Raw genomic sequence first — 72,089 nt, 5'->3', positions numbered from 1 at the left:
GTATTGCATGAGCTTTTCAAGTCTCCTAGGTCAGATAAGCTGCTCTGCTATAGCCACCTCTATCAGCCTAAGCTGCTAGAACACTACTACTTCACTAATAAGGGATAAGTGGACCTTGTATAAGGTGTAAGTAGCCAAGGTACCCACTACAAACCAGGCCTGCCTCCTACAGACAGGCTCAGGGAACCGACTCTGCAGGAGGCACTTGCAGAGAGCCTACCAACATTCCCAGGACACAATGGACCAGATCCTGGACAATGTGCAGGAGAACAGGCGGCTGCAGGAGATACAGTACCAGGGGATCAGGGAGGACTTGCAGGCCATCAACACCGACTTGGTCTCTATAGCAGGGATGCTGGCACACATGTCCAATATTATGAGGGAGGCAGTCTCACAACAGCGGGCCCCTGCCACTAGCCAGATATCTAAACTGTCTTCCACCTCCGCTGCCGCTAGTGTACAGAAGGCCCCACCACAGGACCAACAGACCACCAGCGCCCCACCACCTGCAGAAGGAGAACCACCCCGTAAACGTTCTCTGCGATCGAGGCTCAAGCCAGAGACTATTGCCAAGACTCCCACCAGGAAATTAGACTCTCCTGATTGTCACCCTTGTGTCCCACACAGTCACCCTGTTCACCTTGAACTGCCATTGCTCCCCTTACTATGTCCCCTTGAACAATGCATCTGTGCTACAAATAGACTGGAACAATACCCTGGATTTTCCTCCATCATCACCCGATTCCATAGCACTTGCCCCTCTTTTACCTGGCACTTCAGTAAACACCCTTGGGAAAAATAGACGTATGGAGTATTTCATATTTTTCAAATGTTCTAGGAGGCTGGCCTGGCTTATAGTGAGTACCTTATGGTACTTACACCTTGTGCCAGGTCCAGTTATCCCTTATTAGTAGAATATAGGTGTTTCTAGCTGCTCAGGCTGTTAGAGGTAGCTATGGCAAAACAGCTTAGGCTGAACTAGGAGACATGCAAAGCTCATACTATACCACTTATATCATTTAGCACAATGTCATAAGAAAGCACAACACTCAGAGTTGCTAAAAAATAGAGGTACTTTATTTTAGTGACAATATGCCAAAAGTATCTCAGAGGATACCCTCATTTAGGAGTTAAGTAATATACACAATTTATATGTACACAAACCCAAAACAGGTAAGTAACAGTAAGAAAAGTAGGGAAACAATGTAGAATCACAACAGGATGCAATAGGTAGATATAGGTCTAGCGGCAACACAAACCATATACTCCAAAAGTGGAATGCGAATCACGAATGGACCCCAGACCTATGGGAGGTTGTAGAGGGTCACTGGGACTGTGAGAAAACAGTAAGGGTGTCCAAGATACCCCACCCCAATACCCTGAAAAGTAGGAGTAAAGTTACCCCACTACCCCAGAAAGACAGAATAGTCGTGATATGGGATTCTGCAAGAACCACAAGCACCAGCAAAACACTGAAGATGGATTCCTGGACCTGAGGACCTGTAAAGGAAGGGGACCAAGTCCAAGAGTCACAAAAGTGTCCAGGGGGGGGGGGGATCCCACCAAACCCCGGATGAAGGTGCAAAAGGGCTGAAGAGCAGTCCATTGTGCCCCAACACCTCTGAATCCAAGATGGCAGAGGTCTGGGACACACTGGAGGAGCTCTGGGCAACTCCCCTGGGAGGTACTGGTCAGGGGAGTGGTCACTCCCCTTTCCTCTGTCCAGTTTCGTGCCAGAGCAGGGCTGGTGGATCCCTGAACCGGTGTAGACTGGCTTATGCAGAGAGGGGCACCAACTGTGCCCATCAAAGCATTTCCAGAGGCTGTGGGAGGCTACTCCTTCCCAACCCTTCACACCTATTTCCAAAGGGAGTGGGTGTAACACCCTCTCTCAGAGGAAATCCTTTGTTCTGCCTTCCTGAGACTGGGCTGCCCAGGCCCCAGGGGGGGCAGAAACCTGTCTGAGTGGTTGGCAGCAGCAGCAGCTGCAGTGGAAACCCCGGAAAGGCAGTTTGGCAGTTCCCGGGTTTTGTGCTAGAGACCCGGGGAGGCATGGAATTGCCCCACCAATACGATACAGAATTGTATTGGGGTGACAATTCCATGATCCTAGACATGTTACATGGCCATGTTCAGAGTTACCATTGTGACGCTACACATAGGTAGTGACCTATGTGTAGTGCACGTGTGTAATGGTGTCCCTGCACTCACAAAGTTCGGGGAATTTGCCCTGAACAATGTGGGGACACCTTGGCTAGTGCCAGGGTGCCCACACACTAAGTAACTTGCACCTAACCTTCACTAAGTGAGGGTTAGACATATAGGTGACTTGTATGTTACTTATGTGCAGTGAAAAATGGCTGTGAAATAACATGGACGTTATTTCACTCAGGCTGCAGTGGCAGTCCTGTGTAAGAATTGTCTGAGCTCCCTATGGGTGGCAAAAGAAATGCTGCAGCTCATAGGGATCTCCTGGAACCCCAATACCCTGGGTACCTAGATACCATATACAAGGGAATTATAAGGGTGTTCCAGTGTGCCAATGAGAATTGGTAAAATTAGTCACTAGCCTGCAGTGACAATTTTCGACAGCAGAGAGAGCATAAACACTGAGGTTCTGGTTAGCAGAGCCTCAGTGATACAGTTAGGCACCACACAGGGAACACATACATTACATTATGAGCACTGGGGTCCTGCCTGGCAGGATCCCAGTGACACATGGCAAAAACAAACATACATACAGTGAAGATGGGGGTAACATGCCAGGCAAGATGGTACTTTCCTACAAATGTGCATTCATTTAAACAGGTTCAAGCATTGCAATTCAAATGTACAGTAAATGAGCATATGTTAATGACCTGTAGCAGGCTGCAGTGATCACACCCAGAAGTATTGTGAGGTACCAAAATCTGTTAAATACATTTCCAAAGGGTACAGTAAGTGGGGGTAGAAGTGGGAAATAACAGCCTGCCAGTGGCATACAAATTAAATATAATTATAATGAAATGTGAAGTAAAACTGTCTTACCTGTGTGTCATTCAAAGTACTGTCTGATGACTGCTGTTCTGTTGTTCTCATCCTCATCCTCTGCCTCCTCATCCTCACTGTCCACAGGGTCCACTGCTGCCACACGGGCATCTCCAGCCTCCTCCTCCTGCAGAAAAGGCACATGGTGTCTCAGTCAAGATTGTGCAACATGCAGTATGCCACTATTATCTGGCACACCTTCTTGGGTGAGTAGCACAGGGATTCACCTGCCAGATGCAGGCATCTGAACCTGGCCTTCAGAAGGCCAAAGGTCCGTTCTATAATCCTTCTGGTTCGCCCATGTGCCTCATTGTAACTTTTTTCTGCCCTTGTCCTGGCATTCCTCACAGGGGTCAGCGCCAAGATAGGTTGGGGTAACCAGAGTCACCTGCAAATATTGAGGGACAACATTTAGCCACACACTATCCTATATGGCCCACACCATACCCATACACCAAGATATACTGGGTGGGGACCAGGGCTCACCTATTAGCCACACCCTGTGCCTCAGTAGTTGGCCCATCACATTTGGAATGCTGCTATTCGTGAGGACAAAGGCATCATGCACCGACCCATAATACTTAGCATTGCTGTGGGAGATGTACTGGTCCGCCAAGCACACCATCTGTACATTCATAGAGTGGAAACTCTTACGATTTCTGTACACCTGTTCATTCTGACGGGGGGACTAATGCAATATGTGTCCCATCAATTGCTCCTATTATGTTGGGGATATGTCCCATTGCATAGAACTCAGCCTTCACTGTGGCCAAGTCACATCATCAGGGCAGACAACACTCTTGTGAGCACTATTGAGAACATTGGCTGTGACATTGCTGCTGCCAAGCCCACTGTCACTTGGAAAGAACCAGTTGCCAGGAAATGGAGCACAGATAGAACTTGCACAAGAGGTGGGATCCCAGTGGGGTGACGGATACCAAATATCAGGTCAGGCTCCAATTGGGCACCCAGCTCTGTGATTGTGGCCCTATCTAGTCTATAGGTGAGGATAATGTGCCTGCCCTCCAGTGTTGTCAAGTCCACCAGGGGTCTGTTCACGTGGGTATGTCTCCATCTCCGATTCATCTGCAGCGGTAGCAATCTGTCGGGCAAAAGAGTGAGGAGCCGGTCACCAAATGAACAATCGGGCTACAACAGAACATTGCATGCTGTTAATGTGTAATGGGTGAGTGTGAATTGTCCAGTATGTCCAAATTTAAACAGTGCCACACCAATTATCCAGGGTTCTCCCTCCAACCCTGAAATGGCATCCGCCTGGCCTGTGTGGAGGGATAGGTAGAAGTGAGATAGTTCTGCTGATGTTGTGCTCCGTTGCGGGAGGCGGTCGGGAACCGCCGTGCAACTCCTCATTGGATAACATAGGACCATATGGACTACAGTGGCTAATGGTTATCTACGGCGGTGGTGACGGTATGCACTGCCGCGGACGTGACCGCCATTTTATATCAGATTCCTCACTTGCTACCTGATCTTCCACAGGAGAGGACCTACACTGCATGTGCTGCTGTGACCTGTGTCTAGAACCTACCATGGCCCGTGTGACTGGGGAAAGGGCCCCTGCCTTCACTTTAGCGGAGTTGGAGAGACTGGTGGATGGGGTCCTACCCCAGTACGAACTACTGTATACATATTCTGATGGTGCATCACTTAAATATATTCACACAAGTCCAATAATTCAATATAATTTCATTATCTTCTCTTTATTATTCTTTTTTCTTGAAAATATTTCATAACAACATCAGCCAATGTGTTTCATCCTGAACATAGGACTTCTTCAGGGCTGTAATACAATAAATATAATATCCTAACATTAAATCACAAATAAACACCAAATATTCTGAACAAACAAGACATACTTGACATTGACTAATATCCAATTGATTAATGACTTAACATCTAGACAAGGGACACCCACAATCTATACACCCAAATTTAAAAGACAAACACATGGCAATGTACAAAAAACATATTACGAAAAACATACTGTAATGTACCTTGCAGATATTTCTGCCATAAAAACATGTATATACTCCAAAAACTGACCATACAAAAATAATAACAATAGATAATAAACCAAAAAATGTATAATCATTCCTACACTTTTTGTTAAAAAAAACACATCTATATTTTACAGAAAATAATTAAAACCATATTGAAAAGCCCAGAAATGCTCCCTGACGATTACTAACTCAAATGAAGATGTTGTCTGCAGTTGTGATCAAATTTTTTTCTGTCATTTCCATGGTTTACTTACAATATAATTTCTCCCTAGCTACAAAATCCACTGTATGCTTGCAAGTTAATGCTCATCCAAAATGAATGTTATATTTTTAATTTCTATTTTTATTTTTATTATTGATTTAGTATTGTCATTTATTATTACCAGAACGAGATATAACAGTTTTCCTACCTTTTGTACTTCGATTACTTGTCCAATACTCATCTTTCCAGTTCACACCATGGATTATGCTATCCGTATCATAATGCCTGCATTAGGCAGAACATCTAATACAAGAGAGTGGAGAATCTTATATCACACTAGAGATGACATCATCCTTATTCCCACATATCTCTCAAGGACAAACTGTCCTCTCCCTAATCATAAGTCAAATTAAACACGCCTTAGCAGTACACTATATTAGGCCAACATTTATACCAAAAGTTAAATAAACACATTTACGGACTGCTGTATTGGCCTCCAGACGACAGGTGAGTACACTGTGGGCACGATGCAGTTGGCATGAATGTATGGAGTGGTGTGTGTGAAGGCCTCGTGTAAGGGGGGGTGAGTGGGTGTCCACAGGGTGGCTTGTTTGTTGTGTGCTGGGCCATGTATGTGCAAATGGTGATGTGAAGGGGTATGGTAGGCCATAAGTGTAACAGGCAGGACTGTCGGACTAATAATATTTTCCTGTGTGTATTGCCTCTGCAGGTCAGCGCCCATCTAAAGAAGGGTATATGGCGTGCCATCGCCAAGCACGTGCAGACCCTGGGGGGGGTCTACGGAAGGCAGAGCACCCACTGTCGGAAATGATGGGAGGACCTAAGACGCTGGGCAGGGAAGACCGCGGAGGCCCAGCTGGGGATGGCCTCCCAACGAGGAAGGGGTGCCCATTGAACCCTGACCCCCCTGATGGCCTGCATACTGGTGTTGGCCTACCCTGAGCTGGCTGGGTGCTTAAGGGCATCACAGCAGCCACAAGGGTGTGAGTACAGTGCCCATCATTACTACTAATGCCTGGTGGGGTGGTATCCGGGTGGGGGATGTTTGTCAGTGGGTGCCCCTAGGCAGGCCTGACATTGCAGCTTAGGTCCCCTGGTGGCTAGGTGGCTAGGGTTTTGAAGGGATAGTCCTGCTACCTAGCTCTTAGCCATCCACTACTGGTTAGGGCTGTGTGGGTCCCAGTTGTGATGGATTTGGTGGTGTGCCTTTTTGGCTTGCATTAATTGATGGAAGTGCAATGCATAGTGCATATGCCTGTTCCCTGTGTGTGAGGGTGCTGTGTCCGCCAACGGTGGTGTTAGTACAGCCATTGACCAAGTGTATCCTTTGTCTCCCCCCCGCTTTTTGTTTTGTCACCCTGTCCTTAAGGGCATTATCATCATCTGGCAGAGGAGCAGAGGCACTGGCGACAGAGGGAGCTGCATCCCACAGGACCCAGGAGGCAGAGTCCACCAACGCTGAGGGCACCAGTGGGACAGAGGGCGAGGGGAGCACCATGGCAGAGACTAGAGGGGACAGTTCAGACACAGATACCTCCTCCGATGGAAGCTCCCTGGTGGTAGCGGACACCTCTGTGACCACCCCAGGTACAGGTACAGCCACCACCCCCGTACCAGCACCACCCTCCCAGCAGCCCCTCATTGCGTTGCCCGTGCCCGCTCACTCAGGAGGGTGGGCTTCTCCTTCGCCCCAGGCACCTCAGGTCCTGCCCGAGTGAGCCCTGCTACCCTGCGTAAGGAGGCTACTGACCTCCTGAGATCCATCTCTATAGGGCAGTCAAACATTGTGAATGCCATCCAGGGGCTGGCAGCCCAAATGCAACAGACTAATGCATTCCCGGAGGGCATTCACACTGGCTTGGCCGCCCAACAGAGATCAAGCCAGGATCTGGCCTCCTCTCTGATGGAAGCCATTGTCACGTTTCCACCCTTCCAACATCCTCTTCCCTGTCCCAATCTCCTCAACTCCAACCTATCCTAAGCACACTGGCAGACGAGCATGCACACAAGACAACACCAAGAGTGGTTCAGGCAAACACAAGCACCACACTTCATCTAACAGGCACTCACACAAACACTATCCAGATGCAGACATACCAACATCCACAATTTCCACTGTGTCCCCCTCCTCCACCTCCCTCCCAGTTCCATCTACACTCACACCTGCATGCACTACACCATCATACACTACCAGCATCACCACCACACCTAGCAGAACACACACCTCACTGGCAGACACCTCCACAACAGCCATGCACATGTCCCCTGTGTCCTCTCCCACTGTGTCTGTACCCCCCTTCAAGGTACACAAACGCAAGCACTCAGACACCCAACAACCATCCACCTCACAACAGCATCCAGCCCATGCAGCTGTACCCGAAATCAAAAGACAGATACCTCCTACAACCACTCCCTCTTCCTCCGCTCCCAAACCTTCGCTCTCTTTCCACCCCAGTGTCCCTAAAATACTTTTCCTATCCACCATTGACGTCATCCCTACCCCTCCCCCCCATCCTGCATGTCTGGTCAGTGTGGGAAGAACCCAGCCAAGCACTGAGCCACCCATTTCACGGGTCCGGTCGTCACTATACCCACTTGTGGTAGGAAAGGAGCCAGGGCACATGTCCTAAGGGTGAAGGAGCCTGCACCAGGCAGCCTCAAGTGAAAGGAGCCTGCCCCAGCTGCTACCAGGAAGAGCAAGGAGCCTGCCCCAGCTGCTGCCAGGAAGACTAAGGAACGTGTCCCAGCTGCTGCCAGGAAGAGCAAGGAGCCTGCCCCAGCTGCTGCCAGGAAGAGCAAGGAGCCTGCACCAGCAGGCAGGAAGAGCAAGGGGCATGGGGCTGGAACTTTGACGGAGTCCCCACCACCAACCACCAAGGAGCAGTTGTCCGAGGCTGCAGGGGATGGGCAGGAGCTTCCCCCCCACCAGCCACAGCAGCAGCAGCACCACCACCACTACGGAGAAGCTGCCCGAGGCTGCAGGGGATGGGCAGGAGCTTCCCTCCACCAGCAGCAGCAGCAGCATCACCACAACAGAACAGCCGTCCAAGGCTGCAGGGGGTAGGCAGGAGCTTCGCCCCACCAGCAGCAGCAGCACTACCACCACAGAGCAGCTGTCCGAAGCTGCAGGGGATGGGCAGGAGCTTCCCCCCACCAGCAGCAGCAGCAGCACTACCACCACTGATCAGCAGTCACCACCAGCGTACGGAATGTAATCCTGCCTCCATGGGCTGCTGTGCAGCCTGGCCCATGCAAATCCAGTGGGTATGACACCCACCTGAGAGACTGTGACCTTGCACTCCCCAGGATCAAGAGCACAGGGCACAATGACCCCACCAGAACCAGTGGGTAAGACACCCACCATCCCCCGCATCCCCAGGATCAAGAGCACAGGGCACAATGTCCCCTCCAGAACCAGTGGGTAAGACACCCACTAAACCCAGCCTCCCCAGGATCAAGAGCACAGGGCACAATGCCCCCTCCAGAACCAGTGGGTAAGATACCCACCTACCCCAGACTCCCCAGGATCAAGGGCACGATGCCCCCTCCAGAACCAGTGGGTAAGACACCCACCAACACCAGCCTCCCCAGGACCAAGCATAGGGCACAATGCCCCCTCCAGAACCAGTGGGCAAGTCACCCACTCGAGAGACTGTAGCCTTGCTCTTCCCAGGACCAAGCACATGGCATGTTGCTCCCTCCAGAGCAAGTGGGCAAGTCACCCACTCGAGAGACTGTGGCCTTGCACTCCCCAAGACCACGCACAGGGCATGTTGCCACCTCCAGAACCAGTGGTCCTGTTTCATCTCCCAGCTGAGGTGCCCCCCTCCCCCTGAGGTGCCTGTCTATTTACCAACTGATGCCCCTGCAGTGTTCTCTCCATGTTGATAAAGGTGACAAGTAGGGCCTTGGACTTTGGCCTGTGGCCATGTGGCCCACACAAACTGAGGACTGGACAGTGTCCCTTGAACTTTACAATTGTAAATATCTGTTACATTGGCTACATTTTTATATATACTGTGTGGATGTGAGTACACTCACTTTAGTAAATTCATTTTGTCCTTGCATTATTTAGCCGATTTAGGGGAAAATCGTGTTTTCTTGTACATCTGGTTGTGTGTATGGTGTGTGTGTATGTGTGTCACTGTCGTTTTCCTCCCCCATCCCTTGTGTGCTAGGCGGCTGTACTCACTGTTGTCATCTTCACTGACGTTGGTGTTCGTGGTGGAGAAGCACGAAGAAGACCGTGTGGAAGACATGCAGCTCGGGCTCCATTGCGGCTTGGTTCTTCCCTGTATCTCCTATGGTGAGTCCTTTCACTTCTGTGCAGTGTGTCCGCCAGGCTTTTAATGTTGTTGGTACCGCGCTGGAAAAGGTGGCATTTTTGGCATGTGATAACATGGTGGGCGGAACATTGACTTCTGCATGGCTGTAGGTGGCTACCTCTGTGGTGCCTGTTCTTGCTGCCCTGGAGGTCGGTGTGGTAAAGTGGCTGTCTATTGGACATCTATCCGCCATGGTCATAATTTAGCGGTAATTACCGCTAGCCTGTTGGCGGTATTACCGCCACTTTTACACCAACCGCCAGGGTTGTAATGAGGGCCTATGTCTTCCTCTGAGGCCACCCCTGGAGTCATGGGAACTCCCTATGAGATCCTGACTTTGAAAAGTTCTAAGGGGACTTTGCTCAGAGAAGCCTAGAGGTAGGGAATAGCCCTAATAAGAATTTCCTTTTAAGTCTCCTTCTCCAGGATGACCAAGAACAGTCTGATAACCAGGAGGAGGAGAGGGAGGGGGATTCTAACCCTTTAGATTCAGAGGATCAGCTTGAAGATTTAGTGGAGGGCTCTTCACAAAATCCTCCCCCTAGCAAACCATCTAGTGTAGCTGGCAGTGGGAGGGGTTCACATTCAGGTAGGGCCCCCTTCACACCTAGAGGTCAGGTCACTAGGGTTACCAAAGCTAGGGAAAGATCAACCTCTGCACATTCCCATGTCACCTCAGTTTCTGAGGGGTCCCACACATCCAGTCCAGGCGATGACTCCATAGACAGGGAGCTCAGAAAGCTAAGATTGGAGGAGGCCAGGATGAGGCTGCAGCAGCAACAGCTGGCCCTACATAGAGAGGCCTTAGCTGTGGAAAGGGGAAGGCTGGGATTGGGTTTAGTTCCCCATGGTGGCAGCAACAACAGCAGTTTCAGATGTTATGGGGTCAGGGAGGACATAATTGACTCAAGAAACTTACACAAAATTGTTTCCCCATACAAGGTGGGGATGATATCCAAAAGTGGTTTGCTGCACTTGAGAGGGCCTGTAAATTTCAAAGGGTCCCTCATAGGCAGTGGGCTGCTTGGCCTTCTCTGATAAAGGGAGGGACAGACTCCTCACTGTTAGGGGGGAGGATTCAGACAATTAGGACATTCTTAAATATGCACTAATAGATGGTTTTGGGCTCACCACAGAGCAATACAGAATCAAGTTCAGGGAAACCAAGAAAGAATCCTCACTGGATTGGGTTGACTTTGTGGACTATTCTGTCAACGCTTTGGAAGATTGGTTATATGGCAGCAAAGTGTCTATGAGGGTCTATACAATCTGATTTTGAGAGAGCATATTTTGAATAGTTGTGTGTCTGATTTGTTACACCAATACTTGGTAGACTCTGATCTGACATCTCCCCAAGAATTGGGAAAGAAGGCAGACAAATGGGTCAGAACAAGGGTGAGCAGAAAAACTCATACAGGGGGTGACAAAGAAAAGAAGAAAGATGGTGAAAAATCTCAGGACAGCATGGGGACAAAGACAAAGATTCCTCTTCACGTCCCCAACTCTTCTCTGGGGGTGGGGCTAAAACTTTTTCTTCTTACTCTTCTTCTTACTCTACTACAATAAAAAGCCTTGGTGCTATGTGTGCAGAGGTAAAGGCCATAGACCAGGGGATAAGTACTATCTATGTAAAGCCCCTGAGCCTACCACCACTAATACATCCACTTAAACTTCTAGTGCCCCTAGTAGTAATAGTGATGGGACTACTGGCAATAGTCAAACTAAAGGTGTGGTTGGGTTCACGTTTGGGTCCATCATCGAAACTGGGGTCGGTGTAGAAACCCTCAAGACAATTTCTGTCTCACCTGGTGGCATTGGCTTTGCCACCTTGGCTGCATGTCCTCTCAACATGGATAAGTACAAGCAGTCAATTGATTTCAATGGTGTTGAGGCCCAGGCCTACAGGGACACAGGTGCAAGTATAGTCTCTAAGGTATTTTTGGCATTGTATCACTAAAATAAAGTACCTTTATTTTTGTAACACTGAGTATTGTCTTTCATGTGTGTGAGTACTGTGTGACTCCAGTGGTATTGCAAGAGCTTTGCATGTCTCCTAGTTCAGCCTTGGCTGTTCTGCCTACAGCTACCTCTAGTCAGCCTGGCTTCTAGACACTGACTACATTTCACTAATAAGGGATAATTGGATTTGGTATAAGGTATAAGTACCTTAGCTACCCACTACAAACCAGGCCAGCCTCCTACACACCCATTTCAGAAGCATCTGTTTGGACTATGAATTGCCTGGAGTAGTCTGGTGCTTGTAGGACTGGAACACAGCACATAGCATTCTTCATTGTGTCAAAGGCCCTTTGGCAACTCACTGTCCAGTTAACCTTTTTGGGCCTTTTCTTGGAGGTTAGTTCTGTGAGGGGGCAAGTACGGTGCCATAATCGTTCACAAATCTCCTATAGTAACCAGTCAAGCCAAGGAATGCCCTGACCTGTGTCTGAATTGTGGGAGCATCCCAAGCCAGAATGGTCTGGATCTTAGGCTGGGACGGTTGCACTTGGCCTCCACCAACCAGGTGGCCCAAGTAAACAATTTTCCCCTGCTCTATCTGGCATTTATTGGCATTTATAGTGAAGCCTGCCTTCTGCAGAGCCTCAATGACCTTCCCTAGGTGAATCAGGGGATCCTGCCAGGTGACACTATAGACTGCTACATCATCCCAATAAGCTGCACTAATAGATTCCAGTCCAGGAAGGGCTTGGTTCACCAACATCTGGATGGTGACAGGTGTATTCTTTAGTCCAAAGGGCATACAAGTGAACTGATAATTCCCACTAGGAGTAGAAAATGCTGACCACTCTTTTGCTCCTGGGTTCAGACCAATCTGCCAGTACCCAGATGTCAAATCAAAGGTACTCAGATACTTGGCAGCCCGTAGTCTGTCTATGAGCTCATCAGCTCTTTGGATTGGGTGTGCATAACTTTATGTGACAGAATTGAGGCCCCTGTAGTCCACATAAAACTTAATTTGTGTTTCTCTCCCTTGGAGTGAGGTTTGGGAACTAAAACTATTGGGCTGGGCCAGGCGTTCTCAGATGGTTCAAAGACACCCAAATCTAGCATCTTTTTAACTTCTGCCTGGATGCTCTCCATGAAACGGTCTGACTTTCTGAACATTTTGATCTTGACAGGCAAGCTGTCTCCAGTGTGCACATCATGGGCACACCAGTTTGCCTTTCCAGGGGTCAAGGAGAATAATTCAGCATACTGGTTGACAACTTGCCTGCAATGAGCCTGCTGTTGCTCTGTGAGGGTATCAATAAGACCACACCATCCACAGAACCTTTTTGTGGGTTGCTGGAAAGGAGTTCAGGGAGAGGCTCACTCTCATCCTCCTGTCCCTCATCTGTAACCATGAGCATGATAACATCAGATCTGTCATAGAAGGGCTTCAGACGATTGACTTTAAAAATTATTTTGGGGTTTTTGCAACTGCTTAGATCAACTAAATAAGGGACCTCCCCTTTCTTGTCAAGTATGGGATAGGGCCTAGACCATTTGCACTGGATAGCCCTTGGAGCCACAGGCTCCAACACCCAAACTTTCTGCCCTGGTTAGAACTCAACCATAGCAGCTTTCTGCTCACACCAGAGCTTTTGAGCTCCTGGCTGGCCTGATACTTCTTGTTGGCTTTCTCCATGTACTGAGCCATTCTTGAATTTCGGCCAAGCACAAAGTCCACAATATCTTGCTTGGGCTATTTGAAAGGCTTCTCCCAGAACTTCCCTGGCAAGACTTAGTGGTCCCTAATCGGGGTGCCCAAACAAAAAACAAAAGCTCAAATGGAGAGAAACATACTACCTCTTGTTGCACTTCCCTGTAGGAAAACCGCAGGCAAGGACGCAGGACATCCCATCTCCTTCTGAGTTTTACAGGATGTCCTCCAATCATGCCTTTTAGGGTGTGGTTAAATCTTTCAACCAACCCATTTGTTTGAGGATGGTAGGGGGTGGTGAACCTATAGGTCACACCACATTCCTTCCACATGTGTTTCAAGTATGCAGACATGAAGTTTGAACCCCTGTCTGATACTACCTCCTTAGGGAACCCTACCCTGGTGAAAATACCCAGGAGGGCTTTTGCCACTGCAGGAGCAGTAATGGTTCTAAGGGGTATAGCCTCAGGATATCTAGTGGCATGATCCACTACCACTAGTATGTATCAGTGCCCTGAAGCTGTTTGAGGGTCAAGAGGGCCAACAATGTTGCCCCCTACCATTTCAAAGGGAACCCCAACCACAGGTAGTGGCATTAAGGGGAGCTTCAAGTGTCTTCCTGCCCTGCCACTGGCTTGGCAGGCAGTGCAGGACTGACAAAAGTCCTTTACTTTTTGTGACATTCCTGGCCAATAAAAGCAGTTAACTAATGTACTACAAGTTTTGTTTTGGCCCAGATGCACAGCTAGGGGAATAGCATGGGCTAAAGGGAGGAGAAATTCTCTAAACTGCTAGGGCACTACCACCCTCCTAGTTGCACCAGGTTTGAGATATCTGTCCTCAGTGTACAGGAGCCCCTCCTCCCAATAAACTATGTGGGTATCACTGACATTTCCTAGCTCTTTCTGTGAAGGTTGCTACCTCAGGCCTTTAAGAGTGGGACAGGTCCTCTGCCCCCGACACAGATGTTCCCCGGAGGATCCCCCTTGGCCCTAGAGCTCTGGGTGGTAAGGCCCAAGCTCTGCAGGCTTGCGTCCCTCCAAGAAGGGTGAATCCTCTTCCTGAGAAGAGAGGTCCCGATCTGGGATCTATTGTGAAGCCTGTTCCACAGTCTTCTTGCCTTTTCTCTTGGGAGGCTGGTCCACTTTTTCAGGATCCAGCTCTCTTTTCTCCTTCTGAAGTTTACTCTGTGCCCTAGTCTTGACACATGCCCATTCTGGGATTCCTAGCATTGCTGCATGGGTCTTCAGTTCTACTTCAGCCTTCGGGGAATGCACCAGGTCATTTCCAAGCAGGCAATCTACTGGGATGGATGAGAACACCACCACTTCTTTTTGCCCCACTACTCCCCCCCAATCAAAGGTTACCATGGCTATGGGATGGAACTTTGGCTCATTGTCAGCATTGGTGACAAGATAAGATTTCCCTATCAGGTCCTGATTTGAGTGGACCAAATACTGAGTTACCATGGTAACACTAGCCCCTGTGTCCCTCAGTGCTTCTACCTTCTCCCCATTAGGCAGAGGGTGCTGTCTGCCTTTTGCATATTACTTGGCTAGGCTGCACAGGATAATTCCAGCCCACCTTCAGTGACTACTGTTGCCTCTGTGTGGTCACTAACATGGTCAGGCCACACCTCTGATCCCATCTGGAGATTGGAAACTGCATTTACTGCAGGTTGACTAGAGGCATTCTTTTTGTTTCTACAGCTAGAGTCTCCAGTTTGGTGCCCTTTAGTTTTGCAGTCATGGCACCAAGCCTTGTTGCGATCAAAGTGTTTTCCTTTGTACTCACCCCTAGACTGTGAGGATTCTCTCGGTCCACCCTCCTGTACAGATTTTTGGGGGCCTTGAGAAGACTCTTTGTTATTTTTTTTGGTTCCCATCTTTTCCTTGGTGGGGGGGGGGGGCTTTATGGTCTCTTTATTTTGGTCTTCCTGACCAGTGGTAGTTGTTGTTACCCTTGTCTTGACGTCTGCCTTCCTCCCCAGTTCTTGAGGAAAAAGTGGACCCAGGTCTACCATGTTCTGATGTAGTCTATCATTGAAGCAATCCTTAGCCGATGCTCTTTCATGAATAGGTTATACAGCCCATCATAATCTTGTACCTTGTTCCCAGCTAACCATCCACCCAGCATTTTTACTGAATAGTCCACAAAGTCTACCCAAAATTGGCTCTGTTTTTTTTTAGCCTCCCTGAATTTTATATGGTAGCCTTCAGTTGTAAACCCAAGCCCTCAGTCAGGTTACCCTTCATGAGGTCAAAGGATTTAGAATCTGCCCCATTCAGTGTCAGGAGCCTATACCTGCACTTTGCTGAGAATAACTCCCACAACAGTGTGCCCCAATGATTTTTCTCAAGTTCCCACCCAATACAGGCTCTTTCAAAGGCAGAAAACCATTTGACTATGTCATTCTCTTCAGTGAAGGGAGAGACAACTCCTTTTGGGATTTTGATGTTGAAGGATTTCTACCTCAATACTGTATGCTGCCACCAGAGATAGGTCCTAGGCCCAACTTTTTTCTCTTTTTATCTATTTCCAACAGCGGACTCTCTAATGCCAGTCTCTTGGTCAATCTGGGAATGCCAAGGTCTGCTTCTACGGGTGCACTAGTGCTGGAGTGAGAGGAGCTACCCTCATCTTCTTTATCCACAGTGTCTTCATCCACCACAGATACATAATAATCTACCTCATCTGGGGGGTTATCTCTTTTGTGCTGGGTCACCAGAAACCTACATTTCTCTGCACTGGGGCATTTTCCAGTACGAATGCGGTACAGTCTTCAGAGTCTCCCTAATTGGTCATAGCTATACGCCTCATAAGATTCCAGGTTGAGCTCCTGGTTCTGGGTCTCTGCATCTGTCATTTTTACTTCACGCAAGTTGGGACCTTTTTAAGAATTTGGCATCCCCTTTTCACATAGGCCAACTAAAGTAAGGACTTTTAAACTTTTGCTAATGCTATAGGGACCTACCCATGGCCCTAATATTTTTTTTTAAATGTGTAAAATTGTTTTAGGTAATTGAAAAACAAAAACAATTAAGCTAAAGGCAATTTGGAGAGTAATCTGTGTGCTCTCAAAATTGTCAAAGTGGTATTAGCAAATGCAAAGTCTTTATCCTACCGCTGATCCACCAAATATATGAGGCTGGCCCTCTATGTAGTGTGCAAAGCTAGGCACACTGTGTAGAGGGTCCTGGTAACCACATGTTGGTTTTCAGAGGTAAAAATTAGACCGCCTGTGTTAGACCTGGCATCTTTGGCATAGTCTCCCCTGTCTTTTTGCCTTTGCTTCCTGTGTTTTTGACTGTGTGCCCACTTGCAAGGCCCAAACAATGCCTTTTTGTACATGCAAGGCACCCCTAAGGTAGGCCCTAGGTAGCTCCATGGGTAAGGTGCAGTGCATTTGGTGTGTGTCTGGGGCCTGTCATGGGCAAGGCAGAATCATGTCCACAACAGAGACTTTCCTTTGACGTTTGCCTACTTCAAAGGCAGAAATGGGTACAAGTAGTGGACCCAAAACCCCAGACTTTTAGAACACTTCTGGATAAGAGGAACCTCTGCCAAGGAGAAGAGCTGAAGAGCTGGAGGAGGAGTACTGCCCTTTTCTTGTGTGTGCTTTGCTGGGTTAGCCTGCAGTTGCTGCTTCTGCCTTAGAGAGGACAAAGACTGGACTTTTCTGTGTATCCTGCTTGTGACGTTTCTTCAAGGGCTTGGACTGAGCTTACATTCTGTTAAGAAGTCTCAGGGACAGCAAAGACTTCACCTACCAGACTCTGGGTTCACTTGCTGGGGACCCTAACTCACCAGGTGGTGCCTATTCCAGTTTATGGGCCTATGGGAGTGAAAGCTTGTTGAAAATCAAGAAAAACCAAGTGCACTGATGCCGGACGACAACTGAACTGACGCCGCTGCCATACCCTGTGACACCACCTGCAACCGAAACACTGTTCTCCGCTGGAGTGAGATGACCCCGACTGACATCGCAGGCCTGAAGCTGCCGCAACCCCACTGACGTCCCATGACTTAGTGAGTCCCAAGTGTTGTGTCACCCTTGTCTGTGACACCCAACTCCGCCGCAGTGCCTGCAGCCCACTGGCGTGACCGGGACCCCGTGAAGTCTACCCGGCCGGAGCGTAAGGACCCAACACATTGAACAGACGCCATCTCATCTCCCCTGCTCTGCAGCAAAGACCCGTTGCTTCAAACCGACACCTCAGTTCCACTGCTCCGCAGCTCTGGAAACAACGCTGCACTGGATCCAGTGACGCTTCGGTTCCCTGGCTCCATGCACAGGCTTGTTTCTTACTTTTAAAAGGTACTGTACTTGGGGATCCTAGCGACTCCGTGTCCAGCACCATTGGCATCAGATTTATGGGAACAACTCTGTCACAACGCTGTGATAACACCAAATTGAAGCATTTGTGTTTCTAAGCGCTGTACGAAAGCTTCTTCTTTCAAAATTCATAACTTTGCTTGAGTATGTTGGATTTTTAGCGTTTTGGTCTTGTTTTAATCAGATAAATATTGGCTGTTTATCTAAACTTGTGTGGAGTCCTTTTATAGTGTTTTCATTTTGTTACTGTGTATGATTGTACAAATACTTTACACATTGCCTCTGAGATAAGCCTGACTGCTTATGCCCAGCTACCAAGGGGGTGAGCGGGGGTCATCCTAGGTGCGTATCTCCCTTACCCTCATTAGAGTAAGGGTCCCTGCTTGGACAGAGTGCAAACTGACTGCCAACCAGAGACCCCATTTCTGACAACCTAATGCTCTAATTTTTATGGTAGCTTGGTTGAGCACTTAGACCAATCTTGGAGAAGTGCAGAGCATTTTGTACTCACAGCATCAATCTTGCAACTCACACACTCAAAGGAATAACCAGAGGCCAATTTATAAAAATACTTCGGATTCTTATGAAAATTTTAAGACCAAGATCATCAAAATTGGTTAGGGACATTCTTCGAGATATTAATTTTTGAAGTTTATTAAAAATAGTATTTTTGTGTGTAATTACCTACCAAAGGAATCAATGGAGGATTACCTTTAAAAATGCATATAAAATCATACAGTAGGTTTACCAAGTTCTTCTTAGGCCTGTTGGTTGAGGCCGTTGGTGGGCACACTGTGCCAGCTGGAGAAGTTTGAGCGGCTCCTGGTTCCAGCTAGAGTGGTGGGAAAAGATCTCTGGAGCTGGTGCAGGGCGACTTCGGAAGACCACTTGGAAAAGCACTGTACAGTTAAGTTTAAAGGTGAATCCTGGAGTCCCCTTAGAGTGTCGAGGTTGCAAGAGGTGAGGGACCCCTAGAACAGAGGTAGATCCTCAGTGCAGGGCACAGGGCAGCTGGGTGCAGAGCGAGTCAGTGAGGCAGGAGCTGTGCGCAAGGATGCCCTTAGAAGCAGGAGATAGGTCGGCTCGAGGGTCGTTTTCCGGGCAACAGGGGCACTCTGGTGGGAGGTCTGGGTTGTTTCTGAAGTCCCTCGACTTGGGCTTTTTCCTGGTCTTTTTACAGTCGCGGACAGGCTGTTTTTCAGGATGTCCATAGCTAGATGACCAATATCCTGGGTATTGGTACGGTTTAGCTGCTGGAGGGCGCAGTGCAACCAATCGTGACATACTGGCAGGTTTTTTCCTCGCAGTTTTTGGTGTGAAGATTGTTCTGGATGCAGCATCCAGTTCCAGAGTTAGCGACCTGTCAGTGAAGTTGACCTTTCACTATCAGGAAATGTGAAAGCACACCAGTACATGTCCTACCTTTTAAATGCACTGCACCCTAACCATGTGGATGCCTTTGGGCTACCTTAAGGGGGGCTTACAGATAATAAAAGGGAAGGTTTCGGTCTGGCAAGTGGGTCCACTTGCCAGGTCGATTTGGCAGTTTAAAACTGCACACACTGGCACTGCAATGGCTACAGGGCTACTCGTGTGGGTGGCACACCCATTGCTGCAGGCCCGCAAGTAGTATTTGATTTACAGGCCTTGGGCACAAACTAGGGACTTACTAGTAAAATATGCCAATCATGGAGGAACCAATCACCAATACATTTCAGACAGTGATCATATGCACTTTAGCACTGGTTAGCAGTGGTAAGGTGCTCAAAGTCCTAAAGCCAACAAACATATTTCAGAAAAATAGGAGGACGGCAACAAAGTTGGGGATAACCCTGAAAAAATGGCCAGGTCCAACAATCCACATAACACATGTAGCACAACGTACACATGCACAGCAGCAGTATGGGAATACCTGTTTTGGGCTGTATATCCATTCACAACAAGAGTGCCAATTACAATGCCACTTACTTTGTACAATCATGTTTGAGTATCCCTTAAGTGAACCCATTGCAGACTTGACAGGATCTTCTCAATAGGTGTTTCACTTACTCACACATGTAAAAAACACTGGCTTTCAGATCCTGCTCCTTCAGACTGAGCTCATAAGCTAAAAGAATGTTCTTCTCCTCAAGGGCCAGACTCATTTCCTTCAAAGTCTTTTTTCTCTTGTGCTTCATCCTGAACTTTACAAGCTCCCACTCAAGCTTCCTGTTCTCCAGCTATTCTCCAGCTCCTCTGGAGCCAGACCTGGAAAGGAAACACTGCTGCCAGCACTAGAAGGCACCTTTCTCCCAGGCAGATTCTGATTTAAAAAGTCACCATGCAGGCTCTGTTCCTGTGTATCCACAATACCATTTTCCTTCTCTGTGTGGTCACCAGCCTCCTTTGCTGCAAACCAGCCTTCCAGCGCCTTTTGGAGCTCCCCCTAATTAGTGAGGCCTTAAATAGGACATTTGAGCTCTTTGCAGAACTTTTTGAGATGAAGTACTGTATAGGTCTCCAACCTCTCCTGCTCAAGTACCAAATCTACAGCTCCAACTTATGGCTCACCAGACTGAGACATGATTGTAAATAAAGCTCAAGAGTTGCAAAAATAGAAAAATCAAACCAGTATGTTGGGATGTAATGGTCTGCGATATGAAAGTAGAGTATACCAATCACTGTAATTAAAGTACAAATACAAGTTCTATCCTCAGTGCTGATCACCAGTGTTAGAAATGGGGTCTCTAGTTTGGCAGTGGTTTCCACCCTGTCCAAGTAGGGACCCTCACTCTAGTCAGGGTAAGGGTATCATACAGCTAAGAGAATCCTGCTCACCCCCTTGGTAGTTTGGCTCAAGCATTGAGGCTTATATCAGACAGGATCACTTAGGGGCTTGGCAGCTCTCCAAATGCAGCTCGGGAGAGCCTCCAAGCCCCAAGTGATTTTGAACAAAAAAGCGAACCAAAAAAAGGATGAAAGAGAATCGCATGTGGAAGAAATATCTTTGCAAAAGCACAATTAATGTGGTCTGTTTAAAAAAGAAGGAGAACTAGAACAAGTCAGCGTCCTGAAGAGAACCCAAAGGGAATAAGAGGTTAGAATCACATTGACGGACAAACTTGAGGAGTGCCTCTATTGGACTCAAGTTGTACAGTAGACTCTCAAAAAAAGACACATGAACGGATAAAGTCTACTGTAACAGGACTTGATTAGAACCCCCCAGGGACATGAGGAGCAAGAGGAAATGCATAAATAACAGTAGTAAGCATTACCTCTGCATTTCGTAAGTTTCAGACTGGTCATTGGAATATCTGGTTTGACTGACATGTTCATGTGTAGAAAATCACATAGAATATCATGAAATAAGTGGTGAATAAATACACAGGTCAAGAAAATTAATTTACTTGCCCATAAATATTAAGGCTCTCATTATGAACTTGGCGGCAATCACTGCCGACTGCCGTGCTGATGGGCGAACAAAAGACCACCAGTGGCGGTGAACTGCATACCACCGTATAATGATGCTAAAAAGACAAACCTCCAAAAATCTTTCAACCTCCACCCACCGCCAAGACCAACAACGGTGGACAGGCAATACACCTCACCACGCCACCGCCAGTCAGACAAATCCCCCGCCCACCAAATAATGATGCACAAATCAGCTCGGTGGACAGTGAATGTCGAACGACCATTGGTGGTATGGACAGCCACGGGCAGCGATGGGACCCACCAACAAAAAATGCACACATTGGCAAGTTTGAAAAGCACACACCTGACACACATCCACAACTCTTTAAAACACACACATACACACCCCACAATCCTTTGCAACGCCAATAGCACAACAGAGATTGATAACACAACACGCATACACTAAATTAACCATCACACAAGTCACACACACAAAAACACCACCAAAACTCATACATTGCACACCCACCATCACAAGCCACACACCCAACCACACAACAGCACTGTTAGAAATAGGGTCTTTGGTTGACAGTGAGGTTACCCCCTGTTCAAGCAAGGACCCTCCCTCTAGTCAGGGTAAAAGAGAATCACCCTAAGCTAACCCCTGCTTACCCCCTTGGTAACTTGGCAGACCAGTAGGCTTAACTTCAGAGCGCTAGGTGTAAAGTATTTGTACCAACACACACAGTAACTTAATGAAAACACTACAAAATGACACAACACCAGTTTAGAAAAATAGGAAATATTTATCTAAACAAAACAAGACCAAAACGACAAAAATCCACAATACAAAAGTCAAGTTATCAACAAAAATGCAAAAAGAGTCTTTAAGTAGTTTTAAACACACACTAGCGCTGCTAGCGTGAAAATGTACCTGGTGTGCGTCAAAAATAACCCCGCACGGGCGGTTGTGCGTCACAAATACCTCCGCACAGCGGTACATGAGTCGGCAATCCAGCCGCACAATGATCCGAAAACCCCGCAGCGCAGGTTGTGAACTCCCAGCCTCCGTTAGCGATGCTGCGCTTTGTTTCTCCTGATCCGTGCGTCGATTCTTTGGTCGCTTTTCCTGCGAGCGTCGTTGCTCAGCTGCAGGGCCGGCGGCGCGTCGCTTTTTCAGCCGCAGATCAGATTTGCGTCAATATTTTCCCCACACGGCGCTTTGTGCGTGGATTTCCTTGTCTTTAGGCTGCCAGATTCTCCTTTCAGGGTCCCAGGAACTGGATGGGCACCACAGGGCAGAGTAGGAGTCTCTCCAGAGACTCCAGGTGCTGGCAGAGAGAAGTCTTTGCTGTCCCTGAGACTTCAAACAACAGGAGGCAAGGTCTAGATCAAACCCTTGGTGATTTCTTCTCAAGATGGAAGGCACACAAAGTCCAGTCTTTGCCCTCTTATTCTGGCAGAAGCAGCAACTGCAGGATAGCACCACAAAGCACAGTCACAGGCAGGGCACCTCTTCTTCCTCAGCTATTCAGCTCTTCTCCAGGCAGAGGTTCCTCTTGGTTCCAGAAGTGTTTCTAAATTCTGTGGTTTTGGGTGCCCTTCTTATACCCAATTTCTCCTTTGAAGTAGGCCTACTTCAAAGTAAAGTCTCTTTTGAATGTGAAATCCTGCCTTGCCCAGGCCAGGCCCCAGACACTCACCAGGGGGTTGGAGACTGCATTGTGTGAGGGCAGGCACAGCCCTTTCATGTGTGAGTGACCACTCCTCCCCTCCCTCCTAGCATAGATGGCTCATCAGGATACGCAGGCTACACCCCAGCTCCCTTTGTGTCACATTTTCTAGTGTGAGGTACAACCAGCCCAACTGTCAAACTGACCCAGACAGGGAATCCACAAAGAGGCAGAATCACAGAAATGGTATAAGCAAGAAAAGGCCCACTTTCTAAAAGTGGCATTTTCAAACACACAATCTTAAAATCAACTTTACTAAAAGATGTATTTTTAAATTGTGAGCTCAGAGACCCCAAACTCCACATGTCCATCCGCTCCCTAAGGGAATCTACACTTTAATCAGATTTAAAGGTAGCCCCCATGTTAACCTATGAGAGGGACAGGCCTTGTAACAGTGAAAAATTAATTTAGCAATATTTCACTGTCAGGACATATAAAACAAATTACTATATGTCCTACCTTAACCATACACTGCACCCTGCCCTTGGGGCTACCTAGGGCCTACCTTAGGGGTGTCTGACATGTAAGAAAAGGGAAGGTTTAGGCCTGGCAAGTGGGTACACTTGCAAAGTCGAATTTACAGTTAAAACTGCACACACAGACACTGCAGTGGCAGGTCTGAGACATGATTACAGAGCTACATATGTGGGTGGCACAACAAGTGCAGCAGGCCCTCTAGTAGCATTTGATTTACAGGCCCTGGGCACCTCTAGTGCAATGTACTAGGGACTTACTTAATAAATCAAATATGCCAATCATGGATAAGCCAATTTCATACACATTTTGTAAAGGAGCACTTGCACTTTAGCACTGGTTAGCAGTGTTTTACAAAAACAGTAAAATCAGAGTCCAGCACACATCAACAACTTGGGGAACAGAGGCAAAAACTTAAGGGAGACCACGCCAAGGATGAAAAGTCCAACAAGCACCCTCACCAATACACCTGCAACACACCACCCACCAACACACACCATGGCCCCCCTAAGCACCCCAGCTTCACAGACAGGACCAAGGTGGACGAAATACTCACTGTCGACCTATTCAGGGCACAGGACACCACTCAGCCACCATAAGCTCTGGCCAAACGACCCCACACCAGTGTCACCAGACCAAGGACTGGCTTCCCAGAGGTCCCAGTCTCCACCCACCACCAGGCAGGATGATGAAGGGCCAACTGCAAGTGGGACTGCGAGACCTGTGCAGGGGACACAGGCACAGTGGGCTAGGGCCAGTGGGAGGGTAACAGTGGCCCAGGGGGGTGGCCCAAGGAGGGATGCTGCTGCCCAGGTCATTGCTGAGGTCCTGGGAGCATACAACCATTCCCATGACAGGATGGGCCAGATCCTGGCCACATTGGAGCAGAATCAGAGGCTGCAGGTAGCACACCACCAGAAGGCCATGGAGCAATGGAAACAGCTCAGTGCTACCATGGCCTCCATTGCAGGGGTGCTGCATCCCCAGACAAACATCCGGCCTGAGTCCTCCACCCACCAGCAGGCCCCTTACACTAGCCAGGACACTGCCCTGCTATCTACATCTGCTGCCTCTACTGGACTGGTGGCACTGCCAGAGGACTCACGGACACCAGCACCCCTGCAGCCCAGCTTCACCCTCGCAATTGGGCCCTCAGACCCAGACATCCCACTGAAACACCAGCCAAGACCAAGCCCAGTGCCAGGAAGTGACTCTGCCCTGAACTGTCTCCCTTGTATGCCACTGAACTACCTCGTTGAAATGCCACTGCCATTTCACCATATTCCATTGGCCCCATGGACGATACCCCAGTGCTACCAACAGCTGAGCATATGTACCTGAGTATGTTGTTCACCATGTGCCAACTCCCTTTCACTGTCCCAACACTCATGGATGTTTTGACTTTGAATAAATACACCTGTGCACTCAAAATATCTGTCCTTAATCAATATGAGCAATATGAGCAATAATGTGAATGCATTAGCCAGTCACCATCATAATGCCGCTTTTATTTCAGGAGGGGATCTAACAGACTGTAGTGTCTGAGGTATGTCACACTGTACATTCCATCACGTTAACTGGCATCTGCCACTTCAGTCATGATCTTGCCATATCACTGGTAAAGGACACAGCACTTACTGCATGAGTCACCCTGAAACAATGCAGATAAGCAATCAGCATCATAGGAAATGTACCTGAGAGTCACTGGAAGTTTAGCCGGATTAGCTGGGTCCTGGTGTTGATGTCTTCTCCCTCTTCTTCACCAACACTCTCATCCCTTCTCTGAGGTGGCAGGGCTGGTTGGACAGCAGCCCCCTCTTCCAGAAGTGGGATAGTTTACCTCACAGCCAAGTTATGCAGCATGCAGCAGGCCACCACTATCTTACACACCTAGTCAGGGACATAGCACACGGATCCTCTGAAGAGATGGAGGCAACAAAATCTTGCTTTCAGCAGTCCTATTGTCCGTTTAATCACCCTCCTAGTACGACCACGTGCCTCATTATAATTCCTTTCTGCATCTGTCCTGGGATTCCTCACAGGTGTCAGGAGCCATTGCATGTTGGGGTAGCCAGAATCCCCTGCCAAAATGGGTAAAAGAGGTTTGAAACACACAATTTTCTTGCATACAGCCTGGCTGTCAACTATGTAACTGATCCAGTGTCATACACACTCACCTATTAGCCAAACTGTGTCCCCCTGTAGTAGTCCCATCATGTGTGGCACACTGCTGTTTCTCAGGACAAATGAATCATGGACTGATCCTGGGAACCTTGCATTGACATGTGAAATGTACTGATAGCAGTACACACCAATTGGACATTCATGGAGTGATAGTTTTTACGATTCCGAAACACCTGTTCGTTTACTCTTGGGGGTACGAGGGCTATGTGGGTACCATCAATGGCACCTATTCCATGAGGGATATTTGCAAAGGCATAGAATCCTGATTTGATGGCGGTGAGGTTAGCCCTTTGGGGAAACTGAAAATAACTTTGCAGGTTTTGAACAAATGCATTCATGAAATTGGACAGGATGTGGCTGAGCAGATACCCCTGCAGCCATACCCACTGTCACTTGATCATATGACTGCCCAGTAGTGCCTTTCTGGGGACCCTCATTCAGCTGTCTGTGAGGTGCCTGAGCAGGGGGCTGGGGGATCCCTGAACCGGTGTAGACTGGTTTATGCAAGCAGGGCACCATCTGTGCCCTTCAAAGCATTCCCAGAGGCCAGGAGAGTCTAATCCTCTCAGGCCCTTATCACCTATTTCCAAAGGGAGAGGGTGTAACACCCTCTCTCAGAGGAAGTCCTTTGTTCTGCTTTCCTGGGTCTGGGCAGCCAAGACCCCAGGGGGGCAGAAACCTGTCTGAGGGGTTGGCAGCAGCGGTAGCTGCAGTGGAGACCCCGGAAAGTTAGTTTGGCAGCACCCGGGCTCTCTGCTGGAGACCCAGGGATGCATGGAATTGTACCCTCAATACCAGGATGGTATTGGAGTGACAGTTCCATGATCCTAGACATATTACATGGCCATGTTCGGAGTTACCATTGTGACGCTGTACATAGGTAGAGACCAGTGGTATAGTAGGAGCTTTGCATGTCTCCTAGTTCAGCCTAAGCTGCTCTGCTATAGCTACCTTCTATCAGCCTAAGCTGCTAGAAACACCTCTTCTACACTTATAAGGGATAACTGGACCAGGTACAGAGTGTAAGTATCCCTTGGTACCCACTACAAGCCAGGCCATCCTCCTACAAGAGGTATCCTCCTTGAACCTCTGGAAATGCTTTGAAGGGCACAAACTGTGCCCTCCTTGCATAATCCAGTCTACACCAGTTGAGGGACCCCCAGTCCCTGCTCTGGCACATAACTGAACAAAGGAAAGGGGAGTGTCCACTCCCTTGTCCATCATCACCCCAGGGGTGGTGCCCAGAGCTCCTCCAGAGTGTTCCTGGTGTTAGCCATCTTGGATTCCAAGGTGTGGGGACCCTCTGGGAGCATCTGAGTGGCCAGTGCAGGCAGATGATGTCAGAGACCCCTCCTGATAGGTGCTCAGCCGAGTAGATAGCCAATCCCCCCTCTCAGGGTTATTTAGGGTCTTTCCTCTGGATGTTTTCTCAGATTCGGTTTGCAAGACTCCACCAGGACTCCTCTGCATCCTCTGCTTCAGCTTCTGACCGTTGGATCAACCGCAGACTGCTCCAGGACCACTGTAACTGCAACAAAGAATCCAGGAAGGCTACTGTGACCCTGCAACTTCAGCTCCAGCCAGCAACTGCAACAATTTCTAGGTTGTGCATGCTCTGAGGACTGCCTATCTTCATTCTGCACCAGAAGGACTGAAGGAATCTCCCGTGGAGTGACGGAGTCACTTCCCTGCTTCAGCAGGCACCTCTCTGCAACGACAACCAGTACTCTGGGTCTACTCTCCTGTCGACGAGCGTGATCCCTGGAACACAGGTGGTGGACCGAAGGGATCCTGACAGCCCAAATTTGGTGGAGGTTAGGGCTTGCCTCTCCTGTACCCCTGTGCACCATGTCTCCTGCAGCTCCTTGAGCTTCTGTGCACTTCTTCCAAAAGTCCTTCATGCAGAGCATAGCCCAGGTCCCCACCACTTTGTACTTGTTCTGTGACAGCGTGGGATCCCATTGTGTGGTGCTGCGACGACCGCATTCTGCAACTCCTTTGTCCCCCGTGTTCTTGGACTCCTGTGGGTGCCCCCTGGTCTTCTGAGGGCTCTCTAAAGTGCTGAGAGCCCCCTCTGCCTCCTCAGTCTGAGTTGAGGCACCCAGGTCCCTCCTGGGCCCAGGTAGGGCCTTTTCCCGCCAACCATGACATTTGCATGAGCCAAGGCTTGTTGGTAGAATCAAACGACGAAAACCAGCCTGCATTCAACGACTCGACGTGGGGCATCTCTTGCACCAAGCAGGAACCCGGAGCTTTCTTCTTTGGTGCATTTCTGTTCTTTTCTTCTAACCAGAGAATCAACTTTTGCACCTTCAGTCAGAGTTAGCAGGGGCTACTGTTCTTCCTGGACTCTTCATCAACGTCTGGACTTGGTCTCCTCTCTCCACAGGTCTTCAGGTCCAGGAAACCATCGCTGGTGTCTTGCAGTCTTGCTTGTTTTTTCCATAATCCTTTACCACAACTCCTAGTGTGTTCTGAGGAAACTTGCTGTACTTTACTCCTGTTTTCCTGGACTCTGGGGTGGGGTACTTTACTTACTTCTGGTGTTTTCTTACACTTCCAGCACCCCTTTACACACTACACTTGCCTAGGGGGGAAACCAACATTCGCATTCCACTATTTGAGTATGTGGTTTGTGTTGCCCATAGGCCCATTGCAATCTATTGTGTTGTTCACTGTTTGCACTATTTTCTGACTGTGTACTTACCTGATTTTGGTTACTAGTGTATATATTGTGTATAATACTTACCTCCAGTAGGAGTATTGTGTCTAAGATATTTTTGGCCTTGTGTCACTAAAATAAAGTACCTTTATTTTTGGTAACACTGAGTATTGTCTTTCTTGTGTATAAGTACTGTGTGACTATAGTAGTATTGAAAGTGTTTTGCGTGTCTCCTAGTTCAGCCTTGGCTGCTCTGCTACAGCTACCCCTAGACAGCCTAGGCTGCTAAACACTGCCTACATTTCACTAAGGTGGCTCACTGGACCGGATAGAAGGTGTAAGTACCTCTGGTACCCACTACAAACCAGGCCAGCTTCTCACATCCACCCCTTCTACTTGATGGATCTGCATGAAACTTGCAATGCTGAATCCAAATTGGATGAATGTTTTAATTTTACATTCTTCAAAGTGCACCAAAGTTATTAAGCAAACAAGAACAGGTTTTCAATACAATCTCTGACCTAACCATAACTACAAACTAGTATTATGTGTGTAAATAATGTTTCGTAGCATTCATGTTAAATATTTTTTCTAGAAATGCACGTTGTGTAAACAAGCTCTTGTTATCTGTCCAAGGTTTCCAGATAAGAAACTGCAGGCCCCCTTACCAGACCTTTTTCACAACCTTCAAATGATAAGGTAGATAAAAATGGAGCTCTTCTCTGATTGGCCACTTCAAGGTATAAAAAGATCTGAGGGTTCCTTGGTCCAAGCCCATCTGATCCTGACTCCAAAGAACAATGGCATTCCTTTGGTTCCTGTCCTGTGTCGCCCTCTTTGGTGCTTCATATGGTGAGTGCCAATGACTTTCCTCTAAAGGGAAGGCTCCACCTTGATGGTATGGGTTTTCTCATAGTGGCAATGTTTTCCCAAGCAGGGACTATCAGGACAGAGAACACATTGCTGGTAAGTTTCTGATTTGACAGTGCTAGCCATGAGTGCAGGCATAGCAGCAGAAACGAGTAGGCATTTAGCTGAATCCATGTGATGCTCTTCACCATCAGGCTAGTATGATGTATCTGTGAAAAGGATTAAGGTTTCGGCTCATAGATCGACATTCTGCTTTCAGACCTTGTCGTGAATCACCTCTGAAACTGGCATTGTCTGGCTTTTTAGCTCATCCAATCAATTTAATGCGTCCTGCACATATCTTCAATCATGCCCTAACTGTCAATTTAAAATGTTGCCTTTTGTGAAGTTAAGTACATTGATGTTGGTAGCTCTCAAAGAATCATGAAAGCAAGAGCTATTGCATTGTGTAGAAGCATTACTAGACTTTCGTCATTCAGTTCATGGTTCCGTAGTTATTAAGGATGTGTGAAATGTACATAGTTTTCTTTTGCATAATTCCATGAAATATCTGAAAAATGACATTACGCAAAATGCATATCTGGCATGTTGGTGTTTTTTTAGCACAACATACGTCCTCTAGTCCAAAACTGATGTGAGGACACGCTTTGTGATACAAAAAAATCTACAAAAATAAAAGGGTAGCAAATATGAGTTGCGAAGATGAGCCGTGAGTGTGCTGTCCCTTCACGTAGTTCAGGTGATCGTCCAAAAGGATTTTTTTTACCCAGGCAACCCTCAATTACGCTGTGTGGTATAGTGGCAGAATTTCATGTAAAACTGTAACGTGGAATGGTGGAAATTACATGAATAACAGTAGCGCAATTGAAATATCATCCCGGTCTAGCGGCATCATGACAAGCGGTGCAGCTAATAGTGACTAAGACATTGACGGCCAGATTTATAACCCGGTTTGCTTCGAGTTTGCACCACGCAACGTGGTACATGCGCTACATAAACCATCAGTGAGATTTATGAAGCTGGGCAAGGCCACGTTGCATGGCTCTGAGTAGCTTCATAAATCGCAAGTAATGCAAGACAGCGAAAATCACTGCATTGCATTTCTGTGCACCAAGGAGGCATTTCCATGGGTATTGCGTAGGTGTTGCTAGGCAACACCCATGGACTTCGATGCATTCCCAAATTTACCAGAACTGGTAAACCTGGGGATGCGCTAAAAACCTACTCCTCCACAGGTGAGGTGAAGTATGTTTATTTCTGCACGCTTGTTTTCGCTTTCTATGTGTGCTGCATTCTGCAGCATACATTGAAACAGGAAAAAGCATCCCAGGATTGTTTTTGTGCAGTAAGGTGTCCCTTCCAGCACAAAACAACCCTGCATGCAACGCAGGCCCCCTCGCACCACGGCGCAAGGGTGTCTGCATTAGCGCTAGGCAGCCCATTGTGTGCTAGCGCAGGGCAAAGGACAGGAATGTGCTGTATTGCCTGAAATACGGCTCATTCCTGCCCTTACCCTGTAACGCGGTGCAACAGGGTGTCTTGCTGCTCTGCACCACTATTTCATAAATATGTCCATGAGTCACCGAAACAGTGAGGGTCATAGATGTTTCATTATGCACTCTGTAACCACAAATGATATCATAGGATTGACCCCTAATTCTAACCCTCCAGCATTTTTTTATTAGGTGTTGAGTTGCTATTGAAAGAGTAAGGAATGGAAGCTAATACTTTTTTGCCCTACCTTCATGAGAAGAGACCAGATTGAAATAAGGGCAGTGCAGTGGGTTCCAAAGGAGAAGTGCTGTTTATGGATGATTGTCCTGTTCTAAAGCACTTGTAACTCTGGAAAAATAAAATGGTATCTATTGATGGGGGTCGGTGCTACAAAAAGGTACGGTAAGGTAAGGCAGATACAAATGGGGTCACCAGGAGGGGTCACACGAGTAAATACATCATTATCATACAGACCCCAATGCTAGAAGCAATCCAGATTGTTAGAGTAATGTGTGAAAATCTGATGTAACAGTGTCACATTTGTGCAGTTCAAAACATGAGGTCTGTGGGGAAAACTTCAGAAATGTGCTGAAACATTGAAAGTGTATTTCAGTATTTCTGTCTATAATATTATAATTTATGAAACAAAGGGGCAGATTTACACAGAAGTGGGGCAGCATGGCGCTGCGCTAAAATTGTCTGCCTCGCGTGGCGACATTTCTGAAACACAGGGAAGCACAGGGATGCGGCGTATTTACATAAATATGATGCACCCCTGTGTTTCCCCCAGCGCTGGTGCTAAATTTAGCTGCCAGCACAAATGCAAGGTGTCTGCGTTGAAGGGAATGATTGTCTATGTGCACAAAGGTGTCTCTTCCTGCACATAAACAGTCTACAACGGTGATTTGTTACTTCTATAGGTGCTGCAGAATGCAGCACACATAGAAGGAGCAAATAGTCATTACTGAATGATTGATAATGTGCAGGAAGAAACACCTTCTGCACATAAACAATCATTGATTGAGCTTTGCTCTTTCTATTTGTGCTGCAGAATGCAGCACACATGAAAAAAGCAAAAACAAGGAGAAATAAAAGTATTTCTCCTCGTTTCGCCATGCTAACGCCACTACTGGAGTGGTGTAATTTTTTTGCGCTGCCACAGATTTACGAAGTCTTGTAAATCTGGAGCAGTGTCGAAAGCAAAGGGTGTTGCAGTGGAACGCCCACAGCAACACCCATTGTGTGCCCCTCTGCTGTGGAAAACTGCATTGGGGGGGCCATATTTACAAGGCGGCGTTAAGCCACAAAAAGTGGCTTAGCACCACCTGGTAAATATGAAGCAGTGCACAGTGCCACTGGAGCAACACAAAAAGTGACGCTCTGGTGGCACAAGGGGCATGTTAATATGCCCCAAAGTATGTCAGACTGCACACACCGTATACATTTTGTTTCCATCCCTCACCCTTCCCACTCACACTTATAACCTCAGTCTTATTTGGCCATTTGATGTCAAGCTGTTGGTCCCCCCAGCCTCTGTAACCTCATATTCCTCGGCTCACCCCTTTTGTGTATGTGGCCATTAATAAAGTCAGACATACAAAAGATGATGTAAGGAATGTTTTAACTAAAGCTAACTACTGCCAGTAGCTCAGAGTAGCATTCCAACCCATCATTATTTTGCCCACAATGCCACTCCAGATTAGACCCAGCCACATGCATATCTGTGTTGATCCTACTCTAATGTAACAGTCTAGGAAGAACTGTCAAGCCAGGTCTTCTGTGATCTGGAACTCAAGCAACCCAAGACCGGTTTCCACCTGATTTGCTTCTGCATTTGGGTGTAGCTTGGTTTCAGTGGTATAGTGAGCAAAAACAAACCACTTCTGGGCATACCCTTGACCAGTTAGGCTGTTACATTAAACACACAAAAAGGGAGTAATGTTTGCAATAAGTCTAAGCACTGTCAAGCGCTCAAGCCATTTGCTAGAGAGGCATGGTGAACAAACAAGAATGGCCTGAAATGCAGCCCGAGCAGTTGCCAGTGGCTGAGATTACTTCAAGCATTTTATCCATTACCTTGTTGTTGTTGCAATTGGTGACCAAAGTGTGATGGGTATGCCCATACGTGGGTCCTGTGCTCACTGTGTCACAGGACTGAAGTTACACACTACTGACAATCCCCAAGCTTGGTGAAACGTGAAACTGGTCTGGAGGTCTCTGTAGTCCCCTTTGGAAAGGGCCTCATCTAGCAGTTTAGGACGGACTGTTCCTGTGAGGAGCAGCATCGGTACCTATTTGCATAAAGTGGGTTTTGGTCTAAGGTGGCATGGTGGATGAAAAACAATGGACTTGAATGTGGCCCCAAGCAATTGCCCATGGCTGAGATTAATTCAACCATTTTTGCTGTGGCAGTTGATGCCCTAAGTGTAACGAGTATGCCCAGCCATAGGTCCTGGGATCACTGTGCCATAGAATTCAAGCTACACATTACTGACAAGCAGTGGGGCAAAACTGGTCTGGGGTTGCCTGCGACCCCTTATGAAAAGATCCTAATCTGTTCAGGACAGACTGTTTCCACAAAGAGCAGGGTAAGGCAGGCCTCTGTCTAGAGTGGCATGCTGAGTGAAAAATGATGGACTGGTATGTAGCCTTGAGCGATTAACAGTCACTAAGATTAATTCAATCATTCTATCCATCACCTTGTTAATTTTTCAGTTGATGCCCTAAACAAAGGCAGTCATAAAACACAGCGGAGAACCTACTCTCTTTGAGTGATTAGGGGTTAGTAGCTCCCCTGTAAGCACTCATTGTGCTAATGCCTGCTGCTCATCCTACAGCTCACTTGAGCTGCCCTTACAGCAAGTAAACATGGAGCCTACCACTGCTAGCAGTGTTGCTCCATTTGTTGAAAGCTGTCACTGCGAGGTTTTCTTCTTGACCCCGGTCATTCTTCCTTCCTTTTTGATCTCCATAAAGGGTCACACACAGATTTAAAATCATCAGGTAATATTTGCTGGAAATAGCCAAGATGTTCTATTTCTGAGGGCTGCTAAGTTTGTTAAAGGAATAAAACACCCCTTCCCAATGAATAGACTTTTTATTGAGGGTGAGCCTCACAATGCTTCATATGATACATAAGGCTGCCTGGCACAGCTTGTTGGGTCAATTAATGTTTAGGCCCATATTTATCAATGTTTTGCGACACCCTTATGCAACACAAGGGGTACAAGGGCGACACAAAACCTAAGTAAGATATGCAGGGGGATAAATAAAACATTTTCACTCAATGCAGAGCAGCAAGCAAACCTGCTGTGCTGCATTGCGTGGGAGGGAGACAACAGAAATGCACCTTATCTACAAAGATAAGGTGCATTTCTTCTGCCTCTCAGCGCTGGCACACTGTGTGCTGCCTAGCGCTAAGGGTGCCTGCATTACTGCAGACTGTTTTTGTGCAGAAAGGGATAGCTTATGGCACACAAACAACTGAAAGAGGAACTAACAAGAGAAAAAATGATATTTCTCCTTGTTATGCTTCTGTTGGTAAGGTTTACGATTGTGACGCAATCCCAGGTTTCTTCACAGTAGTAAATTTGGGATTGAGTCAAAATCCATGGGTAGATGCATGAGAACGCCCATTCCCCACCCACGGCATTCCGCACTGACGCAAAGTAATGAAGTAATGTAAGGCAGCCTGTGGCGTTGCATTGCTTTGTGTTTATTAAACCATGCAAGTGACTGCACGGCTTGATAACTCTCTGAAATGAATGGGCTTCGTGGCTTCGCCACAAAATTGACGCGACCCTGATGCAAAATCTGAGTAAATCTGTCACGCGGTGTCTATTAAGTACATTATTGTGTTTGGGCAGCCATCGTATCGCACTTAGGCCCAGTGAAGATGTATTTTCTCCTGCATTTACAATTGTGTTTGTCAAGCATGAATGCTGCACCAAATGTCACAGATGTCTTGCATTGCTTTTCTCAGGCTGCGGTGTTCCCGCCATCAAGCCTGTGCTCTCCGGCTATGCCAGGATTGTGAACGGAGAGGAGGCCATACCCGGATCCTGGCCCTGGCAGGTGTCACTGCAGGTGAGATCCCTACTTTTCTTCTTGTTCAGTGCCAGCTATGTTGCGATGGAAAAGATGCGCTCTCTCATCCAAAATTCGCAAGCACTCCAAATCGCCCTCCTTATTATTTAGGTTCAGATGTTTGCACCGGGATTGGGCCGAACAGTGCCAATTCTGAGGGGAGCACAGACAAAGCTCATTTGCCCTGACTGATGAAAACAAACGGAGATGGACATTTAGCTAATTATTTCATTGTTTACACGTGCGGCTAGCCGAGACGTTGCATTGCACCGAGCCACTTGTCAGTATACTTGAGGCCATATTTTTGGCCTAGTCACACAGCGCAGCATAGCGAGTCACCTTGTTGCGCCGCATGACAGTGAAAGGGAAGGAATGCGTCGTATTTAAAAGAATACAGCACATTCCTGTTTTTGCCACTGCACTAGTGCTGTTTTGGATGCCTAGTGACAACGCAAGCACCTTTGCACCATGGCAAGGCTAGGGTGACCACCCGTCTGTAATTTTCACAGACTGTCTGTGATAGCCCTACCATCTGTTGTATGTGATGCATGGTTTAACTGGCGGCATTCCCTCATAATTTGGGCTAAAGGACAAAAGTTCATTGGGACAATTTAGTTTCCACAGCTAGAGTGTAAGGGAGGGCGTCACCTGTGCTCTGATCCAGAGGGAGCGGCAGACTGATAAGAAACAGGCCTTCTTGTCAGGATGCATGCTTCCTGAAAGAAATGGAAATGTGCTCAACTGGTAAATCTGCAAAGGTAAAAGCTGCTTGGGAGCAGATGCTGTCACAGGAAGCTTCCTGATGACAAAAATATTTTCTTTTTGAGAGGCACTGCAAGGGTGTTCCTAGCTGAACTATAGAGTGGCTTCATTTAATGGACATTTCTAAAACATGTATGCACTAGTTTTAATCTGTTTATTATTAAAATCTATACTTTAAAAGCACTTTTAATCTTTAAACTAAATTTATGTGCGCATTTGTGGCTGCCTATATCATACTGTTTGTAACGTACGTTTAAAATAATGACAAGGGCCACTGGAATTAAGTGGCAGAAAAAGGCCAAATTATGTGGCAGAGTTGAATAAATTATGCATCAAAAAAAGGTAAATTATGCTGCGTAATGCAGCACATTGTCTAATAGTATTACATCATTATTTCCTCCTTTTTACACTTGTTGGGACTATCTGGGCATAGGTTGCACCTCAGCTAAACACCCAACATAGCAATAGAAAGGTGAGAAGTCAACCTTAGCAAAGGACCTTTGACATTGTGGCAAAACACTTGTTGCTGTTATTTTAGTAACTTTTGAACAGTTTGAGCTGACAAATTCTTTGTCAAAATCTTCAGATTATGCAGCAGCTGCTGGATTAAATGGCAAGTGAGGCAGATCTATAATTTTTTGAAAAACGCCATGACCCCACAATCCCATAATTCCAGTGGTCTTGATAACGATTTACATATTTTCAGTGCTTTCAGGGCCCAAGTAGCGCTAAAAATACACAGGTCACTTTCCCTGCTGCACCAAACAGGATTCAATTCTATGGGCCTCTGATTGCGTACAGACATCTGAAATGGCAGCATTAACTAATGGAGGTTTATAACATAAAATAGTGCATTTTCCACTGATTAGTTTAACTTCCATTTATTTTTCATTTAAGGTATTTGTTATTTTATCAGCAGTTTCTTGATGGCGAAAGATAAACAAAATAGTTACAGAATATGTAGTTATTTTTGGCCGCACCTTTGATTCTGCCACTACACTCAATGACCCTGTCCCACAGCAGTATCCATATGTTTTTTAATGCACTTCAACCGCTGCATTGAATAGCTATGTAATGTGTGAAAAAAGCAGTGATATTAGCATATGGTGTACTGCCTTCTCGTACCTTCATTATGCACCTTTTTCTTATTTAGATGTTGTGTCGGATTCACCTGTAATCAGTATTTATGTAATAAAGTGTACTATTCATCCTACAGAAGTGTACAAAAACACTGTCTTCTGGCTTTGAAGGGGATTGAGAAAAATAAATTAACCTAGTCAGTGGCTTACGTGCACTATGTGTGATCAGAAAGCCTGGGTTCAAATACTGGATTTCCTGCATGACTAAATTGAATGACCTAAGTCACATCAATTTACTTCATGTCTCTAATTTACTTGAAAATGACATTGGAGAGCACTTTGAAGTAATTCAGTTTAAGATGGACTATTACAAAAAACTCACTTGTATGTTTTATAAGCCTGTAATGTTCTACCATCCATAACAATAATATTGGCCATGATGTAAGGGACACCAGACAATTGGTTCAATTTGTTCACTCGTAATGTTGCCAAGAGGGACGGTTAATGAATGCTTTAAAGTTCATATTTAGAAACTTTCAATTCATATAAATATCAATGCAATTTTGTGATATAATGTACTAAACTGAAACACTACCATATTTTTTAAAGATTTTATTGTTGTATGTCAAAAGAGGTTGCGTAGCAGGATAGTAATCAGGTAGTCAGATAAGTAGCAACATTTTCCACCTTACATTTACAGAACAGTACTAGGCTGAATACATTTATGAAGAGTTAGCACACAATTTTTATCTTTTTTCTGTTTAACAAACTGATCCATAACAAAATGTCCCTCCACACCCCCTACCCAGTTGCCGCTGCCTTTCCTATCAGCTTAGGAAAACAGAGCAAGAACCCTGGGGTGCACAGAAGAAAGTGTTCTAGTGGAGAAATCAGAAAAGTGTGTAAGAGATAGGCACCGTTAGACCACTGCCTTGTGTAGTGGCCTAGATGTGACAAGAAAAACTAGTACATAGAAACCAAGAGTGTATGTGTTGGGTGGTTTGCAGGGGGAGAATTATTGCCCTTAGTGCAGTCTTAAAGCCCTCCACCAAAATATCCCATATCTGTGCAATAAAATATTTTCTCAGGCCTGTTAATTCTTCTCTGTGTAACATGGTGCTCTCAGATCGAAAACAGGAGAGCGAGACCTTGGTCCAAATTACCATAGTTGGGGAAGTAAATCCTTCCAGTCTAGAGAGATATTGGGTTTTGCTAGAAGAACAGACAGGTCGAGGAACTTGGTGAAGGATTTCTCAAACGTAGGGCTGGGGAATACGCCCAATAGGACCACTTCTGTGGAATTTGTTAGTACATGGCCCACTGAGTTCAATAGCACCTCAAGAACTCTCTGCCTGTATGAAAGGAGTGTGGGTGAAGACCAAAGCATATGAAGCAAATCGGCATCTAATTGCATACAGCAAGGCCATGCAGCTACAGCTTCCATGTTTATTTTGTTAATTCAGACAGGTGTAAAGTAGGTTCAGTTCAGAATATTAAAATATACTTAAAATGGCAGTGGCTGGATACTTTGTTGGGGTAGTCTAATTTTTTTAAGCCCAGTCCGCATCGTGCAGAGGTTTGGCCGTGTCAGTCTCCCAGGTAGTATGGAGAGAAACACTGGAGTGGTCTCCATGTTGCAGGAAAGCTCTGTACACCCAACCTTTTAGTGTGGCACCAGTCCCTATGGTGCAGAGTATGTGGCACACCTCATGTGGGTTAGTGCTAGGTGGCAGACGTGAAATGGGGCATTTAATGATTGTTTGAGGTGTTCATAAGTAAGGATTTTACTCGGGTGAAGATGGTAATCTGCTATAAGGGTTTAGAAATCTAGTAGCTCGCTGTCTAAAAAGCAAATTCCCCAATCTTGAGAGGCCTGCAGCATGCCACTGATGGAGTTGCCCCGAGCATGGCTGTTCTGTGAGAACATGAAGGCCTAGCAAAAGTAGTGCAGGAGCATAGGGTTTCTTAATGTTAGTGAGTTTTCAGGTCTAGTAAGGCAAAAGAAAGTTGTGTGGAATAACCCCAGGTAGCGTTCTGTAGAATGGTTGGTATGAAAAGATTATTCATGCAGTAAGCCTCCTTAAAGTCTTTACGGTTAAACCCCTTTTTATGCAGGGGATGGCCAGACAGCCATCTAGCCATCCAGATTGCCCAGATTTCCATTCTGCAAATCAGTGGTGGAATGGTAGATATTAATCTCTATGTTTTGAAAGGTAACTAATTCCCATTTCCGCCTGGGGTATACCTATATTTGGAAGGGAAAATACTATCATATACCAAAGAAACACTTCTTCCATTCTAAAATCTTTATCATGTTCTTACATTTTGTTTGTGTAATTTACATCCCAAGTATTTTGAATGTTCTACATGTACTTTGGCACTTAGGATGGGTCAGAACACTGGTTTGGCCTTGGCTCAACTGCAAAACCATTTTAAGACAAGGACAGAGTGGGCAATTGCTCAACACAACCTTCCATGGGGTTTGGCCCCTGCTCACCCTTCACAAGCATAACAAGGGTACCATTGCACCAGAAGAGTTTGCCTGGGTGGAAGCTGTTTGTTTAACCAACAGACAGTGCCTCTGTAGTTTCTTTCCTGTCTGCTGAAACAACTCCCTGGGTATGCAATATTTTCTGATTCTCATGGTGGACCCATGTAATCTGATTTTAGGAATTGCCCCACCTTGTTATTCTCAGCCTTATTTATCCACTTCTTAGCAACAGCCCTTTGATTTAGTTGCTGTGGATCTTTCATCTGATCTTGATTTCATCCTCCTCTTTAATTCTCTTTGAATTGTAGTCCGGGCTCCTGGTTCTGAGGTAAATGTAGAGTCCCAGATGCACAATCTAGTGCTTTGAGACTACAGACAAGATGTGAGTACCTCACATCCTGACATTAGGTGTGAGACTGTCACCCACACCATCTGCTCTGCCTCATTAATTGTTTTAGGTTTAAAGTTCACTGGAGGTTGAGGTGGGCTAGATGTCTTTGTTCAACTTGTTTGAACTAACAGAAGGTCATTTACCTTTACGTTTCTCAGCTGTTTGCCATAGGTTTTTAAAATGTTTAGAAACATAATCAAAATGTTGCTGTTTCTTTCTCCCCAAGAAAGATTGGGTAAATTTGGGGAGGGGTGATGGCCTTGACACCATACTCAAGGGCATTAATTTACTATTGAATCAGGATATAATGTGCCACCTGAACGTAGCATACCTAGAGGTAATCACAAAACGACCATTGTAAATAAATAGAGCTGTGTAGAAAATAGTAAATAAATGCACCGATAAAGTAGTGGGGTATGGCCTCTCTTTGGCTGTGTCTGTAAAACTGATCTTTTGTCCTGGCTTTTTGCCCTAATTTTGATCCTTTGTTCTGAATTTTTTACAGTCCTATCCAGAATTTGCCCCCATGCAAGGTGGTAAGGAGGACCGTTTTTTGCAGGAAGGTGCACCTCCCAGCACAAAAACAATCACTTGAGGCATGTTCCTCTTTTTATGTGTGAATGCAGCACACATAGAAAGAGGTAAAACAAGAAGAAATAAAGGTATTGCTCTTCATTACACCACCCCTGGGAAGGCGTAGCATGTTGGCGCATTCCCAGGTCTACCGCTTGTGGTAAATCTGCAAATGCCCCAAAATCCATGGATGTTGCAATGCCCATGGAACGCCTCCCTGGGACAGAGTAACACAATACATTGATTTGCTCTGCTTTGGTTTAATCCAGATTTTTGAAGCCACTCAGGGCCACACAAGGTGCTGCATTGTATGTACACAGGGCAAAAGTATGTGGGTGAAATTAGGTATGTTACTTCCAAAGATGAAACCCTGCTTTGATGTCTGTCTTCAAAAGTAACATAAGAAAGTTGGCAAGTGTTCAGAATAGATGAAAGCTGAACACAGGAGAGATAAAAGGAGAAAAAACTGGAAACCTTGGACCTTTAGCTTTACAACAACAAAGTTCCATTAGCACGCAGAAGAGGTGAGTTTACCTGTTGGAGGTCAGTTAGTCCTAATATTCTGGAAAGAAGATGGCTTAGCTCTTATGTCCCTCAGAATAGTTGATATACAGTGTGGCATTGAAGAGGCTTGCACTGCTGTACAACAAAATCCACTCACTTTGTAAGTTCCACAGGGCACTCTAGACTTTGATGATAACACCATTGAGTGGAGGTGGGCAAATGGCATTGTCGATCATCGAAATCTGTAACTAACAGTCCACTCTGCTTTGCAGGACAGCACTGGATTCCACTTCTGTGGTGGCTCTCTCATTAATGAGAATTGGGTGGTGACTGCAGCCCACTGCAGTGTCAGGTATTTATGTAGCCCGTTATTTTAAGATTTCACCTGTCTGGTACTTGTGTCATTCATCGTGCACATACTGAATTTTATATTTGCTTTAAGGGGATTTGGGTCAGCAACCTTCAACCGTTGGCTTCTTTTGCCTCATCAGCTTGAGCCCTAGGTATGCAGCATAGTTACAGCATAGTCAACCTCAATCGCATCTTCGATCAGCCACAAGAACATATTGGTATGGCCATTTCAATATTGGCCATTCAAGTCTTTCAGCTGCACTGAATTTATTGAGACTATTTTACAATCTGAGAGAAGTTCAAGAGCACCGAGAAGTGAAAGATGGCGAAACAGTCCAAAAACAGATGCTACAGAAAACAAGCTTTAGCAATGTCAAAAGGAATGGCTTATGGCTGAACATGCCTTTTGTGTTATTTATAGGTTTAGGCATTCAGTAAGTCATCTTCCACGCAGCCTGTTGATCATCTTTTCACTCATGCATCCATTCATCTATCCACTGGCTCTTTCTTGCATTCACCCTCTGATAGAACCATAATCAAGCACACATAAACGCAACAATATTGCAAGATAAACTAAAGAATACAAATAGATAAAAAGGAAACATGCTGCCATTAAAAACAGTGGTCATATGCTGGCGGATGTGCTTCTTGCAGTGGTATCGTACATATTCTACTGTTATCTAAAGTTCCAGCATGGCCTCCACAATTAGAACCAATATGTTGGCCTTCTTGGAATGGTAAACCAATAATACACATTACATAATTGTTGCCTGGTTAAGAGGAAGTTGCTATGTGGGACACTACAGATAATATGAGTGGCAAGCAATGTCCAGTTAACACTGCCTGGGGAGCTTTAATATCCCCTTAAGCAAATTTTAAATAACAAAGGAGAAGAAAAGAAATGAAAGGGCAACTATAAAAGGAAAACATTAAAGACTAAAGGATTGGCCAACCAGCCCTGGAACTGCAGCACACTTATTTTCAGGAGAATGTGCGCATGTGATCAGTAAATGCTGTTAGTCACAGGACAAGAGAGCAAATGACTGATATGAACTGAACCACTACCCCAAGCAACAATATGGATAAAAGCAGAGTGATACTCTAACAGACCAGTGGAAGAAGAGGGCTGAGCCAAAGGCCCTCTGTGCGTGTGGTGGTATGTATGTATATATATTTTTACAAAGGGGCATATTTACAAGCCCCTATCCCCACCGGAGCGTCACTTTTTGTGACCCTTCGGTGATGCTGTGCACTGCACCATATTTACAAGGCGTCACTAAGCCACTTTGTGTGAGTTAACACCGCCTTGTAAATATGGGCCCTTCTGACGCAGTTTTCTGCGGCAGAGGGGTGAGCAATGGGTGTTGCTGTGGGCACTCCACTGCAACACCCATTGCTTTTGACACTGACACAGATTTACAAGAATTCGTAAATATGAGGCAACACCAAAAACGAATTCAACCTCAGCGGTCGTGTTTTTGCTATTTCCGTGTGTGCTGCAATCTGAAAGAGCAAAATACCATGAATGATTGTTTATGTGCATGAAGGTGTCCCTTCCTGCACATAAACAATCATTCAATAATCACGATTTGTTACTTCTATGTGTGCTGCCTTCTACAGCACACATAGAAGTGCCAAATCGCCATTGTAGATTGTTTATGTGCAGGAAGAGACACCTTCCTGCACATAAACAATCATTCTCTTCAAAGCAGACATCCTTGCACGTTGGTGCAAGGATGGCTGCATTGGAACTGGCAGCTAAATTTAGCACCAGCGCTAGGGGAAATACAGGGGTGTGCCGTATTTTTTTGCATCCCTGCATTTCAGAACTGGTGAGGCGCTGCCAACTTTGGCCCTGTGCCAGTTTCTTGTAAATCTGGCCCTAAGTTAACAGGGACGTTGTAGTTAGGATTTTAATTTATTCGCACAAAAACATAGAAATTTAGCAGTTATAGTTAGTTCAAGTAACTATAACTCGAGCCCTAACGCTTAGCTTATCTCTAACTCTCCTCATCCTGTGTTTCTCCTACAGAACTAGTCATCGAGTTATTCTGGGAGAATTCGACCATGCCTCTCCAAGCGAGGATTTACAAGTCATGACTATTGCCAAGGTAAGCAGAGAAGTTTTAAGGCATGGACAAAGAGGGCAATTGCCCTGGGCTCCCACCTTCTAAGGGGGCTTTGACTCTCTCTCTCCCTCTATGCCAAGTAGCATCTTAAGGATTTTGGGGGCCTGGAAAGACATACTTTAACTGTTTTTGTGTAAACCTGGTTTTTGAAAGTATATTTGGCATCACATGGGCTTCAATTAGCAGAAAATGGTCATGAAAGTTACAAACAGGGGGCCCCAAAATATGACTTGCTCAGTGTCCTAAAAATCCTTAAGACAACTGTGAAGGTAAGGTATTTGCTGATCTTCCTGGACAGGCCTGTAAGCCTCTTGCTAAACTAAATGTACTACCCTTTTTGCAGGTAAAAGGGGTGGACACTGATTCTATATGTTTTTCTGTTTCTACTTTGCTACATAAAATCTGTTTCCTCTCTCTCTCTTTCTCGTTCTCCCTCTATTTTAGGTCTTCAAACACCCCCAATTCAGCATTTTTACCATCAAGAATGACATCACCCTCTTGAAGCTGGCATCTCCTGCCAAGTTGAGTCCCCGTGTGTCCCCGGTATGCCTGGCGGACTCAACTGGAAACTTTAGTGGTGGCATGAGGTGTGTCACTACCGGATGGGGCCTCACAGATTCCAGCGGTACGGTGGAGTATGGTCTCTTTGGACCTGGGAGAGGGGGCAAGCCTTAATGTGCCAGGCATCATGTGTGAAGGGATGATTTCTAGTTTCAAAGGGTAGGACTTAGGCCCATATTTATACTTTTTGACACAAACCAGCGCTGGCGCTGGTTTACGTCAAAACATTTTCCGCCGGCTAACGCCATTCCAACACACCAGGCGGGTGCCTTATTTATGGATTGACGTTAGCCGGCACTGCGGGCTGGTCAGAGTAAACAAAAATGACTCTAACCAGGGATTGCCGGCTTAGGAAAAAAAATTGGGGTTGTGCGTCGAAAAATGGTGCAAGTCAGGTTAGAGTAAAAAATCATGGCTCTAACCGGACTTGCACCATTTTTGTGACGCACAACCCCCATTAAAATGACTCCTGTCTTAGCAAAGACAGGAGTCATGCCCCCTTGCCCAATGGCCATGCCCAGGGGACTTCTGTCCCCTGGGCATGGCCATTAGGCACAGTGGCATGTAGGGCGGCCCAAGTTAGGCCCCCCTAGGCCACTTTAAAAAATTAAAAAATTACACTTACCTCTACTTACCTGGGATGGGTCCCCCCATCCATAGGTGTCCTCCAGGGGTGAGCGAGGGTGGCAGGGGGTGTCCCGGGGGCAAGAAAGGCACATGTGGACTGCTTCCATGGTCAGAGACCATGGAAGTGAGCACACAGGCCCCTTAACGCCTGCCCTCACCCAGGCGTTAAAAAACGGCACACATTAGGCTGTTTGCCATTTTTTAAGGCCCGCCTCCTCCCGTGCATCAAAATGACGTGCGAGTATAAATAAGGCGCACAGGCCTTAAAATAATTTTTGGGACGGGAACGCCTACCTTGCATGTCATTAACGCAAGGCAGTTTCCTGCATCCAGAAAATGACGCACACAGAGGAATTTTGACGTTTGCGGGGTCGGACGTCATAGTATAAATATGGTGTTAAGTTTGCGCTGAATTTGCGTCAAATTTTTTGACGCAAATTCGGCGCAAACAGAGTATAAATATGCCCCTTAGTCTTTTAGCAGACCCTTCACTTCTGTAATACATATGATATTGACTAGTCTGCAACATGGCAGTGATTGTTGAGCATGTTTGAGAAAGGTCTTTGACTGACAAATGACATTTAAAGTGGTACCAACTATTCATTCTCGGCCTCTGACTAAAACCATGAAATGTGGAATAGTGGAGTCCCTGCTAACAATTTGTCTACTAACAGCTTCTATTTGTTCCATTACTGTGGAGACAACTCCTTTAATAAAGGGTTGGAGTTTGGTGTGATGAGAATAATGGCTCCTCATTTTTCCCGTCTACACATTATCACGGGTATTTTTTTAGTTGATTAATTTCAATAATTTCGAAAGTACATGATCAAAGTCTTGGGTACCAGCCACTTCACTGTTGCTACATCCATCTTTGTCGACAGGAAGCCGAAATCTTTCACATATTCCAGATAAATAGAGCTATTTCCCGGGCCCACTGTAAAAAAAACGAATGCATGCCACCAAAAGTAAGCAGTAAATAGGCGATCCGTCTTTAATCAAGCAGCAGTGTCCAAACATCCCATGGTTTTCGAACTCAGCCTTAGTGTGAGATCATTTTTTATGTGTTCTACCCTGAAGAGTTGCATGGTGTGACACAAAGGCATTTCCGGATCCATTTTCCTGGCATGCTTCCGCGTGTCAGCAGTTTTACAAAGAACGTCATGCAGAGTAGGAACAACTCGAGAAGGGTTGAGCCAAATGAGGAAAACACTTCACTGGTAGCATCACTGCTCGGCACTTTCATTAGCACAACTAGTGAACCTTTAATCGTTCCCACGTATTCTCTCCCTGTCATAAACTACATGTCCCACATCAAAAATGCACACTTTGTCAGTTTTCAGTATCAGAGTTAACAATTTCATCCAGGTTTATTGTAGGCCCGGCTGCAATTTACATTAAACCGGCAAAATCTCATGTAATTTTGGGATTTTCGTGTTCTAGTTATTACATGGAATTCCGGAACATATGACATTAGCCACGTATGTAAATGGCAACATTCTAGCACAAGAGCAGAGGAACATTGCAGAATGTGAGTGGCTGTTGTTCATAACGCTTGCGTTTTTCGTGCTTTTTAAAAAAAATACATAGCGCTATATGCCGGGTTTGCATGTTGCGTAATTTCACATAATTTTGTGGAATTACTCAAAAACGTATTATGGAAATTTGACACACCCTTAGTTTATTCTTTCTACTTGACTCATATATGTGAGTGGACAGAGGTTTCCTTTGTCAAAAAATCTAGGTCATTACTATCAACCTACATATATCTCCACTCTACAGTATCGACTACCGACATGATCAAGGTACTCAAAATACAGAATTATAAATTTAGCACTCAAACCCCACATTTCCTGAACTTCATGACATGTTAGAAGTTGATATTGTACAATCGCTATATTTGTGTAGGTCGATATAAAAATGTCGATGTTATGGTAGGACATGGACAGGCACTGAGGTTAATAAGGCGAAGGAATTTTCTTGGCTTCCTCGATGGGCAACCTTAAGGGATCTTCATTCGATGCATGAGCCTAACAGGCAGCTTTCATTTAGTAGTTATGTTATGCTTTATTTGGGCGTTGGCGCTTTTAGAAGCTACCATAGCTCATTGGATGTATTTACCGATCAATGGCAGCTGTAGTTGTCGTTTATTTTGCAGCAAGCAAAACCCCAGAGAAGCTGCAGCAAGTAGCCCTGCCACTCCTGACCAACACTGAGTGCAAGCAGTACTGGGGCAACAAGATCGCCGACGTCATGATCTGCGCCGGAGCTGATGGGGCTTCCTCCTGCATGGTAACACATTTATACTTTAACTAACTATTTGTCTCTACAGCTAGTCTCCTTTGTGCCCTGTCCATCACCCCCTTCATTTTCCACTGTATCAGTGCAGCATCGTTGTCTGTCGTTTTCACCTGTTGGAATTACCTTTCAAACTCACAGTGTTTCTTTACATGTCAAAGTAAGGGATCCATCCGTCAAAAGGCCTCTCCATATCCCTACGCATTCCGAAATGTACCAATTGGCCGGCTCACAATTCCCCACTCACCAAGATTTCCTCTCATTTAATCATTTATCTGTTAACTCAGTAAGACCCCCGTGGGGCCACCTACTCACTCTGCTTCAGGCCTGTCTATGTGCCTACCAGCTAGTATAACCAACTACACACCTCTATCTGGAATACAGCATCCTATATCCAAACGCAGTTCCATATTCCCTCTGCATCCATTTTACTCGCCTCTTTAGGACTTGGCAGAGAAAAGATATGGCCTCCCTCCGGTAAGGTCCCATCACGTGCCACCAATTGAAAGGCAGCGTTTGGAGGCAGAGATCGCATTATTTAGGTGGTGGGATCCAAGGCCAGTCAGGGCCCTGACAAACTCGAGCCATCTTGGAATGTGGAGGGCATACTTACCAGCTAATTCTCGCACGACCAGATGGCAAACAGAATGTTGGTGGAATGTAATAGAGGTGCCAAGCTAGAGATGGCATGATGGGCCATTAAAACCCTAGGCGATCCCTGAGTACCAGGAGAGAGACACCAGGTGCTGTCTCCCTGGCACTATAGGACATCAGCCTGTGTTCCTATACTGGTGCTCAGGAAGTGTATTTTTCCTTGTCTAAAGTGTGTAAGTACCTTTACTCAAGTGTGCAAGAGGGAGTACCTCACACAAAACATTCATGGATGTGGTAATGCCACAGGAATCTACGGAAGTCCCCTTTTGATGGAAGGTGCATGCATGCTCCCAAAACAGTCCAAAGGATTAAAATGGCCCCACATTGTGAGCAATCTCAGTGATTTCCCATCACATCATGCTTGTATAAAAGAAGTCTTGGTAACTTCCCCAGTTTCAGGGGTGCCAGCGGCCCAAAAATGGTGCCTTTTTTCTTCGAGGTTCTTCGAGGCATTCCTTCAGTGCTGTTAGATGTAACAGGGACATTAACAGGGTAGCACATATAATTCAAATACTGGCAGTGCACCATAGCCAACAATATTAAATTAGAGTAGTTTCATTTCAATCTTCTCTTTCTTCATTTTTCTTAAAAGAACACACATTCACAGCATAGACAGCCAACGCGTTTCGTCCTAAACAAAGGACTTCTTCAAGGCAAATAATTTGATTCCACTTGGGTCCACCATGTTCGAAAGGTCATTACCAATGTGATAAAATATCGAATATATCCAATATCAGTGCCTGTTTTATGCCTTTGGAAACCGGAGTTGCAGCTGATGCTTCAAAGGAAGGCTACTGAAAATTCAGACTAAGGGTAAATATTACCACGGCACCTTTAAGGTTGGGTCACACCTGCCTGTGAAAAATTGTTTGTAGAGCTCTTCTTTGTTGAGCTGTGCCACTCCTTCTTTTCTGCGTTTTTTTTCAGCTTCAACCTAAAGCCAGACTCAGCAAGTGGGCTGACGCATATGGAGTCTTAGTAGTGAAGATTTCCTTTGATGCTTTGAAGATGTAATTAGACTGGGTGACTTCAAATCCAGCTCTTCCAACCAGAAATGATAATTTGGTGTAACCTCAATCACAGAGCGAGTAGAGGATGAGCACTAATTAAGTGGAATTGTATCTGTACTTTGCCCATGCGCCAAAGAAGAAACAGGTGCGTTGAGTTATAGCCCGCTGCCACTGGGTTTGAGAGTAGCAGATATAGCCTCTTGGCAGATTTCCTCCCTGATTTCCTTTTAATTTGTAAATGAATAAGTCATGTGGCCCAAAGTTTTGTTCTGAAGGTCGTGGTTGGAGTCATAAAGATTGGGGAGTCCAATACCAAGGCTGCATAGAATTGAATATACCTATTCCCTCTTTGATCCACCACTAGACACTCCCTGTCACTTTATATATTTTTTGCAGGCTATGTTTCATTCCTGCTTTCTTCCATGTCAGTGTTTTATCACTTTATTACCCTCTTTCTTTCCTCCTTTTGTGTTTTTCTGTCTCTTGCCCTGGATTAAAGTTTGTTGAGGTATAATTAGTACTGGTCGCCAAAAGTGCCCTTGTTTTCCATCCCCAACCCCCAGGCAAAATTAAGCACTGCTTTCACAAATGTCTGCCACCCTCTTGACATGTCCTGGCCGACTTTGCAACTAAGGGTCAAAATTGATGGTGGCAATGTTTAGGCCTTGTTGAAGAGGACGCCAATGGTCCAGTCTAAATGATGCTCTAATTTTAATTGGATGTAGAACGTACTTTGGCTCATCCTCCAGGCTTCATTGTCCACAGGCTGAAAGTCGCATGCATGTTCCGCTTAAAGTCACATTTCTCCTTTTCACGATAATATCCAGATTAGTAGTGGTTTTCTTTTATTTATAGGATCACCATAATCTACAATAAAATCAGCAAAAGGTATGAAAAGCCAATAAGGCATGAACAGTCATGAGGGGAATGTAATCGGAAGTAGGGTGTTTTATGATTCTAAGGGGCAAATTTCATGCTACCCAGCACTTTACTTGAGTTGAAGAGAGCAAGACTGCAATATGTGTACTGATATGATGCTGTCGCTCTCTTCCCAAGCGCTGCCACACATACAGGCTGCCTAGGGCCACGCACATACCTTTACACTTTAGTACAGTGGTGTGCTTGTAAATCTTGCACAGGTTTTGTACAGAAAGTGACCCTTCCAGTAGTGTTCTAGCAGCTTAGGCAGATAGAGGTAGCTATAGCAGAGCAGCTTAGTCTGAACTAGGAGACATGCAAAGCTCATGCAATACCACTTCTAGTTACACAGTACTTATACACAAGTAAAGACAATACTCAGTGTTACCAAAAATAAAGGTATTTATTTGGGTGACACAGTACTAAAAATGTCTTAGAGACAATACTCCTTCTGGAGGTAAGTATTATACACAATATATACACTAGACACCAAAATTAGACAAGGAAATAGTCACAGAACAGTGCAAACAATAGGAAATGCTATAGAATGCAAAGGGAGAAAATAGGTCTAGGGGCAACACAAAACATATACTAAGAAAGAGGAATGCGAATCACAAATTCCCCCCTTCACAAGTGTAGTGTGTGAAGAATCCCTGGGAGAGTAAGAATACGGTAAAGGTAAGTAAATTACCCCACCCCAGAGCCCAGAAAAGCAGGAGTAAAGTACTGCAAGTTTCCTCAGGACACACTACACCTCGTGATTGGATTATTGCAGTAACCAACCAAGTCTGCAAACAACAAGTGCTGGATTCCCGTACCTGAAGATCTGCAAAAGAAGGTGACCCAGTCCAAAAGTCAAAAGAATTTCCAGGAAGGACAGGAGCCCATGCCAACCCAGAAGAGAGTGCAAAAGAAGAGTACCCGGTTAGTCAAAGACTGCAGGAATGCACCCTAGGAAGATGCCAGCGGGTTCCTGTATGATGCAGAGGATGTCCCACGACATGAAGATGGATGTTGACGTGATTTCGTGTTGGAAGTCACCAACAAGCCTTGGTTACGACAATAGTGCGTTTTGCATCAAAATGACGCTGGCTGGACCCAGGAGGGACCTGGGGGGGCTCAACTCTATGTGAGGAGGAAGAGGGGGCTCTTAGCACTTTAGAGAACCCTCAGGATACCAGACAGGACCCACGCGAGTCCCAGGACACGGGGACAAAAGAGGCGCATAACGCAGTTGGTGCAGCACAACAAAGGAAGGTCCCACGCCGCCAGAGGACAACTCAGCAAGTTGAGCATCGCAGGATGGAGTGATGGGGACCTGGGCCAGGATGTGCACAAAGGAATTTAGCAAATAGTGCACAGAGGCCTCAGGAGGTGAAGAAGATGCAGCACACAGGGGTACTGTCGCTCTCAGGGAAGGCAAGGTCTTACCTCCTCCAAATTGCATCAGCAGAACCTCAAGACAGTCTATGTGGGCTTAGCAGCATGGTCGTTGCCATGAAAGGAGTCCTAGTGTACCGGTCATAGTCTTAGAAGGTGCCTGCTGGAGCAGGGGAGTGACTCCATCACCCCACAGGAGATGTCTTCGGTCCTTCTGGTGCAGGATGAAGATAGGGAGTCCTCAGAGCGTGCACACCATGGAAACTGTTGCAGTTGCTGGCTGAAGCTGAAGTTGCAGAGGAAAAGTATCCATTGTGGATACTTTGTTGCTGTTACAGCGGTTCCTGGAGCAGGCTGCGGTTGATCCGAGGTCAGAGGATGAAGTAGTAGTTGCAGAGGATTCCTGAAGGAAACTGGCAAGTAGAATCAGAAGAGAACCCACAGGAGAGACCCTAAATAGCCCTGAGAGGGGGATTGGCTACCTTATCAGGTAAGGACCTATCAGGAAGGGTCTCTGACATCACATGCTGGCACTGGCCATTCAGAGCCCTCCAGAGTGCCCCCACACCTTGGAAAACAAGATGGCTGAAGTCTGGGACACACTGGAGGAGCTCTGGACACCACCCCTGGGGTGGTGATGGACAGGGGAGTGGTCACTCCCCTTTCCATTGTCCAGTTTTGCACCAGAGTAGTGGACAAGGGGTCCCTGATCTGGTGTAGACTGGTTTATGCGAGGAGGGCACCATCTCTGCCCTTCAAAGCATTTCCAGAGGCTGGGGGAGGCTACCTTTTCCCAGCCTGTAACACCTATTTCCAAAGGGAGAGGGTGTAACACTCTGCTCTCAGAGGAAATGCTTTGTTCTGCCTTCTTGGGACTGGGCTGCCCAGACCCCAGGAGGGCAGAACCCTGTCTGTGAGGTGACAGCAGCCGCAGCTGCAGTGCAAGCCTCAGAAAGCTGTTGTGGCAGTACTGGGGGTCCATGGTGGAGCCCCCAGGATGCATGGAACAATTCCATGATCTTAGACATGTTACATGGCGATATTCGGAGTTACCATTGTGAAGCTACATATAGATATTGACCTATATGTAGTGCACGCATGTAATGGTGTCCCCGTACTCACAAAGACCCGGGAAATGGCCCTGAACTATGTGGTGGCACCTTTGCTGGGGCAAGGGTGCCCTCACAATTAGTAACTTTGAACCTAACCTTCAACAAGTGAAGGTTAGACATATAGGTGACTTATAAGTTACTTAAGGGCAGTGAAAATGGCTGTGAAATAACGTGTGTGTTATTTCACTCAGGCTGCAATGGCAGGCCTGTGCAAGGGTTTGTCTGAGCTCCCTATGGGTGGCAAAAGAAATGCTGCAGCCCACATGGATCTCCTGGAACCCCAATGCCCTAGGTACCTAGGTACCATATACAAGGGACTTATAGGGGGGGTCCAGTGTACCAATTGAAATTGGTAAATGAAGTCACTAGCCTACAGTGACAAATTTAAAGGCAGAGAGAGCATAAACACTGGGGTTCTGATTAACAGAGCCTCAGTGACACTGTCAAGCACTATACAGACACACACATTGGACCATAAACTATAAGCACTGGGGTCCTCACCAGCAGGATCCAAGTGAGACAGGCAAAAACATACTGACATATAGGTAAAAATGGGGGGTAACATGCCAAGGAAGATGGTAGGTTCCTACACCTTCCTGCAAATAAACAATCCCTTGAGGCTTTTTCCTCTTTCCATGTGTGGTTCAGAATGCAGCACACATAGAAGGAGGAAAAAATGCGGAGTAAATAAGGATACTTCTCTTCATTGCGCTTCACCCGTGGAGGTGGAGGTTTTTGGCCCATTCCCAGGTCTACCACTTTTGGTAAATCTTGGAATGCATCAAAATCCATGGGTGTTGCATAGAAGCATCCATGCAACACTCATGGAAACACCACCCTGGCACAGACTAATGCAACACAGCAATTTGCGCTGCATTGCATCACTTCAGATTTATGAAGCTTTACTTGGCTTCATAAATCTCATATTTCCGTTGTGGCGCTCTTGCACCACGTTGTGTGGTGCAACCATGACGCAAAGGGGCTCGGTACTATGCCCCTATGTATTAGCATTAGCTATAACTGCTTCAAATGATCTGTTAACTTTTTGTGTTATATAAACTCAATAATTTAAAATTGCTCATTCAATTAAGTCCGACTCACAAGAACTCGTCCATTCATTCCGTCCAGTATCATCCTAAGGCAGTGGGGACTTTGATCAAATATGGCCTAAACTCTGAATCATGCTCTGTACTGCTGGCTGCCAGCCTACCAAATCAAAACACGCTAGAAGGTGCAAAACATTGCTAAGTGATGATTTGTGGTCCGAAAAACATGAACCTTTGACAGGGCACTCCAAAATCATACGCTGGCTGCCAACAAGAGAAAGAGATACATTCAAGATTTTCTGAGTAACACAAACATATATTTAAGGTGCAATCCCCCATATTTGCAGAAAAAAACTTTACCTAACCTCATCAAGCAACCTTCACTCAGCAGAATCTATCATTCAGTCACACCTATCCAGAAACAAGCAACATTATGACTGATGATTCTTTGTAGCAGACCCCCGACTCTGGAACGAGCTGCCAAGTCAAATACACCATGGTGCATATATAGGAGAGCTTTGATTCATGTTTGTACCACAAACGCCCAAGACAGATTTTTGAAGCCACAAAAAGCCACCTTGCGTGGTTTGATTGGCTTAAAAAATCTGGAGTAATGCACCGCAGCGCAAATCGCTGCGTTGCATTCCTCTGAGTAAGGGAGGAGTTCTATGGGTGTTATGTGGGTGTTCCCATGCAACTCCCATGGTTGTTGATGCATTCCCAAATTTACCAAACCTGGCAAACCTGGGAATGTGCCAAAAAAAGATGTCTCCACAGGAAAGGCGTAACAAGGATGAATATCTTTATTTGCAACTCACATAGAGAAATATGCCTCTAAGGATTGTTTCTGTGCAGGAAGGTGCCTCTTCCTGATCAAAAACAATCTTGCATGCAACACAGGTATCCTTACACCACAGTGCAAGGGACTCTTTTCCCTTTTTCCCTTGCCTGATACTTCTCTTGACGCGTTTTAGTGTATAATCTTATATATATTTATGCCTCGTCATTTTAATGTTTATTAGACCTTGTAAATGCCTATTCGTCCCGGTCTCTATACTCTACACTGCCCATCCGTAGCACACGCCCATGAACATTTTATCTTCTATATATCCTATGGAACTTTCGATATTGATCTTCGTACCCTGTGTATCTGATCTTCGTAAGCTGATCCAAAGCCTTGTTATTATGGTAGACTTCGCCATATGAAATGCCATCTTCATCTTATTCCATTTCAGTGTCGTACTGCACCATTTGCATTGTGTACGTTATAAGCAAACTAAACACAAGAAAACATTAAGGCGGTCGCCAATGTTCCGCCGACAGAACACCGCTCTGCGGTCAGAAGACCGCCGCGGTGATTCTGAGCTTCCCCCTGGGCTGGCGGGCGACCGCCAAAAGTCCGCCCGCCAGCCCAGGGGGAAACAGCCTTCCCACGAGGACGCCGGCTCAGAATTGAGCCGGCGGAGTGGGAAGGTGCGACGGGTGCAGTTGCACCCGTCGCGTATTTCAGTGTCTGCTTAGCAGACACTGAAATACTTTGCGGGTCCCTCTTATGGGGGACCCTGCAGTGCCCATGCCATTGGCATGGGCACTGCAGGGGCCCCCAGGGGCCCCGCGGCACCCCCTACCGCCATCCTGCTCCTGCGGGAGACCCGCCAGGAACAGGATGGCGGTAGGGGGTGTCAGAATCCCCATGGCGGCGGAGCACGCTCCGCCGCCATGGAGGATTCAAATGGGCAGCGGAAAGTCGGCGGTAGACCACCGACTTTCCGTTTCTGGCCGCGGCTGAACCGCCGCGGTCAGAATGCCCAGCGGTGCACCGCCAGCCTGTTGGGGGTGCTACCGCGGTCATTCGCCCTGGCGGTTTTTACCGCCAGGGTTAGAATGCCCCCCCAAGTCTGGCAACTCAGCTCTCTCGCAGAATGCGACTTGTGATAGAAACTGACTAGTATCTAATGTGTAAGGATATGAACACCAAATATAAAATGTTAAGGTGCAAAATGGAACCGGAGAAGGTGTCCCAGCAAGAAGGGTAGGCCCAGCTGTCAGAGATTTAACACAGAGGCGACTGTAAGTCGAATGGAAGCCGACAATGACCATCTGTACGCGACAGACTCCAGTAGTATGCACATTATATGGGCTAGATAGTCCATTCCATTGGTAGAAACTAGAACCCAGAGTTCTCATGAGAGTTTAAACCGGGTGGTAAGTTTGGGGTAAACTTCAAGTCATTCCTGCTTGGGATCGTTCATTTTTTCACTTAGGAAGGAGGAGGAAGTGACTTGGTAACCCCTTCAACTGGGCCATCGCTGGTAGGAATACTAGAGGTTGAGCTGGACTGCAGTCCCAATTCTGTGACAGAATGGACCGACGGAGTCTGATGGTTTCTGGTCCTACAAATGAAACGATGGGCTTTGACAGCATTGATGGCATAACCTGATAACTCAATCGTGTTTCTTTCCTCATTCAGGGTGACTCTGGTGGCCCTCTTGTGTGCCAGGAGAATGGCGCATGGACCCTGGTGGGCATCGTCTCCTGGGGAAGCAATACCTGCTCCCCCGCCACTCCTGGAGTTTACGCCCGCGTCACCGAGCTCAGGGCCTGGGCTGATCAGATCATCGCTGCCAACTGAGTTCTGAAATGAAAATCAGAAAGAATGTCAAGAAAACTGATTGCCGGTTTCGCAGGCAAATATGGCAAAAATTGCAATAAAATGGTTGTAACTGACTCTTGATGTTTCTACTCAATAATTACCAAATACAGCAACTTGTATCAGTTTATTGTGAAATAATTAGATGGCAGCTTTAAAGACTGAAGGGTGGCTTGTTCGAGGAGGTTTGTTGACGGTAGGAGGGCAAGATAACAATTGGAAGCAACAAAGTACATAGCAAAGAGGCCAGTTCGACCAAAGAAACTGACAGTTTGCAATCATTCGTCTTGATAAGTAAGTTTTCGTTCAAAATGTTATACGACTCCTGCATGAAAGTTGTGATTTGGAACTGTGAAGAGAAGATGGATCCACCTGTACACATTCCATAATAAAGGTGTGTCCTTTTAAGATTTCAGGCCGACCCTATTTGTGAAGTGAATTAAGAGACTAACCTTGGGTGAAGTACTGTTGCATAAATTAAGCTCACTCCAAATACTTTCAACCGGATAGGAATATTGAGTACTGCAATATATTAGGGGCCAGATTTACAAAGACAGCATGCAACACAGCGCAGCAAGTAAAGTTGCTGCACTGCATTGCATGAACGGGAGACAGCAGAAAAGCGCCACATCTAGTAAGTAATGGTGCTAATCTGCTTTTCCCTGGCACACTTTTGGCTGTCATGTAGCAATGCAGACACCCTTGCACCACAGGGTAAGTGGATTTGCTTTGTTGTAAATAAAGGCCCATATTTATGGACTTGGTGGCACACGGCAGCACAGCAAGTCACCATGTTGCGCTGTCCTGCAACACAGGGAAAGGCAGGAATGTGCCCTCTTTATTCAATACGACACGTTCCTGTCATTTCCCCTGTGCTGGTGCCCTCTTGTCAGCCTAGAGCCAAAGCACCATGGTACAATGGTGCCTGTGTTGCATCCTGGATCATTTTTGTGCAGAAAGGGACACCTTCCTGCACAAAAACAATCCTGAAAGGCTTTCTCCTCTGCATAATGCATCACACATAGAGGAAAAAACAGGAGAAATAGAAATATTTCTCCTCGTTATGCCTCTCTTGGCGGGGTGTATCTTTTTGGCTCCTTTACAAGTTTATCGTGTAAATCGGGGAATCTGTCAAAATCCATGGATGTTGTGTAAGACACCCTCGCAACACCCGTGGAAACTCCTCTCTGGTGCAGAGTAATGTAACACAGTGATTTGCACTGCTTTGTGTTACTCGAGATTTATGAAACCAGGCAGGGCCATGCAAGGTGGCCTTCCATGGCATCGTGCAAAAGCGATGCAAACCAGACCATAAATATGGCCCAAGGGGCCTCATTTACAAGTGGCCTGCGCTGCCAGTGTGTCACTTTTTTTGACATATCGGCAGCACAAGCTGCAGAGCCATCTCTACAAGGCCACGGAAAGCCACTTTGCATGGCCTTGTAGATATGGCCCCCTTTCACGCATTACACTGCATGAAAGAGGTATTATGTGAGTGATGCTGTGGGTGTTCCCACGCAACACCAATGGAATCTGATGCATTCCCAGATTTACAAGGTTTCATAAACCTGGGAATGTGTTAGTTTCCTATGCCACCCCTGGGGTGGAGTAAGGGTGGCACAACAGGGAGAAATAACACTATTTCTCCTTAGTTTTTTCCACTATGGGGGTAATTTTGACCTCAGCGGTCTTTTTTCAAGACCGCAGAGGGACCGCCGTGCGGAAGACCGCCAGTGCAGGGGTTTGCCGCTCGGCCTATTATGACCGTTGGCAGCTCTCAGTCCCTTTATGGACGGAGAGCCGCCAACAGCCATACTGGCGGGAGGTGGGGAAGTGGAGGTTGCTCCACCTCCACCGCCACGCCAACAGAACACCGCCCAGCGAATCATGTCCTGTGATTCGGCGTGGCGGTGTTCTGTTGGCGGTGTGGTGTTGGCGGATTTGCCACCATGGCTCCCGTCCCCTCCTAGAGGATTGACGGACCAGGTAAGTCGATCGTCCGTTAGGGGAGGGGGTGGGGGGGGAGTTGTGTGCGTGCATGGGGGTGGGCATCTGAGTATGTAGAGGGGGTGTGTGAGTGCGTGTATGCTTGTGGGGGTGATGCGTGTTTGGGAATGAGTGCGTGTATGTCTGTGGGAATGTCTGTATCGATGTGTGCGTGTATGTTTGAATGTGGGTGTGCGTGTCTGACTGTGTGTGTGGATGTTTGCATATGTGATGTTGGGGGTCGGGGTGGGGAGGGGGGCCCTGCCACCTTTGGGGGGCGGCAGGGGTGGTGGGAGGTGTAGGGGAGGGAGTCGGGTGGGGGTGAGGGGTGGGGGAGACCCCTATCAGTGCCAGGGAAGGAATTCCCTGGCACTGATAGTGCTTACCGCCATGGACTTCATGGCGTTTCAAACCGCTGGAAATCCACGGCGGTAAGCCGGGTCCAAATACCGCCGGCGATGTAGTGACGGCCGCCGGGCTGGAGACCCAGGTCTCCAGCCTGGCGGTCATCTCCGCCCTGGCGGGCGGAACGGAGAACCGGCGGATGACCATGGCGGTAACCGCCATGGTCATAATTCCACAAGGTAAGACCGCCAGCCTGTTGGCGGTCTTACCGCCGGTTCTCCGCCTTCCACCAGGGTCGTAATGACCCCCTATGTGTGCTGTATTCTGCAGCACACATAGAAGGAGGAAAACACCTCTCATGATTGCTTTTGTGCAGGAAGGTGCCCCTTCCTACACAAAAACAATCTTCCACACAGCACAATCATCCTTACACCATGGTGCAAGGGTGCCTGCATTGGCGCATGGCTTCAATATGTGCACCAACGCAGGGGATAAGCACAGGAATGTTGTGTATCTTGTAGATACGGGGCATTCCTGCCCTTTTGTTTTGACACAGGGCAGTTCAGCAAAAAGGCTGGTTAGCTTTGCACCGTTATTTAGCCTCTCCCTCCACCCATGCGTCATTTTAGCACGGGCATAAATATGGGGCTATGGGGATAGCACCATTTTTTAGATGGGAATGCCTAACTTTCATCTCATTGACGCAAGGTAGGTGCACACATCCAAAAATGGCGCAAACGTATATTTTGACGTTAGACGTGTCTAACGTCAAAATATAAATATGGAGTTAAGTTGCATAAAAAAAGGATGCAAATTCGGCGCAGAGCATAAATATGCCCCTCAGTAGCTCATCATACACATACTTTGTCACTTATCTTTGCACTTATGTATCCATTCAGCCATCCACTGTCTCAAACAGTGGGCATCTGCTTGCAATAAAGAAACTAGGCCCGTATTTATACTTTTTTTAGCGCCGCATTTGCGCCGCTTTTTGGCGCAAAACGGGGCAAACCTACAAAATACAATGGCATTTTGCAAGTTTGCGCCGTTTTTGCGTCAAAAAACGACGCAAATGCGGCGCAAAAAAAGTATAAATACGGGCCTAAACATAGCAGTGGGTGTCTGTCATGCAGAGGTTTTGTAAATTGCCTATCATTATTCTAAGGCATATTTATGAGATGCTTGCATTACCACTGCAGCAAAATTGTTTACGCAGTGGAGGCACAAGCACTACTCCATGTCTATGAGACAACACATTTGCCCAAATGCATGTTTTTTTTAGATCTTCATTGTCTAAAAGCTGAACTTCACCTGGCTGCGCCACACAGAAATAAATATATGCAAAGTAGATGTTCTCCTACAAAAAGTTACAGACAGCTAACTATTTATGGCTTTGGTAATGTGTGACGCATAGGCCCTCATCACAGCCCTGACTGTCGGTGATAAAGTGGCAGTAATACCGCCAACAGGCTGGCGGTAACTACCGCCAAATTATGACCATGGTGGAAAGATCGCTGATAGATAGCCACTTTACCACACCGACCACCAGGGCAGAAACAACAGGCACCAAGGCGGTAGCCACCTATAGCCAAGCAGAAGTCAATGTTCTGCTCACCATATTAAGACCCTGCAATCCGCCACCTTTTCCGGGCCCGTACCAATGACAGCAGAAGCCTGGCAGAAACAGACCTCAGAAGGGAAAGGACTCACCTTTTGAGACACAGGGAACAACTATGACGCCATGGAGCCCGAGCTGCACATTTTTCCAATTATATTTTACGTCCTGCTCCACCACGAACACCAACGACGGCGAAGACGACCACGGTGAGTACAGCCGCCTAGCACAGAGGGGAGGGGGGGAGGAAAAAGAGAGTGACACACGCAATACATACACACACCCACCCCCAACACCATACACACAATCAGATGCAGTAAGAAAACATATTGACCCCGTACCCCTCAGGAATAATGCAAGGTACGCGTTACCGTGCAAAAAATGACTCTATGGCCTTACACCCTCTCCCTTTGGACATAGGTGTTACAGGCTGGGGAGAGGTAGCCTCCCCCAGCCTCTGGAAATTCTTTGAAGAGGAGAGATGGTGCTCTTCTTGCATAAGCCAGTCTACACCGGTTCAGGGACCCCCTCTCCCCTGCTCTGCCATGAAACTGGACAAAGGAAAGAGGGGTGACCACACCCCTGTCCATCACCACCCTAGGGGTGGTGCCCAGAGCTCCTCCAGTGTGTCCCAGATTTCAGTTTTCTTTCTTTGCAAGGTGTGGGGGCACTCTGGAGGGCTCTGAGTGGCCAGTGCCAGCAGGTGACGTCAGAGACCTCTCCCGATAGGTCCATACCTGATGTGGTAGCCAATCCCCATTACAGGGCTATTTAGGGTCTCTCCTGTGGGTTCTCTTCAGATTCTGCTCGTTAGTTTCCTTCCGGAATCCTCTGCAACAACTTTAGCTTTCTCTAACCTCGGATCAACCCCAGCCTGCTGAAAGAAATGCTGCAACTGCAACACAGTATCCACAAGAGATACTTTTCTACTGCAACCTCAGCTCCAAGTCAGCAACTACAACAGTTTCCATGGTGTGCATTTTTTGTGGAATCCCTGTCTTCATCCTGCACCAGAAGGACTGAAGAAATCTCCCGTGGGGTGATGGAGTCACTCCCCTGATCCAGCAGGCACCTTCCAGGATGACCACCGGTACCCTTGTAATCCTCTCACAGCAACGAGCGTGCTCCTAAAGACACAGAGGGTGGACATTATCGACATAGCCTGTCCTGAGGTCCTGCTGATGCAATTTGGAGGAGGTAAGACCTTGACTTTCCAGAGAGCGATGGTACCCCTGTGTACTTCGTCTTCTTCACCTCCTGAGGCCTCTGTGCACTATTTGCAAAATTCCTTCGTGCACAGCATGGCCCATGTCCCCGTCACTCCATCCTGCGATGCTCAACTCGCTGAGTTGTTCTCCGGCGATGTGGGACCTTCCTTTGTTGTGGTGCATCAACTGTATTTTGCACCGCCTTTGTACCCGTGTCCTGGGACCTCCGGGGGTGCTGGCTGGCATCCTAAGGGCTCTTGAAAGTGCTGAGAGCCTCCTCTTCCTCCTCACACAGAGGAGAGGCCCCCAGGTCCCTCCTGGGTCCATCCAGGACCATTTCGACACAAAAATACTGACACTTTTGTCATACCCAAGGCTTGTTGGCGACTTCCAACACAAAATAACATCTGCAACGATCTTCATGTCGTGGGACATCCTTTGCATCATGCAGGAACCCGCTGGCATCTTCCTAGGTTGCATTCCTGCAGTCTTCCACTGTCCGTGGACTCTTCTTTTGCTCCCTCTTCTGGGTTGGTAGGGGCTCCTGTCCTTCCTGGAACTTCTTTTGACTTCTGGACTTGCTCCCCTTCCTTTGCAGGTCTTCCAGTCCAGGAATCCAGCAGTTGTTCTTTGCAGACTTGATTGGCTGCTGCAAAATCCCAATCACGAGGTGTGGTGTGTCCTAAGGAAACTTGCAGTACTTTACTCCTGCTTTTCTGGGCTCTGGGGTGGGTAATTTTCTTATCTTTACTGTATTCTTACTCTCCCAGTGATTCTGCACACACTACACTTGTCTAGGGGGGAATTCGTGATTCGCATTCCATATTTTTAGTATATGGGTTGTGTTGCCCCTAGACCTATTTTCTCCCATTGCAATCTATACCATTTCCTATTGCTTGCATTGTTCTATTACTATTTACTTGTCTAACTTTGGAGTCTAGTGTATGTATTGTGTATAATACTTACCTCCTGAAGGAGTATTGTCTCTAAGATATTTTTAGTACTGTCACCCAAATAAATACCTTTATTTTTGGTAACACTGAGTATTGTCTTTACTTGTGTATAAGTACTGTGTAAATATAAGTGGTATTGCAGGAGCTTTGCATGTCTCCTAGTGCAGCTTAAGCTGCTCTGCTATAGTGACCTATATCAGCCTAAGCTGCTAGAACACTTCTTCATTTAACTAATAAGGGATAACAGGACCTGGTATAAGGTGTAAGTACCCAAGGTGCCCACTACAAACCAGGCCAGCCTCCTACAACTATAGGCTAGTGACTTTATATACCAATTTCAATTGGCACACTGAACCCCCCTTATAAGTCCCTAGTATATGGTACCTAGGTACCCAGGGCATTGGGGTTCCTGGAGATCCTTATGGGCTGCAGCATTTCTTTTGCCACCCATAAGAAGCTCAGACAAACCCTTTCACAGGACTGCCACTGCAGCCTGCGTGAAATAAGGCACACGTTATTTCACAGCCATTTTCACTGCACTTAAATAACTTGTAAGTCACCTATATGTCTAACCTTCACTTGCTGGAGGTTAGGCGCAAAGTTACTAAGTGTGAGGGCACCCTTGCACTAGCAAAGGTGCCCCCACATAGTTCAGGGCCATTTCCCGGGACTTTGTGACTGCGGGGACGCTATTACACGTGTTCACTACATATAGGTCAATACCTATGTGTAGCTTCACAATGGTAACTCTGAATATGGCCATGTAAGATGTCTAAGATCATGGAATTGTCCCCCCATTCCAAATCTGGTATTGGAGAACTACTCCATGCATCCTAGGTGCTCCACTATGGACCTCCAGTACTGCCAAACCAGCTCTCTGAGGCTTGCTCTACAGCTACAGCTGCTGCCACCTCACAGACAGGGTTCTGCCCTCCTGGGGTCTGACCACCCCAGTCCAGGGTGTTACACCCTCTCCCTTTGGAAATAGGTGTTACAGGCTGGGTAAGGGTAACCTCTCCCAGCCTCTGGAATGCTTTGAAGGGCAAAGATGGTGCCCTCCTTGCATAAACCAGTCTACACCAGTTCAGGAACCTCTTGTCCCCTGCTGTGGTACGAAACTGGACAAAGGAAAGGGGAGTGACCACTCACCTGTCCATCACCACCCCAGGGGTCGTGCCCAGAGCTCCTCCTTTGTTTCAGACATCAGCCATCTTGCTCTGCAAGGTGTGGGGGCACTATGGAGGGCTCGGAGTGGCCAGTGCCAGCAGGTGATGTCAGAGACTCCTCCTGATAGGTCCTTACCTGATAAGGTAGCCAATCTCCCTCTCAGGGCTATTTAGGATCTCTCATGTCCTTTCCCCCCGGATTCTGCTTGCAAGTTTCCTTCAGGAATCCTCTGCAACTACTACTTCATCCTCTGACCTCGGATCAACCACAGCCTGCTCCAGGAACCTCCATAACAGCAACAAAGTATACAAAAGGGATACTTTTCCTCTGCAACTTCAGCTCCAGCCAGCAACTGCAACAGTTTCCACGGTGTGCACGCTCTGGGGACTCCCTGTCTTCATCCTGCACCAGAGGGACTGAAGAAATCTCCTGTGGAGTGACAGAGTCACTCCTCTGCTCACGCAGGCACCTTCTAAGATGACGACTGGAACCCTTGCACTCCTCTCACAGTGACAAGCGTGCTCCTAAGGACACAGAGGTCAGACCCCATCGACCTAGACTGTCCTGAGGTCCTGCTGGCGCAATTTGGAGGAGGAAAGAACTTGCCTTTCCTGAGAGCGATGGTACCCCTGTGTACTACGTCTTCTTCATCTCCTGAGGCCTCTGTGCACTATTTTCAAAATTTGTTTGTGCACAGCCTGTCTCAGGTGCCCAGCACTCCATCCTGTGATGCTCAACTCGCTTCTTTGTTGTGCTGCACCAACTGCATTTCACACCTCCTTTGTCCCCGTGTCCTGGGACTCCCGTGGGTGCTGTCTGGCCTTTGAGGGCTCTCTAAAGTGCTCAGAGCTCCCTCTTCCTCCTCACACAGAGTTGAAGCCCCCAGGTCCCTCCTGGGTCGAGCCAGCACCATTTTGACACAAAATGCATATTTGTCGTAACCAAGCCTTGCGGGTAACTTCCAACACGAAATCACATCTGCATACATCTTCACTTCGTGGGACATCTCCTGCATCATGCAGGAACCCACTGGCATCTTCCTAGGGTGCATTTCAGCATTCTTCATCCAACCGGGGACTCTTCTTTTGCACCCTCTTCTGGGTTGGCAGGGGCTCCTGTCCTTCCTGAAACTTCTTTCGACTTCTGGACTTGGTCCCCTTCTTTTGCAGGTCTTCAGGTCAAGGAATCTAGCAATTGTTGTTTGCAGACTTGGTTGGTTACTGCAATATCCCAATCACGAGGTGTAGTGTGTCCTAAGGAAACCTACAGTACTTTACTCCTGCTTTTCTGGGCTCTGGGGTAGGGTCATTTACTTACCTTTACTGTATTCTTACTCTCCCAGCGATTCTGTACACTCTACACTTGGCTAGGGGAGAATTTGTGATTCACATTCCACTTTCTTAGTATATGGTTTGTGTTCCCCCTAGACCTATTTTCTCCCATTGCATTCTCTAGAATTTCCTTTTGTTTGCACTATTCTATGACTAATTACTTGTCTAATTTTGCTGTCTGGTGTATATCTTGCGTATAATACCTTCAGAAGGAGTATTGTCTCTAAGATATTTTTGGTACTGTGTCACCCAAATAAATACCTTTATTTTTGGTAACACTGGGTATTGTCTTTACTTGTGTATAAGTACTGTGTAACTATAAGTGGTAGTGCATGAGCTTTGCGCGTCTCCTAGTTCAGCCTAAACTGTTTTGCAATAGCTACCTCTGTCAGCCTAAGCTCCTAGAACACTACTACTTCACTAATAAGGGATAACTGGTCCTGGTATAAGGTGTAAGTACCCAAGGTACCCACTACAACCAGGCCAGCCTCCTACATTGGTGGTGCAGCGCTGGGATAAGTACTTACAATTGCTTTACCACTTTGTTACCTGTGCTTTTCACAAGAAAAGCTTGCTCCAATACTTAGGCCCATATTTCTACTTTTTTAGCGCCGCATTTGCGCCACTTTTTGACGCAAATGCGGTGCAAACTTACAAAATACAATTGTATTTTGCAAGTTTGCGCCGCTTTTGCGTCCAAAAATTACGCAAATGCGGCGCTAAAAAAGTATAAATGTGAGCCTTAGAGCCTATATAATATATACCTAGAAGTAATTTTCCAACTTTCTTAAAAGTTCTTTAAACTTTGCAAAAGTTTTACAAAGTCTTGAAAAGTTTTCTTCTTTTCTCTAAAAAGTTAGCTCTGTTACTCTACTAACTCTTTACTCACTTTTTCTAAACCTTTTTCTTTCAATATGTCTTCTGTAGATGCTACCCCTAGAGTTGTGAAAACAGCATATGAAACTCTTAACTTTAAATGTTTGAGGGGTATCTGTATTGAAGGAAGTTTGGGTATTGGGAAGAACCCTAATAAGAAAATCTTCTCCTCCAAGATGACCGGGGAATCAGCACTGGTCCAGATCAGACAATGGAAGAGGTAGAGGATGATTCCAACCAGGAAGGCTCAGAGGAGCAAACTGACAATCCTGGGGAGGGTACTTCCACAGATCTATCAGTCAATAAGCCACTTAGTACAACTGGTAGTGGGAAGGGTTCACACACAAGTAGGGCTCACTTCACCCTTAAATACCAGGTCACTAGGGTGGCCCCTGTTAGAGATAGATCTACCTCTGCACACTCTCATTTGAACTCATTTTTCAGAGGCTGTAGGAGGCTGGCCTGGCTTATAGTGGATACCTTGTGGTACTTCCACCTTGTGCCAGGTCCAGTTATCCCTTATTAGTGTAGAAGAGGTGTTTCTAGCAGCTTAGGCTGATAGAAGGTAGCTATGGCAAAGCAGCTTAGGCTGAACTAGGAGACATGTAAAGCTCCACCTATACCACTGGTGTCATATGCACAATATCATAAGAAAACACAATACACAGAGTTACTAAAAATAAAGCCACTTTATTTTTATGACTGTTCAGTATAGGGAAAGATGCGGAAGACATTGTAACACGAAGGGTTAATTAGCCTGAGCAGTGTAGATGAGTGTAATGCCTGTTGAAACCCACTCCCAAACATCGTGGAAAAGTTCATGATATTATTTTCAAGCTTGTTTGTGTAGAAGACTCCATCTCAACCTTGAGAACGAGAGTACAGGGAGAAGATGGAATGAAAACAAAGGCTGGAGAAGGGCAGAGCAGCCAAGTACTGATAACATAGCTAGCAAATGCCAGAATGAGATAGAATCCAAGCTTCGAGTTATTTAAGCACTGAAGTGTGGGTGAGGGATTTGGAAGCTCGCAGATGGAATTGTGGAAGCTGCCATGGCCCAGCGCTGCCTCCCTGTTTGCTCGTGGTGCTTGAGGGGGAAAGAGGTCCAAGCAGGCGGTAGGGGGCTTTCCAGCATGTCGTGGACTAAGTTAAGTTTCCACACAGGGATGAAAGGCCTTTGTTTCTCTGGTCTATTATTATGACTGATTATTTATGCTTGCACTGTGTTTATAACCTGAAGTATTCAGCTTGTTTATATTTTGCTTTCTAAACCTCTTAGTGTGAACTGCTACAATAACTGAAACATGCATTTTGGTGTGCAGTAAATCAAAGCTTATCTGAAGTATTCAGTTCGTTTATATTTTGTCTCCTGAACATCGTAGTGAGAGCCTGCTGCAGTAATTGAAACATGCATTTGGGTGTGCAGTAAATCAAAGCTTATCTGAAGTATTCAACTCATTTATATTCTGCTTCCCGAATATCGTGGTGTGATGCATTTTAGTATACAGTTAATCAAAAAGTATATCTGTCAATGAACTCTTTGCTTATATATATATATATATATATATATATATATATATATATATATATATATATAGATGCTCCTTGTAGTGTACTTATATATATAAATAGATGCTTCTCATTGCTACTCTTATTCTACTATTGTTAATGTGCTAAATGCCTACATTTTACCTGCAATTCTAGTAAAGCTAAATTGTATTTATAATTGGCGTGTGGTACTTCATTGAGCGCCTTATTGACTTATACCGAACAGGTGTCAACTAGTCACCTGGATAAGACAATGACAATATGCCAAAAGTATCTCAGAGGATACCCTCACTTAGGAGGTAAGTAATATACACAAATTATATGTACCCAAACCCAAAACAGGTAAGTAACAGTAAGAAATGTAGTACAAACAATGTAGAATCACAATACGATGCAATAGGTAGACATAGGTCTAGGGGCAACACAAACCATATACTCCAAAAGTGGAAAGCAAATCACGAATGGACCCCAGACCTATGGGAGGTTGTGCAGGGTCGCTGGGACTGTAAGAAAACAGTAAGGGTGTCCAAGATACCCCACCCCAAGACCCTGAAAAGTAGGAGTAAAGTTACCCTACTACCCGAGAAAGGCAGAATAGTTGTGATAGGGGATTCTGCAAGAACCACAAGCACCAGCAAAACACTGAAGATGGATTCCTGGACCTGAGGACCTGTAAAGGAAGGGGACCAAGTCCAAGAGTCACGCAAGTGTCCGGGGGGGCAGGAGCCCACCAAACCCCGGATGAAGGTGCAAAGAAGAAGCCGATGATTCTGCAACAACGAAAAGGGCTAGGAACTTCTCCTTTGGATGGAAAATGTCCCACGGCGTGCTGGAGATTGCAAAAGTGTTCCCAGGCAGAAATACTGCAAGCAAGCCTTGCTAGCTGCAAGAGTCCTGGTTAAGGTTTTTGGGTGCTAATGGGGCCCAGGAAGGACCAGGATGTCGCCCCTTGGAGGAGGAGACAGAGGGGGCGCTCAGCAACTCAGAGAGCCCCCACAAAAGCAGGCAGCACCCGCAGAAGTACTAGAGCAGGCACTTTGAAGATCTGAGGACAGCAGGCAACTCAGAGTCACAAAGGAGTGTCCCATGACGTCGGAGTCCAACTCAGCGAGTTGGGCAATGCAGGACGGAGTGCTGGGTACCCAGGCTAGGCTGTGCACAAAGGAATCCTTGGAAAAGTGCAGAGAAGCCAGAGCAGCTGCAAATCACACAGTGCACAGGTTTGCTGTCTGCCGTGGGGAGGCAAGGACTTACCTCCACCAACTTTGGACAGAAGGGCCACTGGACTGTGTGAGACACTTGGACCCAGCTCCTGTGTTCCAGGTTCCACACTCATCAGGATGAGAGGGGACCCAGAGGACTGGTGATGCAGAAGTTTGGTGCCTGCGTTAGCAGGGGGAAGATTCCGTCAACCCACTGGGGATTTCTTCTTGGCTTCCAGTGCAGGATGAAGACAGACAGCCCTTAGAGCATGCACCACCAGGAAACAGTCGAGAAAGATGGAAGGATGAGGCGCTACAATGTTGCTAGTTATCATCTTGCTACTTTGTTGCAGTTTTGCAGGCGTCCTGGAGCAGTCAGCGGTCAATCCTTGGCAGAAGTCAAAGAGGGAAGTGTGGAGGAACTCTGGTGAGCTCTTGCATTCGTTATCTGAGGAATAGCCCACAGGAGAGACCCTAAATAGCCAAAAAAGGAGGTTTGGCTACCAAGAAAAAAGGCTTGGCTACTGAAAAAGGTAAGCACCTATCAGGAGGGGTCTCTGACGTCATCTGCTGGCACTGGCCACTCAGAGCGGTCCATTGTGCCCCAACACCTCTGAATCAAGATGGCAAAGGTCTGGGACACATTGATGGAGCTTTGGGCACCTCCCTTGGGAGGTACAGGTCAGGGGAGTGGTCATTCCCCTTTCCTTTGATCAGTTTTGCGCCAGAGCAGGGCTGGGGGATTCCTGAACCGGTGTAGACTGGCTTATACAGAGATGGGCACCATCTGTGCCCATCAAAGCATTTCCAGAGGCTGGGGGAGGCTACTCCTCCCCAGCCCTTCACACCTATTTCCACAGGGAGAGGGTGTAACACCCTCTCTCAGAAGAAATCCTTTGTTCTGTCTTCCTGGGACTGGGCTGCCCAGGCCCCAGGGGGGGCAGAATCCTATCTGAGGGGTTGGCAGCAGCAGCAGCTGCAGCAGAAACCCCAGAAAGTCCGTTTGGCAGTACCCGGTTTCTGTGCTAGAGACCCGGGAATGCATGGAATTGTCCCCCCAATACCAGAATGGTATTGGGGTGACAATTCCATGATCCTAGACATGTTACATGGCCATGTTCGGCGTTACGACATCGTTCAGGGAAAATTCCCCGGACTTTGTGAGTGCGGGGACACCATTACACGCGTGCACTATACATAGGTCACACATGGCCATGTAACATGTCTAAGATCATGGAATTGTCAGCCCAATACCATTCTGGTATTGGGGGGACAATTCCATTATCCCCCGGGTCTCTAGCACAGTACCTGGGTACTGCCAAACTGCCTTCCCGGGGTCTCCACTGCAGCTGCTGTCAACCCCTCAGACAGGTTTCTGCCCTCCTGGGATCCAGGCAGCCCTGGCCCAGGAAGGCAGAACAAGGGATTTCCTCTAAGGGAGCGTGTTACACCCTCTCCCTTTGGAAATAGGTGTGAAGGGCTGGGGAGGAGTAGCCTCCCACAGCCTCTGGAAATGCTTTGATGGGCACAGATGGTGCCCATCTCTGCATAAGCCAGTCTACACCGGTTCAGGGATCCCCCAGCCCTGCTCTAGCGTGAAACTGGACAAAGGAAAGGGGAGTGACCACTCCCCTGACCTGCACCTCCCAGGGGAGGTGCCCAGAGCTACTCCAGTGTGTCCCAGACCTCTGCCATCTTGGAAACAGAGGTGTTGGGGGCACACTGGACTGCTCTGAGTGGCCAGTGCCAGAAGGTGATGTCAGAGGCTCCTTCTGATAGGCTCTTACCTCTCTTGGTAGCCAATCCTCCTAACTTGGTAGCCACACCTCTTTTTCTGGCTATTTAGGGTCTCTGCTTTGGGGAATTCTGCAGATAACGAATGCAAGAGCTCCCCAGAGCTCCTCTGCATCTTCCTCTTCACCTTCTACCAAAAGATCGACCGCTGACTGCTCCAGGACGCCTGCAAAACCGCAACAAAGTAGCAAGATGACTACCAGCAACATTGTAGCGCCTAATCCTGCTGGCTTTCTCAACTGTTTCAAGGTGGTGCATGCTCTGGGGGTAGCCTGCCTTCACCCTGCACCAGAAGCTCCGAAGAAATCTCCTGTGGGTCGACGGAATCTTCCCCCTGCTAACGCAGGCACCAAAAGACTGCAACACTGGTCCTCTGGGTCCCCTCTCATCCTGATGAGCGTGGTCCCTGGAACACAGCAACTCTGTCCTAGTGACTCCCACAGTCCAGTGACTCTTCAGTCCAAGTTTGGTGGAGGTAAGTCCTTGCCTCCCCACACTAGACTGCAAAGTTGTGTACTGCGTGATTTGCAGCTGCTCCGGCTCTTGTGCACTCTTCCAGGATTTCCTTTGTGCACAGCCAAGCCTGCATCCCCGGCACTCCATCCTGCAGAGCACAACCTTCTGAGTTGTCCTCCGGTGTCGTGGGACTCCCTTTTGTGACTTCGCATGGACTCTGGTTCACCTTTCTTCTAAGTGCCTGTTGGGGTACTTCTGCGGGTGCTGCCTGCTTCTGTGAGGGCTTCCTGAGTTGCTGGGTGCCCCCTCTGTCTCCTCCTCCAAGTGGCGACATCCTGGTCCCTCCTGGGCCACAGCAGCACCCAAAAACCTCCACCGTGACCCTTGCAGCTAGCAAGGCTTGTTTGCGATCTTTGTGCGTGCGAACATATCTGCAAGCTTCATCACGACGTGGGACATCAGTCTTCCAAAGAAGAAGTCCCTAGTCCTCTTCTTTCTTGCAGAACTCCAAGCTTCTTCCAACCAGTGGCAGCTTCTTTGCATCTTCAGCTGGCATTTCCTGGGCTCCTGCCCACTCTCAACACTGTCGCGACTATTGGACTTGGTCCCCTTGTCTTACAGGTACTCAGGTTCAGAAATCCACTGTTGTTGCATTGCTGGTGTTTGTTCTTCCTGCAGAATCCCCCTATCACGACTTATGTGCTCTCTGGGGTAGTAGGTGCACTTTACACCTACTTTTAAGGGTCTTGGGGTGGGGTATTTTTCTAACCCTCACTGTTTTCTTACAGTCCCAGCAACCCTCTACAAGCTCACATCGGTCTGGAGTCCATTCGTGGTTCGCATTCCACTTTTGGAGTATATGGTTTGCGTTGCCCCATACCTATGTGCTTCTATTGCAATCTATTGTAATTCTACACTGTTTGCATTTCTTTTCTTGCTATTACTTACCTCATTTTGGTTTGAGTACATATATCTTGTGTATATAACTTAACCTCATACTGAGGGTACTCACTTAAGATGTAAGGTGTAAGTACCTCTGGTACCCACTACAAGTCAGGCCAGCCTCCTACATTGGTTGTGCAGCGGTGGGATAAGTTCTTGTAACTACTTACCACTTTGTCATTGTGTACTTTACATAACAGAATCATATACAAAACAGTTCAGTGTATGTACACTTAACCAAAAAGTTTTGCTTTTCTTCTCTCAAACTTTTAACAAAGTTCTGCAAAGTTTTCTAAAACTTCTAAAGGTTAGAAAAAGTTTTTTTCTCTGTTCTTTAAACAGTTCTGAAACTTGTTCTTCCTTCTCACTAATTCTAAACCTTTTGCTATCATGTCTGTAGTAGATTCAGCTCTTAAAACTGTCAATACAACTTATGACAATTTGAATTACAAGAGCCTAAGGAGTCTCTGCTTAGATAGAGGTTTAGTGATAGGAAAGAACCCTACAAAAGAGTTTCTATTTCACATGCTTGTTGTAAATGATGAGTCCCAAGCAGGCCCATCAGGTGAGAGGTTAATAGAATGTTCCCATTCTGACTCAGGAGAACACCTTGAGGAGGGTGGGGAGGGTTCTGAACAGGATCTGACCCCTAGCAGGACACCCAGTAATGTGTGTAGCAATGGAGGTTCCCATCATAGTAGGGAAGCCTTTATTCCTAGAGGCCAAGTTTCCAGGGTTCGGTCAGTTAGGGACAGATCCCCCTCTGTAGTTTCCAACTTTATCTTCTGTGTCCAAACATTCTCAACCCACCCACCCTGAAGACAACATGTTAGAAAGGGAACTCAAAAAGTTGAGAGTGGAAGAGACCAGACTGAAGCTTAAACAGCAAGAGCTGGCTCTAGACAGGGAATCCCTAGACCTGGAGAAGGAGAGACAGAGATTGGGGTTTCGACCCCATGGTGGCAGCAATAGCAGTATTCCTGATAGTAATCCTGTTAGAGATCATGATTCCAGGAATCTGCACAAAATAGTTCCCCCTTACAAGGAGGGGGATGACATCAACAAGTGGTTTCCTGCACTTGAGAGGGCCTGAATGGTACAGGGGGTCCCTCAAAGGCAGTGGGCTGCTATATTGTGGCTATCTTTCAATGGAAAGGGTAGGGATAGGCTCCTTACTGTTAAAGAAAGTGATGCTAACAATGTTGCAGTTTTGAAGGATGCACTCTTGGATGCATTTGGCTTAACCACTGAATGATACAGGATTAAGTTCAGAGACACCAGAAAAGAGTCCTCACAAGACTGGATAGACTTTGTTGACTGTTCAGTGAAGGCCTTGGAGGGGTGGTTACATGGCAGTAAAGTTTCTGACTATGAAAGCCTGTATAATCCTATTCTGAGAGAGCATATTCTGAATAACTGTGTGTCTGAATTGTTACACCAACATCTAGTGGACTCAGATCTGACCTCTCCCCAAGATTTGGGAAAGAAGGCAGACAAATGGGTCAGAACAAGAGTGAACAGAAACGTTCATACAGAGGGTGACAAGGATGGCAAGGAGAAGGATGGTAAGTCTTCTGACAAGGGTAGGGACAAAACTAAAACTGAGTCTTCATCAGGCCCACAAAAATCCTCTGGTGGGGG

The 72,089-nt window shown here is 46.7% G+C and overlaps 1 protein-coding gene across 1 annotated transcript; it reads left to right on the top strand.

The window, feature by feature from the left end:
* The first annotated feature begins 28,787 nt into the window (after positions 1-28,787).
* Positions 28,788-55,102, top strand: LOC138268192 (chymotrypsinogen 2-like). The gene is made up of 7 exons (XM_069217614.1): positions 28,788-28,894; positions 34,389-34,492; positions 40,565-40,644; positions 42,676-42,754; positions 43,217-43,397; positions 46,116-46,249; positions 54,846-55,102. Exons 1-7 carry the CDS (start codon positions 28,843-28,845, stop codon positions 55,005-55,007), a joined length of 792 nt encoding a protein of 263 aa, XP_069073715.1. The 5' UTR covers positions 28,788-28,842; the 3' UTR covers positions 55,008-55,102.
* The last annotated feature ends 16,987 nt before the right edge of the window (positions 55,103-72,089 follow it).

Source organism: Pleurodeles waltl, chromosome 12, assembly GCF_031143425.1.
Source record: "Pleurodeles waltl isolate 20211129_DDA chromosome 12, aPleWal1.hap1.20221129, whole genome shotgun sequence".
Classification (NCBI taxonomy): Eukaryota; Metazoa; Chordata; class Amphibia; order Caudata; family Salamandridae; genus Pleurodeles; species Pleurodeles waltl.
The sequence above is the reverse complement of the archived record's forward strand: the minus strand, read 5'-3'. Positions and strand labels throughout refer to the sequence as shown.

Excerpts from the sequence above, each read along its gene's own strand:
- LOC138268192 (XM_069217614.1), top strand. The coding sequence starts at position 28,843 with ATGGCATTCCTTTGGTTCCTGTCCTGTGTCGCCCTCTTTGGTGCTTCA. Across the intron at positions 28,895-34,388 it reads CCTCTTTGGTGCTTCATATG|GCTGCGGTGTTCCCGCCATC; the intron begins GTGAGTGCCAAT and ends TGCTTTTCTCAG. Across the intron at positions 34,493-40,564 it reads CCTGGCAGGTGTCACTGCAG|GACAGCACTGGATTCCACTT; the intron begins GTGAGATCCCTA and ends TCTGCTTTGCAG.